General features: G+C 36.5%; 3 protein-coding genes and 1 pseudogene across 7 annotated transcripts in view; 2 read left to right on the top strand and 2 right to left on the bottom strand.

The window, feature by feature from the left end:
* Window positions 1-43,313: 43,313 nt before the first annotated feature.
* Window positions 43,314-43,910, bottom strand: LOC145063223 (calcium-binding protein PBP1 pseudogene; annotated as a pseudogene).
* Window positions 43,911-49,357: 5,447 nt separating this feature from the next.
* On the top strand, window positions 49,358-54,294 carry LOC145062055 (G-type lectin S-receptor-like serine/threonine-protein kinase At4g27290). Of its 5 annotated transcripts, none has more exons than XR_013687415.1 (8): window positions 49,358-49,563; window positions 49,656-51,363; window positions 51,467-51,616; window positions 51,712-51,851; window positions 51,925-52,135; window positions 52,212-52,438; window positions 52,560-52,710; window positions 53,073-53,211. XR_013687415.1 is itself a non-coding variant. In XM_079009670.1 (8 exons), exons 2-8 carry the CDS (start codon window positions 50,058-50,060, stop codon window positions 53,376-53,378), a joined length of 2,493 nt encoding a protein of 830 aa, XP_078865796.1. In that variant the 5' UTR covers window positions 49,375-49,563; window positions 49,656-50,057; the 3' UTR covers window positions 53,379-54,294. The 5 variants fall into 5 exon arrangements, 4 of the variants coding, with proteins under 4 accessions (XP_078865796.1, XP_078865794.1, XP_078865793.1 ...); XM_079009670.1 differs by having other exon boundaries at window positions 49,375-49,563; window positions 51,476-51,616; window positions 52,212-52,449; window positions 53,073-54,294; XM_079009668.1 differs by having other exon boundaries at window positions 49,376-49,502; window positions 52,212-52,449; window positions 53,073-54,294.
* LOC145062057 (calcium-binding protein KRP1-like) lies at window positions 53,398-53,844 on the bottom strand. Its single transcript, XM_079009672.1, has one exon. The coding sequence runs from the start codon at window positions 53,842-53,844 to the stop codon at window positions 53,494-53,496; it is 351 nt and encodes a 116-aa protein (XP_078865798.1). The 3' UTR covers window positions 53,398-53,493.
* Window positions 54,295-70,099: 15,805 nt separating the features above from the next.
* LOC145061519 (G-type lectin S-receptor-like serine/threonine-protein kinase At4g27290) overlaps window positions 70,100-72,089 on the top strand; it is a 3,929-nt gene continuing 1,939 nt past the window's right edge. Inside the window, exons 1-2 of the mRNA XM_079009024.1 lie at window positions 70,100-71,427; window positions 71,874-72,011. Of these exons, the coding sequence (XP_078865150.1) occupies window positions 70,164-71,427; window positions 71,874-72,011 (1,402 nt within the window). The 5' untranslated portion in view covers window positions 70,100-70,163. The remainder of the gene's footprint in view (window positions 71,428-71,873; window positions 72,012-72,089) is intronic.

Here is a 72,089-nt window from a genome sequence, read left to right as displayed (position 1 = left end):
TACCGAGTTCATATGTTTCTATCGCCTCGATTGGCAAGTTCTCGAAACTTTCTTCATTCGTATCGAAGGTTCGACCTAAACCTAAACTTTATATTTCGCATTCTAAACCCCCAAAGTACTCGTGCGAAGATTACTTTGTCCTCCGAAGCCTTATCGTCAGTTGTCCACAGACCGTCACAAAATACCACTCATCTAGCAGACCAAGTTTGAGCACAGAGGCTAAGGACGAATACAACCCACCTATTATTATTTAGTATATGTGTGAGGGTGGTATATGAGTATGATTACGCAGATCCAGTATGTGTGTTTCCGCCCTATCTCCTGTTTCCCCGTTTGGTTGTGGACCTGGGGCAGAGTCGCACATTCGACAGTCCTACTAATCCTAATTATATACAGCTTGTATACACGAGGTAATGATAGATGGACCAAGTATGAATCCTATCAAGAACACCAGGGCAAAGTTGCCAAGTCTACAAGTGAGTATTCTGCAAATCAGAGGAGCGCAACCCCAGTAGTAATGCTAAGAGAGCTAATTTCGGGACGAAATTCATTCTAATGGGGGATGATGTGACAACCCAAAACTTTCCATTCTGTACAACCATCCACTTCAACAGAAGTCAAAACTGTTTCTGCTAACTTTCAAGCTTGTTGGAGTAAGTTTGAGTGTTTTAAAGTTAGTGCTTCAAAGTATATCAGGAGAGAGCATACCCTAGGGTTTATTATGTAACAATAAGTGCCCAAAACTTCAAGATTTTGGAATATTACGGTCCAAAAATGGTATTCGGACCGAAAACCCTCAAGACTATATAAGAAAAACATAGCCATTTTGGATTCATTTCTTACATTTCCAGCTAGAGAAAACCCGAATTCTCTCTCAAGGATCTTCACCCGATCACCCCGATTTGTAAGTACTTCAACCCTAGAGTGTATTAAAGTGTAATATATGCCTAGATAACATGAAAATCAACCAAAAACACCAAGGAAATGGTGTTCACGGCCCAAGATCCTCTTGGACCGTGAACACTAAATTTAGGGCCAAAGTGTGCCCAATGTCCCTCCAAACCTTGGAACTGAACCTAAAGACTACCCATGACTTGTTTAGACCTCAAAATCATTAAGAAACAAGGGATAGAAGTGAGTTCACGGCCAAGGATGTTCTTGGGCCGTGAACTTTATTTTATGGTGCCAAAATGCCTTAAATGCCTTCCTTAAGCCAAGAGACTAGACTAGCACTTTACCTTGATGTGTTTAGGACTCAAAGCAATCAAAATACCATCACCCATAGGTGATTACGGCCACAAACTCAAGCCAAAATGGTCCAAGGGCCGAAAACTCAATTTAGGGGTGTTTTGATGCCACAAACACTTCCTAAGGCCTAGACTTGAAATAAGGATGCTTCATTATGATTTTTAGGACCCTAAAAAACCCTCATAAACATAAATGGCCATGAGTTTACAGTTGTAAACTCATTAGGGTCATGAACACCTCAAAAGCTCCAAAGAAGGTGGTCTTCCTCATCCTAGGGTAGAGCTAAGGTCCCTACATCACCCCTAGCCTTCAAACTTGCACTTTCACATGAGTAGCCATGACTTTATGGCCGTAAACTCCCTTGGGCCGTAAACCCATGGTAGTAAACACATGTGAGTGCCTTTATACCTTCCTATGCTGAATCACATGTGATTCCAACACTTGGTCAAGGTGTTTCTTAGTCTTGGAAGGTGTTTCCTTTCATATAGTTGTTATAAACACTATATTCATGTCAATATGTGTCCTTACATGTCATTTAGGACTTATTGTGTCTCGGGACTTCATTCGTGGAACTTCTCATCCGTACGCGCATACCCGTTTGAATCACCCACATCAGGTGAGTTCATACCCCATAATGAATCTTTTAACTATTTTAACTGTTTTAAGGGGGGAATACAAGTTGAACACAATGATAATTGTGTAAATTTTTGTTATAAACATCTTTCAAAATGTTACTTATGTTATTTATAAGTTGTCAATACATTCCAAAACTCTTTTAAAGGTTATGTTACTTTATAGTTATACAAAACTCCGTTTTTAAAGTATAAGCATAACTTAGTAAATAAATGAGTCTTTTCAGTAACAGTACAGTTAGAACATTAGTAAACTATTATAGGGATAGTTTAGGAGAATGCTATTCATTACTTCTAGTACAATGAAGCACACAAAGAGTCAGTTCAGTTCACGAGTCTTTACAAATACAATACGCTTACATAAATACTTTTACATAGATACGCTTACATGGAATACATTTACATAAATACAATATCAATACACGATAACAGAACAGAACATAACATAATAAGGTGCTATAGCATGGAACAAGTTCAGGATCTAACTATACCAATGAATCACTTCTACATTGTGATAGTTATATTGGGTATATATGATCATAGTAATGTGGATGTTCGCGGCTTCCACTCATGCAGGGGTCGCGTGTAGTTCCAAGAATCTCTTGACAAGGGAGCATCTAGCATAGGATCTAGCCATCACATTATGCCTTAACCCTCAATTAAGGCAAAATAGTACTAAAAGTAGTCACTTATTACAAATACTACTGTACTAACACTGTCAACACGACAATTACAGAAGGATATGAAATTCCAGTTTCAATATCATTAATACCTTTACCATCTGTCAGATTCACATAATAAATGAGGTAGATTAGAATTAATTAATAATAGTCGTTCAGTCGGGTCTTGGTAGAAGGCTACTCTCAAAACAGTCGCGTCTTGGTAGAAGACTACTTTCAAAACAGTCGAGTCTTGGTAGAAGGCTACTTTTAAAGGTTAGGATCATGATGCTAACTTTATGATTCCTTAATGTATACGCTATAGGATACATATATGCTAGTAGATTCCGACAGCTAATAGGATGTGTGCTCCTCGCTGTAATTCCTGTTCCCGTTGGATGTGAGCTTGCACCGAGGTCACCCAATCTACTATCTACCCGAATCTATATATATATATATATATATATATATATATATATATATATATGCTTAGTATACGTTAAGTCATCATAAGGGTACCAGGTATGGATCAGGTCATAGGACACAGAGTCAAAGCACAGTTTTTCTAGTACAAAACATACATTTCAGATTCAGTACTTTTGATATACAAAACTAGAGATTTCCCATAAAAGGGCTTAATCCATTTTATTAAGCCAGTACAGTTTTAGAGACTTTAGGTAAATTAACTCTATAACACCTTAGTTTATACACCATAAAAGGGCTTAATCCATTTTATTAACCCAGCACAGTTTTTCTCCCGACGTCTTGTTCCCGTTGGGTTGTGGGCTTAGGGCAGATTCCCCCAATTAACTAGCTACCCGATATCAGATTATATATAGCAGTCTAAACAAAGCTATTATAAAAGTAATCACGATAGTCATTATTTTACTATAAGAAATATAGGTTTTCTTAAAAGAACTCTCCATGAGATATAAAGGAATGATTACAAATAACTCCATGAGTAACAAGTGAATACACCAAGGTTATATATGACAACGATCTAACAACCAATGGAATGTGTGCTATCCGCCTTGCTGTTCCCCCGTTGGATTGTGAGTTTAGGGCAGATGCGCACAATCGATTGTTTATTTACTATAAGTATATATAACTTGTACCCACTTAGTATGCATAGAAAGGCTTGTAGTGTCATTTTACTTGACTTCAATTAAAGTAGGAAATATAGGATTTTCTAGAGGAACAGGCGAACATTTCAAAACAGAACTTACAACTTACATCACTTTTATATATACATTTGCAACCACATTTTACAGCGTACAACACTTTTACATATACATTTTTAACAACACTTTACTGCTTACTCACATCACTAAAATCTTATGAACTCACCAGCTTAATTCCTGATCAAACTTGTATTCTCAGGAGACTATTAGACATGTGCTAGTGCTGGCATTTCAGAAGATGGAGCATTATAGCTTCAAGTCTTGTTTTATTATTTCTTTATGACTTCTATGTTTTGTGAACACACACATTGTAAACACTTTCTTTCTAAATGAAATAGTTGTTCATTACTTGCTTACAATATACATATCTCGTGATACTTGACATGACGCCCTCCACCCCTGAACGTTTCCGTCGTTCTGGTTTTGGGGTGTGACACTGGCCGACTCAGGTAAACATCCTCAGCCAACTTTCCATTAAGGAAAGCGATTTTGACATCCATTTTCCATATTTCATAATCATGAAATGCAGCTCTGGCTAGCATAACCCTAATGGACTTAATCTTCGCTACTGGTGAGAAGGTCTCATCATAGTCAACTCCCGGAGTTTGAGTAAATCCCTTCGCAACTAGTCCCGCCTTATAAGTGTGTACTTTCCCATCCATGTCGGTCTTCTTCTTGAAGACCCATTTGCACCCGACTGTCATACAACCTGGTAGATTGTCAACCAAGTTCCAAACTTGATTATCAAACATGGACTGAATCTCGTTGTCCATAGCCTATTTCCATTTAGCAGACTCGGGGCCTGCCATGGCTTCCTTGTAGTTTTTAGGTTCATCCAAATTTACTAATGTGCTATCACTGATAAATGTGTCACATTCTGCAGTAATACGGAAACCATAAAACATAGGTGGAACTCTAACTCTACCGGAACGCCTCAGAGGTACAGACTTGTCAATGGGCTCAACAGGAGTTTCGTCCTCAAGTTGATCGCTAGTATTTGAGGTTCCTTCACCGCTTAACTCTTGAAGTTCATCAAGGTCAATTTTCATCCCACTGTCTCCTTGGCCTATGAGCTCTCTGTCTCTGTCTCTCTCTCTCTCTCTCTCTCTCTCTCTCTCTCTCTGTGTCGCGAAAGACTCCTCTCCACGTAACGAAGACAAAATTTTCACTCGGTCTGTAGAAGAGATAACTAAAGGATTTCTATGGGTAACCGTTGAAAATACACCGCTCACTTCGAGGTTCGAGTTTTTCGTGAGTCTCGCGTCTCACAAAATCCTTGCAACCCCAAACTTTGATGTGTTCTAATGTGGGATCCTTCCCAGTCCACATCTCGTGAGGTGTTTTGGCAACCTTCTTGGTAGGGACTAGATTAAGGATATGAGCGACAGTCTCTGAGGCACACCCCCAGAATGAGATTGGTAACGAAGCTCGACTCATCATGGAATGAACCATGTCCAACAAGGTTCGATTGTGCCTCTCAGTCAAACCATTAAGTTGTAGTGTCCTAGGTGGGGTCTGTAACGACCATAAAAATTACAACCAATTTATACTTCTCAAAAACAACCATAATTGTTAAGTTATTACAAAAAGGTTTTCAATTCATTTATTATCAAAGTATCCCAGAAACATCAACATAAAACTGAGGAGCGGTACGATCACGCCTTCGCCTTGCCGCGATCTCCTGAAGTACCTGAAACAATACACTAAAACTGTAAGCCCGAAAGCTTAATGAGTTACCCCAAAAATACTACATACAACACATACGGCCTTCCAGGCCATAACAACACATACGCCCTTCCAGGCCATAACAGCACATACGCCCTTCCAGGCCATAACTCCATGGGATCTTCCGATCCAAATGTCTCACAGTATTTCCATCCCATAACTCTGTTGACCTTCTGGTCCATAGTCTGTTGACCTTCCGGTCCATATCAATTTGACCTTCCGGTCCTTACCATACATAACTTTACATAGCACATAAAATATCATATTAACCTTCCGGTCCTTATCATACATAGCATACATAGCACATACATAAATATCATATTAACCTTCCGGTCCTTATCATACATAACATGCATAGCACATGCATATCACAAAACCACATATAACATGTTGACCTTCCGGTCCATAAAATATTGCTCATATCATAACATAACACATGCAGCTCTTACAACATCTAACAACATATGTGTCATACTCTTCATAGCACATAAGACCTTCCGGTCACACATATACCACCCTAACTATCAGAAGACCGACCTTAACCAGGTCTCTAACATATACGATCATAACTATCAGGATGCAAACATAGCAAAGCAATAACGTAACAGGAATACCCGAATTTCCATCTGATAGAGGGTCGGCCTTGGTGTCGTAGACCCTGTCAGTATAGTGAGGATAACTCACCTCGCAACTGTCGACTGAAGGGATAAGATCACGCTGCTCCAACCTCTGACACGAACTACACCACTGACTAATAACCAAAACACTGAACTCAATAAATACCAAAATACCCCTGGAAGACAACTGGTCAACACAAGACTATCTCTACTCGCCGAGTCACCCCGCTGACCCGTCGAGTCCGAATGCTCTGAAACTCCCATAACACGACTCAACTCGCCGAGTCGCCCCAATACTCGCCGACTCCCACAACTCTGAGTCTAATCACACTCAACTCACTGATTCATCCCTTGACTCACCGATTCACAACTCAACCAGGAAAGGTTAGGACCTCACGACCAGACTCGTCGAGTCCAAAGCTATCCTCAACCAACTCGCCAAGTTGTTCTTCCAACTCGTCAAGTTGTTGCCTATCTTCATGCAACTCGCCGAGTACACCCATGTGACTCACCGAGTACCACTAGCTCTTAACCCATACATAGGCTTTCCAAGCCATGCAGGGTCTCCAATCCATAGATCTACTCTTATACAAGCCATCGATCATGTAAAGTAGCAAACTTTACGTGAATCCAAGGAGATCTAAGCATAATACACTCTAGGGCTAGGGTTTGGGACAAGAAGGCTTCATCAACAACTCTTGAACATGGACTTTATGCTCTTTTGGATCATCATAACACTAGATCTGAGGTAGCAACCTCAGATCCAACCTCCAAACTCAAGATAGCACTAGATATACTCCCAAAAATCCCACAAATGATAGATCTAGATGGATAACAGCTCAAATAACGAATCATTACCTCAAGGGAGGACTCCAACAGAAGAATAAGCCAAAACCTTGTAAAGCCCCTTGCTCCAAGCCTCTTAATCTTCAAAGATCTCTTCAACCAACTCTCCTTCAAGATCCAAATCCTCTCTAATTCTCTCACAAACGAATATTAGGGTTTATGGACTTCAAGGGAGAGTAAAGAGGCTGGGGAGAGGGTATTATGTTCTTTATATAGGGCTCAACCCCGGAATTAGGGTTTTCTCCACACAGCACCAACTTGCCGAGTCCAGCCGCCAACTCGCCGAGTTGGCCACTTAACATGCGACTAGAATCGCGACCCTACTCGCCGAGTCTACCCATGGACTCGCCGAGTTGACCATCCACATTTTCACTTTGAACCCTGAACTTGCACTCCGGAACTCGGGATGTTACAGCATCAACTGTGAAACATTATACATTCCTTCAGATAGTCAAGGAACTCGATACTAAGATACTCACCACCCCAATTGGATCGGAGCATCTTTATCTTCCTGCCCAGCTGATTCTCCACTTCCTGTTTAAACTCTTTGAATTTCTTAATGGTTTCTGACTTATGCTTGATGAAGTAAACGTAGCCATAAGTATTGTAATAATCAGTAAAAGTCACATAGAAGCAGTTAGCATCCCTTGTGGCAGTTCTGAAGGGCCCACACCCATCGGTGTGTATAAGATCCAACAAACCCACACCCCTCTCACAAGTACCGGTGAAAGGTGATTTAGTCATCTTTCCAAGTAAGCAAGATTCGCAAGTTTCATCTGACCTTAAGTAGAATGATTCCAAAACTCTAGCCTTTTGGAGTTGGCCTATGCGCTTCTTGCTGACATGTCCAAGATGACAATGCCACAAGCATGCCTTATCTATTTCATAGGAAGAATCTATATGCAACACATTATTTCCTAAGTTGTGTACAACATTCACAGTTCCATATACACCATTACAAGGTAATGCTTTAAACAAAGCACCATTATAATAAGCATTTATAGCACCAACTTCATTATCAAATGAAAAACTATAGCCTTGTTTGTACAAACCATGAAAGGAAATAATATTTCTCACCATATCAGACGAGTAGCAATAATTATTCAAATCTATTTCTAACCCACTACTAAGAAATAAAGAGTAAACTCCAATCTTGGTGACAGGTGAAACCTTCCTATACCCCATGATCAAGTTTATCTTCCCATGCTCCACATCGTTACTTCATTTTAGGCCCTGCACATTAGAACAAATGTGAAATCCACCACCTGTATCAAGAACCCCAAGAGTTAGAATGTGATGAATTTTTAGATAGAATAGTATAAATACTTGCATGGGTGGCCTTAGCCTTCCCATCTTTAACATCCTGCAAGTATTTGGGGCAGCTTTGCTTCCAGTGCCCTTTCTCATAACAGTAGAAACACTCTACTTCCTTAGGAATAGAAGAGGGAGCAGCTTAACTATCCTTGGTCCCACTTGAAGAGGATCCATCAAGAGACTTTCCCTTGCGGCTCTTTGAGGGAGCCTTCCTCTTCTTCCCTTTCCATTGTCCAATTGCCAGAACAGGGGTGGTGGTAGGAGTAGTAACAACCGATTTACCTTTAAGACCACTTTCGGCAGTCCTCAAAAGCCCTTGAAGTTTGCTAAGTGTGACCTCCTCCTTGTTCATATGATAGTTCATGCGGAACTGATCCTAACATGGCTATAAGGAGTGTAGAATGATATCTATAGCCAACTCCTCAGGGAAGTTCACATTCAGTTTTAGCAACCAGTCCACAAACCTTTGCATTTTTTTCAAGTGGCTCGTGATGGGTTCACCATCCTTCATCCTGGTTGTTATCATGGAAGAGATGATTTCATACCTCTCTTGATGAGCACTCTGATGGTATCTTTCCATCAGGTCCTGGTGCATCTCAAAAGGGTAGAAGTCCTCATAGGACTTTTGGAGTTCAGCTGTCATGGTGGCCAACATGATACAAGCTACCTTGGTGGTATCCTTCTCATGTTCCCTAAACTCAGTGATCTCCTCTAGGTTTATATTTCTACTCAAAGTGTCTACTACAACATTCTCTTTACAAGGGTCGTAAAGTATTTGCAGTCCTAGTCTTTAAGTAATTCTAACCAGCGCCTTTGTCTTATGTGCAACTAATTCTAATAAAAGAGATACTAAAGAATCTTAGGATTAGTGAAATGTTTACACTTTGTTCCATAAAGATAATGTATCCATATCTTTAATATGGAAATTACCACTGCTAACCCCAAATCATGAGTAGGGTAGTTCTATTCGTGGATATTCTATTGTTGTGATGCATATGCAATTACTTTATCTCTTTGGATAAGAACACATCCCAACCCAACTCCAAGTGCATGATTATAGAATGTAAAGTCTTCAACTCCATCAGTTAAAGCAAGAATTATTGTTTCACATAACTCTTCTTTATTTTCTCAAAAGTTTCCTCATGTTTCTCACTCCTTGTACAGGTATCCCCTATATGGGTCAAGGCTATTAATGGAGCAGCTATTGAAGAAAAAACCGTGGATAAACATTTGGTAGTACTGCTAATCCCAAAAAACTACTAATCTCAGTGGGTCTTTTTGGTCTTTCCCATATCATCACATCTTTAATATTTTTTGGGTCAACCGTTATGCCTTCTTGGTTAACTACATGACCCAAGAATTGAACCTCCCTGATCAAAAAATCTCATTTGGAGAACTTTCCATATAACTTCTCCTATTTTAGAACTTTTAATACTTAATGCAAGTGTTTGCCATGCTATTGCTTACTCTTCGAGTATAATAGAATATCCTCGAAGAACACTATCACAAATATGTAGAGAAAATGTTCACAAACTAGATTCATTAGATCCATAAATGCTTCTGGAGCATTGATTAGTCCAAATGACATAACCAAAAACTCATAGTTTTTATATCTTTTTCTGAAATTTATCCTATCAATATGTTGGTCTCTTACATTCAGTTGATGATACCCTTACTTGAGATGAATCTTTGAAAAATATCTTGTGCCTTGCACTTGATCAAAGAGGTCATCGATTTTAGGCAATGAATATTTATTCTTCAATGTTGCGTTGTTAAACTCTTTGTAGTCGATGCACATTCTAGGAAATTGGTATTTATTCTAGGCCTTGCTATTGGTGTTGTCCCTGACAATAAATCTATATGGAACTCTACGTGTCTGTTAGGTGGCAATCCAGGAAGATCTTCAGGAAATACTTTAAGAAAGTCACATACCACTGATATTATCTATATCCACATTTTCTCTTTCTTTGCATCAGTCACAAATGCCAAATATGTTGTGCATCCTTTGGTCAGACACCTCCTCGCCTTCATCATAAAGATGATTCTATAATTCACTCGACATTTTCCCTGTACACCATAAATGGCTCTTTTCCATCCTAGTTTATCTTCACTATCTACTTTTTACACTTTATATCTACATCGATCGCACTTAGCCAATTTGTTCTCAGTACTATATGGAAACCATTTACTCAATGGGGCATAATAAATTATTCCTATTCAAGTCGATAATGATGTTTTTCATATGATCACTAACAGGTGCAAACTTACCACTAGCAACTTCGAATACTAAAACATTTTCTATTTGGGTAAAGGTAATGCTAGTCACTTACAAAATTTAGACAAAATAAAGGTGTAGCTTTCTGCCAAATTAAATAAAATATTGGCATTCAATTTGTTTACTACAAATGTACCTAAAGCGACATTTACTTCTTCCTCTTCTGCCTCTAAAGTCATGTCGAATGCTTGTATCTTTGATTTTGATGGTTCATTTAGCTTTGTGGTTCCTGTCTTCTTTTGGATGTCCTTCAGAATATGCCCCTCTTACCCAAATCCATAACACATCTTCTTAGTGAATGTACATTCGTTTGAATAATGACTAGTCCTTCCACACATGAAGCAGATTACTGCTTCACCACATCTCCCAAAGTGCTTTTTCTTACACTTGACACACTATTTTGCCTCATTGCTACCCCCCCCCCCCCCCAACTTCTTGCCATTGGGGATAGGCTTTGAAAATCTACTTTTCTTATTGGACCTTGAAGACCCTTCAAAATTCCTTTTCTCCCAACTTTCAGCTTTTTCCAGACCATTTTTCCCTTATATGTATCTCCAAGTTCTTAGCTACCCAGACGGCTACTTTTAGAGTAGTGGCTAACTTCACTGTTTAACCAAAGTCCACTTGTAATCTGTTAGAAAACTCTTCTATATTGGGGATATTAGTAGGAGCCAAGTATGGAACTAACTTCATATTCTTGGTAAAAGTTGCAGCATACTCGTTGATGCTCAACTTCCCTTATTTCATATTTTGAAACTTATTATTTATTTCCAAGAGGCCTCTCTCCAAATAATACTCCCTTTTTAGTTGTTCCATAAAATTTTTCCCATGACATCCTGATTGCTTCATGTTTTGGCATAGTGCCACCAACAATTTGCACCAGCTTAACATGCCAATCTTTATTTTTCTAATTGTGAAGACGGCCTTCTATCTGTCACTACAGTCACAACTTTCAAACATCATCTCTATCTAAAAGATCCATTCCATCATAGTCACTGGTTTTTGCATTACCAAAAAATTTGGGTAGCTTAGATGCCATGAAATCCTTGTATTTGCATCCATTCTTAACAATCCCTCTATCTGGGTTGTTCCCCTGATCATTTGTGGTTCCTCTTGAGCAACAATGTTATTATAGTTTTCCTCTTCGGACTGACCTTCATTCATAATCGGTTTATCAATCGGAGTATAAGTTTCGAAGTATGTAGTGAGGTGACAAAGTGCATATAGGCCTCGGTAGGTTCAATGTCGAAGTCCTTCACTTCGAATGTATGTATTACGTAAGTTATCTTTAATGGTCGAAGCACGAATGTTTAAGTCCTTATGTATTTTTTGTATGCGTCTATATCACCCTATAAATAGGGTATATATAGGATTTGAGAGTACTTTTTGATAACTTGAGTGCTTTTACTCTTTTGTGTTATTGTACTCTTTTAGACGTAATCAAAGTATCAAACAGATTCTATTTACATCTTTGATCGTAATGCTTTTAGTTCTTGATTTCATTCTTTATACTCGATTCAAACGAACTTCATTTGGTATCAAAGCAGGATACAATAATTCATTTCTATTTTTCATGTCTTTTTCAAAAGCTTTGAGTCGTTCTTTCTTATTCAAAAGATTTCCGCACTTCTGATTAAGAAAACTAGTTTTATTTGAGTTATTTGTAACAATTCTACAATCATTTGATTGTTTAAGTGTTTTCTAAACAGTTTCTAAAATATTCATTTGTTATATCTCCTCTTTCTGAATCTTTTCATCATTTTAGTCCGTACATCAATGGCGAATTGTAACTAGAACATGTCACACCCTAAAACCAAGAACGACGGAAACGTTTTGGGGCAGAGGACGTCATGTACAGTATCACAACAATGAAAAGTAGTAAACAAGCAACAACATCATCCATTGCATTAATAATATAATTTTTATACAAGTGTTCTGACAAATTATGATAAACACTAAAGTATAATCAAAATGAAAGATGAGTCTTGAACGGGCTCCATCTTCTCTAAACCATGCATCGGTACCTGTCTATGGTTGACCTGAGGATACAAGTTATTTTGAAAGAGAGTATCAGCTTTAAAGCTGGTGAGATCATAAGTATTTTAGTGTCTTAATGTATATGTAAGAAATTGTTTGTATATGAACTGTAAGTATGGAAAATGTATATGAACTGTAAGTATAAAAATGTTTGTAAAACAACTGTAAACGTTTGAAAAACCCTAGAAATCCCTATGATTCCTACTATTATATAAGGGTGTCTTCTACCAAGACTTAACTGTTCTAAATGTTCGTTTCTTGTAAAAGTGTGTAATTTTCCCAAGTGTAACTGTCATTAACAAAATATAGTTTGTACATTTGATGTTTAAGTGAAATGATCACTAAATATATTTAAAGGGGAAATTAATGTAGTACTGTAGTGTTGTATTATAGAAACTACTGATGTACTAATTACCTTAAACCGGATTTATATTAAGGTATCATGTGATTAATTGTACCATACTATCGACTGGGTAACAACGACAAATGTAGGTCGTAAAAAGGTATGACGTTTGGCACCCCCAGACCTACAGGTCCGGCTGTAGCTAGCAGCAAGGTGTAGGATAGTCAATCCAGTATCGATCTATACGCAAACCCATGCTCTCCCTCCAAGAGACTCTGGCTACAACTTGGGCCATGACATTGAAGGCATGCTCCGATACAGTGGATCACAATTGTTAACGTATTTATGTATATGTAATGTATTGTTACTCGTTCTAGTATTGTTTGTATATGTTCTCTTCCTAGTATAATCGTATATGTTCTCTTCCTAGTAAGTATAGTAATGTACTGTGAGTACTAGTTGTAATGTATGGTATCTCTATCTAGAAAGTATTGACTCATGAATGAACTGACTCATTGTATGATATCGCGTTCTAGAAATAGTTCTAGTATCTTCCGAAACTACCCATACGGTAGCTTGCTAGTAATTTAACTGGTACGTATGAACATGGATGTATACCCTTGCTACCCAAGGTCATTGGCTGAACTGGAAGGACCTTTATGACTATATATGTACACATGATATATAACTAATATTTAAACGACCTTCGGACGGGTACCTGATATCCCACAAGACCACATCCAAATCGAGGAAAAGGAAATAGGGTGGATAGCCTTCCTAAGTCCTTTCAAAATTTCTTATATAACTATACATATATGGGCATGCAATTTATAATATAAAAGCATAAAATAAGTTTTGTAAAACCTTTGAATATAATTATTATCTAAGAAAAGATCGACTTGATGTCAATCTATAAAACGGTTTGAAGGCATGGGTTTGATAAAACAGTTTAGTATAAAGAAACATTTGTTTGAAACACAATTGTAAATAAGTTTGAAATGTAACATACAGAGTAATATGTACAGTGTAATAAAGAGTTTTAAACACATAAAGTGTTTATGAAAAACATTTGAAGGAAACTGTTTGGTAAAACGGCTAATGAGTAGCCAATCATTTGAATGCTGCTTATTAATCACATGTGATTGATATAATAATTAGCATAATTCTACTTGTATCCCCCCCCCCCCATAAAACATTTAAAAATAGTTAAAACATTGATTAAGGGGTATGAACTCACATGTTGTAGGTGATACGTATGAACTGAAGAGGTAGGACGGCTAGGTGTCAAGTGAAGACTTTAGACACACACAATGGTTCTAATTACATATGAAGACATATGTATATAAAAAATTAGTGATTATAACACTAATTAAACATGTATACACATCCTAATGTGAGGAAAACACTTTGGTCAAGTGCTAGGAGGCTAATGGGTTGCAACAAAGGAGTGCAAGACCTCATACGGAAGTTTATGGTCAAAAGACCATGTGTGTTGGAGTTTACGGCCCAGGGGAGTAAGCTCCTGGCCGTAAACTCTCTATAGGGTCACTAAATGAATCTTAAAGCTATTACAACTTAAGTGGTGAAGTGCTTCTAGGCTTAAACAAGTGTTTGGGCTTCTTTTTAACTCCTTTGAGGAGTTCACGGCCCATGGACCAAATCCCAGGGAGATTACAGCCGTAATCTCCCTTGGGAGGGTGTTTGTGGTGTTTTCAAGTCCCTAATTTAACTAGGAACTAAAGTATGCTAGTGTACAAAGCTTTAGAAGAGTTTATAGCACCATTTGGCACCATTGTTTGGAGTTCACGGCCCTGGAACTTCTTGGGCCGTGAACACCTTACTCTTGGTGTTCTAAGGGTGTTTGCTAGTCCTAAACTCATTAGGGTACATGTCTAAATTAGTCTCTTGGCTTAAGGAAGGAGTTAGGGTGTCATTTTCCCCCATTTATAGGGGTTTACAGCCCAAGAACTTGTCTTGGCCGTAAACTCCTTTGTCCTTGTGTTTCCTTATGATTTCTAGGCTATAATTACATTAGGGTACAAGTCCATACTAGTTTCATTGCTTAAGGAAGGGACTAGGCACCATTTGGCCTTTATAAAAGAGTTTAGTCCCCAAGTGTTCTTGGGCGGTAAACTCTCAAATCTTGCTTTTTGTTATGATTTTGATGTTATTAGGCACAATCTAAGCTATATAATACAACTAGATAGAAGTACTCACGATTTGGGATAAAAACCCGAAGATCCGTGAAAGAGAATTCGACTTTTCTCTAGTTGTAAATGTAACTAATGAATAAATATGGTTCGGATTTCAATATATAGTCCTGAGATTTTTTTGGCAGAAAATATTTTATTTCCGGAATGAACTCTAATATCATAGAGTTTTGGAATAACAGTGTTGCACAAAACCCGAGTGCATCCACTCTCCTGATATCTCCTTAAGGGTAAACCTGGAATACTCAAACTTATACCCAAAGTCTGGAATTTCACTGTAACTGTTCTAACTTCTATTGACTTGATATGGTTTGTTCAGAATGGAAATTTCGGGTTGTCACAGAACACAAAGTCTGGATTTTCTCATCTTCTTGGATCTTCTACTAAAATTTCAATGCTAATTCCAGAGTACCACAAGCAATGGGTAGATCGCATGGAGGACTAACTCAACGGGATTGATGAGGATCTACGACGATGTGTTGCGAGTGGTAATTACTCTATAGGAAGGGTGGAACAATTGGGAACAATAGGTTCTTCTATGGATGTTGGTTTGCAAGCTGATAAACAGAAAGCTAATAACAAAAAGTGTCTCTGTGAGCTTTGTGGTACTCTTCCACCAGCTGTCTACAATTTTTCCGAGGTTGCAATACAGCTAAAGATATCTAGGATACTTTGAAGGAAAATTATCAAGGCAGTGAGAAGACGAAGCAGAGCTTGGTGAAGCAGTGTTTGCTGGAACTTAGGGAATTTTAGCAAAATGAAGGTGAAACCATTGAACTCCACTACACTCGCTTGAATGAGTTGATCTTCGAGTGTAATCAATATGGAGTTATACGCTCAACTTTCTAATACAATCTTACATTTCTGATTGGGTTACATAAAAAATGGGGGAATACTAGTTTGATGATCAAGACTCCGCAAAGCTTCGATGGCTATTCATCTAGAGACTTGTATAATGTGCTAAAAGCTCATGAGGGAGAAATCAATGAGATAGCTAAAGAAAAGAAGATTAATTTGGGTGGACCACTGGCATTGATGTCGAAGGTGTTAGTGAAGGATTATGAGGTCGAGGCTGCTGAGAATGTTGGTTCTTAAGAGGAAGGATTCTTGATGAATTCGAAGGATGAGGTTGTGGCTTAGTACTCCAACAATAAAGTCAAAAAGTTCTTTAAAAACCCTTTCAATCTGAAACAAAAGTAACAATGACTTCAAGGGAAACATCTCATCTGGGAAAGGAACTAGAGTGGAGTCGAAGGAAGAGAAGAAGGAGAGAAAGAGTGTTGTTGAGAATGTTGAAAAGAAGTTGAAAGGAGATTCTAGGTTCGACTACAATTACTACAATGGTGCGAACAATCTAGCAATTGATTGCATGCTGAGGAAGAGAGAGGAGAAAAAGGAAAGAGTAAAAGATGAGGCATATTATGTTGAGATGTCGGAAGAAGTGAGAGCTAAGAAAAAAGGTTTGTCTCTGGTTGCGAAGGGAAATGTTGAAGGGGTTGGCACCTACTAGATTTCATACCATGTACTTCACGCATACATTTCTTACCATTTTCCTGCATCTTGCTTCTTCTTATGATTACATCCTCAGAAGTTGCAGACGTACCAACAGTGACTAACATATATTGACTAAATGGTCCTCTTTTGATGGATCTCATCAAATCTTCATCAATCCCATTCAAATAATCCTCCATTTTGTCAGCCCATTGTTGATAGTACTTTGGGATCAATATAGGAATTTTTGTTGCTGATCCACGTAGATGAGAGAAATTAGTCATTGTATTCATGTTGAAGTTTGCCATTGTTGTATGGATCTTAGAAGAAAGAAATTTCAGAACCAAATAGAAATCAAAGATAAATCTACGAGAATTTAATCAAAGATTAATCGATCTAACACACAAAATGCAGAATCGATACAAATCAATCGATCGAAACAAGTTTTCAGTTTCAATCTGCAAAAAAAATTTTAATCAAAACAATCGATTCAAAAAGATGAAAAAATACGAGAAAACTTCAATCAATGATATGAATCTTGCTCTGATACCAAATGAAGAATCCTATTGTAATGACATTACGGAATAAGAACGATCAATCATGAATCAAGCGGAAATGTAAGAACACCAAATGTAAATAATTTTGTTTAAGCTTCATTCATGTCGGGAAGGTAATCAAAGTGTACAAAATAGGAAGTTAAGAACACTATATCTTCCTTCCTTACACATAATACTACAACACTATTTATAGTAGTGTTCTGACAAGCTACAAAAAGTACAGTGTGACTAAACATCAAAGTACAACTCTAAAATGCACACTGAAATACATAAATGTCACATCATCTAATTCAAGAGTTCTTAACTCAATAGGTGGTATGTTAAGGGAACTACCTTCATATTATGAGTCTAGGGTCAGATAAAGATGACTTTGTAACATGATAGTGAGTCTTTGATACATAACCACTGCACCAAGTTTACTCCACCTACATAGATTGGCAACATAATCTCCCTCAAGTTGTTCTTCGTTTCTCCACCGAATCTGGCCAGTATTGAGGATGTTGGCAAGATTTATGATTCTAGAATATTCATCTTTTGCAATGTTTCTTGGAGGATTACGTTGATGGAGCTGCCTCCATCTACCAAGATTCTACGGACATAGCGGTTTGCAATGTATAGGATCAACACTAATCCATCATGGTGAGGATCTAAGTGTTTTCACTCTAATCTTTGAAAAATGTGACTTCATCTTTGTTGGTGATGGATATGTTGTTTTCATGCCTTTTTACTACTGAGTAGGTTATGTTGCAAATGTTAAATCCTTATGAGATGAAGCTTATGACTTTTTCATCCCGAGAAGGTGATGCAGATCTTTCCAGAATCTCGAAGAAATCTCGGTCTTTATCCTAAGGTTTGAAATTCTTTCTTTGTAGGATATCCTTCAAGTTCCCTTTTCTAAGTAGATAGCTCACTTCTTTTCTAAGGGCAATGCAATCTTTGTCTTGTGGCTGAAATCTTCATGGTATACGCACTATTTGAACCTATCTTTCCAAATGTTACACTTTTCACTCTTCTTTGTCCATCTTGCTTTGTCATCTGATCCTACATGAAAAAGGTGTCAATAGAAAAAAGAACAATAAAAAATCTTAGGATATGCTTAATCATCTTCTTCATCTTCTAGTGTATTGATTCGATTGTTCTCTGGTTTTTATAAGGTATTGGCTATGGAATCTTTGGGAGGATGTCTCAAATTTTCTGTTAGGATTCTTGTTGGTATTTTGAGGAGTGATATTCTTTTGCATAAACTTTTCCTCTACTAGCCCTATAAATATTAAGGCCTTTTTTCTTACTTTATCCGGTTTTTTCCACGGAGTCATCACTAGATCCTCGTAAAACATGAAATTCTTTTTTAGACCCATTTTGAAGGCATCCACAACAGGTGCTACTTCTAAATGGGGAATATCCATTGCCTCCCTGCCAAGCCTGCTTTGATAATCTCTTAAAGATTCGATAGAATTTTGTGAGATCCTATAAAGATCACAGGTAAGTTTTACAAAGTATATTCTGCAAGAAAACTGATTGTTAAAAAAAATTAACAATAAGTGAAAAAAAATTAACAATAAGTGAAAAAAAATGTAGTTGAATATGGAGGAACATTAGAGATTCATTTCAAGGTTGGACCTATGAGTGTTGAACATAATCCTTTACAAAAACAAGCTTATTTGAGGTCCATCAGGATGGGGATGATCTCCATTCTTTCTCACGATCCAAAGATCCGTCATATAACTTTACATTGGGTGTATGGAATCTATGGGATTTCCACATCACAAATGTTACGTGCGAATCTTAACATCTAGCGGCTTACAGGGGACACTTTGTAACATCCCGACTCTCGGGTATTGTATTTAGTTATTTAATTATTTATTTTTGGGATTTAATGAGTGACTCGACGATTAGTGTGTCTGACTCGTCGAGTATGGTTGGATTAGTTGCATGGGTTTAATGACCGACTCGCCGAGTTGGCATTGTGTGAGGAAACCCTAAATCCCCGTGTTTGGGGCCTATTTAAGGGAACTTGTGTCCTCATTTCCACTTCACCAGCTACCCAACTCCCCAGTGTGAAACCCTAATCGGCCATTGAGCTAAGAGAGAGTGTTTAAGCTAATATTTGAATGTTTTGGTGAATCTTTTGGAAGGGAAGAAGTGAGATAGAAGCAAGGAACGAGGAGAGGCTGTGGGATCCAACATTCTTTCACTCAGAGATTTTATTGAGAGATAAAAGCCATCACCTTGCTCATCATATTGTTTAGATCTGACTAATAAGAAACTTGTGGGGCTTTTTCCATATTTCCTTCAGATTTGGTATGACTTGTGCTTGCCAAGCATAGAGACATCAGATCTGGACCTTGTGAGGTCCAAAGAGTCCAAAGGTCCCAACTTTATTAAGCTATAAAAGATTTATTATTCTTAAAGACCTTAGTTAGAGCTTATAGTGTCATTATGGAGAAAATATGCCATGCATGAACGTAAAGATCAAAGCTTTACGTGACATTCGGACCTTGGGAGGCTAGATCTAGAGTTTGGAGTGGTAGATCTGCCTTAAAAATGTCTGAATAAGATTTCAACTTACGGGACTCGGTGAGTCAATGAGATGACTCGATGAGTCGGATAGGGTTTTCCCCGATGAGTCTGGACAAGGGTGACTCGGCGAGTTGATGAGACAACTCGATGAGTTAAGTTGGGTTTTCGCGACGTTCTGAGGATCAGTGGGAACTCGTAGACTCACATAGGTGCACTCAGCGAGTTGGGTCAACATGGATTGTTGACTCGAGTTTGACTTCTGTTGACTTTAGGGTTTAGTCAATCATGAATCATGGTGACCATGGAGGGTAAAATGGTCGTTTTCCCCAATCCAAGAGTTAGAAAGGGAGAATACCTTAATTTGCTAGAATTTGTGATTTAAGTGTTAATTAGAGATAATTATCAAATGTGACTAGGCGGAGGCTAGGTTCGATGATTCGTGTTCCAGAGGTACACATTTCCTTAGCTTTCGTATGAGGTGAGTCTTCTCACTATACTTACCATGAGTGGTATCTATGTGTAACCGGAGGGTCTTTTGTGCTTATTTGAGTTATGTGGTATTATGCATTTTTTCTATGTGATATATATATATATATATATATATATATATATATATATATATATATATATATATATATATATATATATATATATGCAACATTATGTGTTTTACTGAGATCAGACTGGAGGGTCCAACCTAAGTTGTGGCACCGGAGGGTTTCCACTAAGACAGGACCGGAGTGTCCAAACCTAGCTATGAGACCAGAGGGTCCTCACTTAGACACATGACCGGATGGTCCACACCGATTCGCATGAGACCGGAGGGTCCATGACGAGTTATAGACATGAGAGGCTTATTATTTGTGTATGTGATATTTTGGGGAACTCACTAAGCTTTGTGCTTACCGTGTTGCGTGATATGTGTTTCAGGTACTTCTCGGGATCGCGGGAAGGTGTCAACATGATTGTTCACACCTTTTCGAGACTATGTTCAGGATTCTGGGATTTGACTTTTATTTGTGTATTTATGTTAACATTTGAGACACTTGTGGTTTTAATAGACATAATATATGAGTTTTATGAGTATAACAATGAAATTTTGGTTTAAAATTTTACGGTGTTACAAGTTGGTATCAGAGCCTTGGTTTGAGGGATTCGGATGCACCTTCGGGTATGTCTGAACTCAAACTGAGGATTTGAGAAAAAAATTTAAAAGAAATGATTTTTTTAAAACCAAGTAAGAGTTTTTAAGAGAAAAACGAGAAGGAGCAGTGTGTACAATCAGCCAGAGCCCGAACGGCGGTTTCCCAAAATACCCTTAGTTGTTTATCTTATGAGATATTTATGAGATATTAGAAATGCATGCTAGAGATTAGGCTAGGTATTTCATATTTAAGGGCTAAAGTTGCCTGATTTGTGATGCCTTAGCCTAGGAGATGATATTGATCAGTGTAATCTGTTATTTTCCCTGAGTATGTGTTGAGTTCTGAGTCGAGGGGTAATCTAGGAGAGATACCTAGATGAGGATACGAGTATCCCACTGAGAGAGTAGTCTAATATTTGTGAGAGATAGAGTACATGTGAATTAGAATCCTAGGAGGAGGACTTGGGATGACTACAGGTTAGGTGTGGAAGGTAGTATTGGGCTCGTACTACGGAAAGCACCAAATCTGTATGCAATCCAAGTAAGAATCCTTAGGGTGCTAAGGAGCATGTAGGGACAGGAATAGAGTGTGAGTATGCTCGAGCGAGTCTCTGATGATTTTTGTGTTGTATTCCATAGATGGGTATGCGCCACAACCCCGAGAGTAGTGGGACCAGTGATGAGGAGATCTGCAGGATCATCCATGAGGAAGTGGTCGCAGCCATTCGAGAGGTAATGTCGGAGATGTTTGGGTCTATTAAGACAACTCTGATTGATACATTTGACGAGCGATATGCTATTGTTTCTCAGGCTGTTGCTGCTAATATGATTTTGAGCATTCTAACACTCTTATGTTGTACATGCAACCCTAGAAACCTTGGATCTATGTTTTCTCTATTATACATGCAAATATTCATTTTTTCAAGGATTCATCCTAACTAGCATATGATGGGGTATATGTAATATAAACTAGTAGAATGACATACCTTTCTTGTAGCTTGGATTCCTTAAGACCTTGTGAGCCTAGCACCCCAAATGTGATGCCTCAAATGCTTCACACAACACCGCCAACAACTTGGAATAACTTGAGAGAAGATTTATATGCACCAAAATCGGCTAGCCCTCAGTAGAATCACTTAAGTGCCGATTTTACAAGGATGAGGCTTCTTTATATAGTGTGCATATTAGGGTTACACCATGTAACTCATGCCTTTCCATATTCTTCATGATCCATGGGTTTTAACCTCCATAGAGTATCCATGGGTAACCACATGGGTTTAGCCCATCATGAAAAACTATGGATTATAAGACCACTATATAAGAATGAATGATTTACCAAATCAATCCCCATTTATTTAATTAATCTCTTTTGATCATAAAATTAATTCCAAACTAATTCTTGATCAATACTAATTAAATAATTCATATTAATATATTAGAACTTATAATATATTAATAAACCATAAATTTCCTTTTCTCACAAAAGTCTATCTAAATTGTTCTGAAGCCATGCAACCCAAATGGATCATGCTAAATCGAGTCAAGTACATACCAAATATAGTTGTGTACTTAGACACCTTATCCAAGAGTCTCCCACTTGGATAAGTCTAATAACTATAGTTGCAAGTACGACTTCAGGATCCGACCAGCAATCGTACCTCTTTCAAAGTCTTGTGGAACTAAGTTGTACCATTTTAGATAAGTGATCATATAATCCTCTATTCAAGATATCAGTCGGACAAATACATGGAACAACGTCGTACTTATTGTCCAGCAGTTTGTTTCCCGATTTCCGATTTCCTTGACATAGAACTTAATTGAACACATCAATTCAGTTCTAATCGGGCCCGACACATAAGTCAAAACAAAATCATCGAAGGGCCCAAGATATCTCATATAATCCTCCAAGGACTAAAAGGAACAGATAAAGTTCGACTCATATGCTTGTACTAACTAATCATCAAATTGTACACAACAGCACGTTTTATAACATCAAGTTCCTGATGCGTTTTCGTACTATCAACGTACAACCAACTCATAGTCAACAACTCATATCTCTTGGTTTAAAGACTTATATGATATTACCATCTCACGATCAATCGAGACAAATTCCATGAAGTGATACAAGTGAGTGTGGGTTGAATCCAATACTCAGATTATGAGCACTTATGAATGTTGCAGCAACAATTGCTATGTCTAACACAATTCAAACAAATCAGCAAACCCAATTCATGACAGTATTATTTCAATAACTACTTCCAAAGTATGATCGGCTGTGGATAGTTTGAATAATATGATATACCATAACATAATTATTCTAGAAGTCGAAATATGTAAAATGAAACAATAGTAAATGGTTCACACAAGACAGCACCATACTAATAAATAAAAACACCTTTTATTTAAACATCAAATGTCAATTACATTTCAACTATTACAAGTTTCAAAAGCTATCTAATTACTAAAACTACTATCATCCTTCAGCCCAATGCGCCTCGCATGCTTTAAATGTTTAACCCTACATAGTCCCCTCGTGAGGGGATTTGCTGGGTTCTCATCTAATAATACCCTCTTTGCCAGGATGAGTCCTTCTTCGATTTGATGTCTAACGAAGTGGTATTTCCTGTCGATATGCCTGGATCTGTCATGATCCCTTGGTTCCTTGGCTAAGGCAACTGCACCCTCGTTATCACAGAAAATCTCCATAGGCTCCTTTATAGCTAGTACAACTCCAAGGTCTCCAATGAAGTTCTTCATACATATTGCCTCCTTCGTCGCCTCGCTTGTTGCTATATACTCTAATTCGCAAGTTGAATCGGCTACTGTCTCCTGCTTGGAACTTTTCCAAGTAATTGTTCCTCCATTTAGGGTAAAGACCCAGCCCGACTGAGAGCGAAAATTATCCCTATCAGTCTGAAAGCTAGCATCACTATACCCCACTACTCTCAAGTCATCACTCCAACCAAGGGTAAGGACCCAGTCCCTAGTCCTCCGCAGGTACTTAAGAATGTTCTTCACCGCAGTCCAGTGAGCCTTGCCCGGATTCCCTTGATATCTGGTGACCATGCTCAAAGCAAAGGCCACATCAGGGAGAGTACAAGTCATAACATACATGTTCGAGCCTACAGCGGAAGCATACGGTACTCGACTCATCTCAGCTATCTCAGCCTTTGTACCCGGGCTCTGAGTCTTACTCAGTTTGGCGTTACTCTGGATCGGTAAGTCACCTTACTTGTAATCCTTCATGATGAATCTTTTCATCACCTTATCCAAGTAGGTACTTTGACTAAGTCCAATTAGTCTCTTACTCCTATCTCTCAATATCCTTATCCCTAGGATATAGGCAGCTTCTCCAAGGTCCGTCATAGTGAAACACTTCCAAAGCCAGGACTTAACCTCCTGCAAGGTTGAGATGTCATTTCCTATGAGTAGTATGTCATCCACATACAATACCAAAACACTAACTATACTCCCACTAGCCTTTACATATATACAGGACTCATCATCGCTCCTCAAAAAGCCAAACTCTTTGACATTCTCATCGAAACAAAGATTCCATCTTTGAGATGCTTTTTTAATCCATAAATGGATTTCTCAAGCTTACACACTCTATTAGGGTACTTTATGTCAACAAAATCCTCTAGCTGACTCATGTAAACATCCTCATCCAACTTTCAATTAAGGAATGCGGTTTTGACATCCATTTGCCGTATTTCATAATCATGAAATGCAGCAATGGCTATCATAACCCTAATAGAGTAAATCTTCGCTACTGGTGAGAAGGTTTCATCATAATCAACTCCTGGAGTTTGAGTAAAACCATTCGCAACCAGTCACGCCTTGTAAGTGTGTACATTCCCGTCCATGTCGGTCTTTTTCTTGAAGATCCATTTGCACCCGACTGTCTTACGACCTGGTACATTGTCAACCAAGTTCCAAACTTGATTGTCATGCATGGACTGAATCTCGTTGTCCATAGCCTCTTTCCATTTGGCAGACTCGGGGCCCGCCATGGCTTCCTTAAAGTTGTTAGGCTCATCTAAATTTACCAGTGTACTATCACTGATAAATGCATCACCTTCTGTAGTAATATGGAAACCATAATAAAAGTCAGGTGTGCTCCTAACTCTTGTGGAACTCCTCATAGGTACGGACTCATCAATCGGTTCAATAGGAGTTTCCTCCTCAGTTTGATTGCTAGTGTTTGAGGTTCCTTCACCGCTTGACTCTTGAAGTTCTTCAAGGTCAATTTGCCTCCCACTGTTTCCTTAGATTATGAATTCTCTCTCCTAAAAGACTCCTCTCCTCGCCATGAAGACAACATTGTCACTCAGTTTGTAGAATAGATAACCAAAGGATTTATGTGGGTAGCCGATGAAAATACATCACGCACTTTGAGGTTCAAGCTTGTCGTGAGTCCTGTGCCTCATGAAAGCCTCACAACCCCAAATCTTGATATGGTATAAAGTGGGAACTTTCATAGTCCACATCACGTGAGGTGTTTTGGCAACCTTTTTGGTAGGGACTAGATTAAGGATATGGGCAGCAGTCTCTAAGGCATACCCCCAGAATGAGATTGGTAACGAAGCTCGACTCATCATGGAACGTACCATGTCTAACAAGGTTCAATTGCGCCTCTCAGCCACACCATTCATCTATGGTGTCCTATGAGGTTTCAATTGTGAAACAATTTCACATTCCTTAAGATAGTCAAGGAACTCGATACTAAGATACTCACCACCCCGATCGGATCGGAGCATCTTTATCGTCCTGCCCAACTGATTCTCCACTTCTTGTTTAAACTCTTTGAATCTTTCAAAGGTTTCTGATTTATGCTTGATTAAGTAGACATAGTCGTATCTATTGTAATCATTAGTAAAAGTCATATAGAAGCGGTTAGCATCCCTTGTGGCGGTTCTGAAGGGCCCACACACATTGGAGTGTATGAGATCCAACAAACCCTCACCCTTAGCACAAGTACCCGTGAAGGGTGACTTAGTCATTTTTCCAAGTAAACAAGATTCACAAATATCATTTGACCTTAATTCAAATGACTCCAAGACTCCAGCCTTTTGGAGTTGGCCTATGCGCTTCTTGTTGACATGTCCAAGACGACAATGCCACAAGGATGCCTTATCCAAACTAGTGGAAGAATCAATATGCAATACATTATTTTCTAAGTTGTCTATAACCGACACAGATTCATATACACCATCACAAGGTAATGCCTTAAAATAAAGAACACCATTATAAAAAGCATTAATACCACCACATTCATTATCAAATGAAAAAGTAAATCCTTGTTTGTAAAAAACATGAAAGGAGATAATATTTCTCGCCATTTCAGACGAGTAACAAAATTTATTCAAATCTAATATTAACCCACTACTAAGCAATAAAGAATAAACTCCAATCTTGGTGACAGGTAAAGCTTTCCTATTCCCTATGATCAAGTTTATCTTCCCGTGCTCCACATTCTCACTTCTTTTAGGCCCTGCAAATCAGAACAAATGCGAATTCCACACCCTGTATCAAGGACCCCAAGAATTATTATGTGGTGAGTTATTAGACAATATAGTGTAAATACCTACATTGGTGGGTTTAACTTTCCCATCCTTAACATCCTGCAAGTACTTGGGGCAACTTCACTTCCGGTGCCCCTTTTCCTGAAAGTAAAATCATTGTGCATCCTTCGGGTTGGAAGAGGGAGTAGCAGAACCTCCTTTGGTTCCACTCGAAGAGGGGCCATTAAGAGACTTTCCCTTGGTACCCTTCGAAGGGGACTTCCTTTTTTCCCTTTCCCTTGCCCATTTTCCAGAATAGGGGCGACGGTAGGAGTTTTAACAGCATTCTTACCTTTGAGACTACTTTCAACAGTCCTCAAAAGTCCTTGAAGATTGCTAAGTGTGACTTCCTCCTTGTTAATATGATAAGTCATGTCGAAATGATCATAACAAGAGGTTAAGGAGTGTAGAATAATATCTATTGCTAACTCCTCATCAAAGTTCACATTTAACTTTAGCAAACGGTCCATGAATCTTTGAATTTTCCGCAAGTGGCCCATGATAGACTCTCTATCCTTCATTTTCTTGTTATCATGGAGGTGATGATTTCATACCTTTCCTGACAAGCACTCTGATGATATCTTTCCATCAATTCCTGGTGCATCTCATAAGGGTAGAAATCTTCATAGGATTTTTGTAGTTTTGCTGTCATGGTAGCCAACATGATACAAGATACCTTAGTGGCATCCTTCTCATGGCTAGTGTACTCAGCAATCTCCTCGGGAGTAGCAGATGACTCATCGATGACCTTAAGCTCCTTGTCGAGGAAATATTCCTTGTCCTCATAACAAGTGACCATCCTTATGTTCCTAATCCAATCATTGAAATTAGTCCCATCAAAGATGACTCTCCCATAAAGGTTCATGAGAGAGAAGGAACTGGTAGGGTTTGATCCAGAAGCAACATTGTTGCAAGACATATGAAAAGGAAAAAAAGACAAGAGAGATTAGATATAGAATCCTTAATAAGACACTCAAATGAAATATTAAGGCTAGGACCCAACACAATATTTTATAACTTGGAAGAGGGACGCCGTAATCCAGGATATAATATCTTTGAAGGTAGGTAGATGACGATTTACCAATTTCCACCATGAAAAACGAAATAGATTATTAGGTTTTAATTGGATTGAAACTCCTATATCTTTTGAGATTCATTGAACAATTCAATGGCATGTTTAAATCTCGATTATTCCCTTCAAGTTTGTGACTGGGATACCGAAGATCACAAACAAGGTGTGAATAACCATGAAAATTAACTTGGTACTCTTAATTTTATTACATAATCGATGTGTCGGTTAGCCACACACGCTCCACCGATCTATGATAAACCTTAAGCCACCCTTTTCCACCCTTGTTAAGATAGTGTGTCGGTTAACCACACACACTCCACTAACAACTTTAGTAAGGTGCAAAGTGTAATTTCATGGGTTAGCATCAATTTCACATTTTCCTAAAGTAACTAAGATTGGGAATTTATAAAAGGTTTAGTTACTTTATATTTATCATTATACTTTTAATGAGAATTATAGTCTTTATCCTACCCATTCAGCTAACGACCCTCCACCAGTCAATGAAGCAGTGGGTGAGAGTGGACACCCATTAAGCTGCCATTTTATAGGCAACAACCTTATACCCCCCTTATAGACCGGCTTCGTGAATGAGGCCTACTAACTGTAAGACTGACTTGATCTTATATATATATATATATATATATATATATATATATATATATACATATATATATAATTAACTTATAATACTATAAAGTATAAGGGTTGAATTTTAAACTTTTAAAACTGTAGGGATTGGAATTAAAGTTGTCTAAAGTGATTTTACAAATTCCAAAACTTGAGGGCAGGTTTTGAAACTATTCAAAACCTTTCATTTCTATAACTTATGAGATTTAATGATTTTAATGAAAAGGACTCTTGGAATTCCATAACTTGAGGACAAGTTATGGAGTCCATTAAAATGCATTTAGATCAACAATTAAACTATCAAGCATGTCAAATAATTTCTATGATCTATCAAAACTCATAAGCATGCATAATTCATATCAACAATTTTCAAGAATCATATTAACTTAATATAAAACTTGAAACTTTGACAATTATCTTTGAAATTGGATTACCACAATCATTACCACATCAAAAACAAGTTTAACAATCTAAAAACAGTTTAGGGTAATGATCATAGTCCCATTCCAGCAATAAAACTCAAAATTCTGCACTCAGGGCCTCCTACTCGTCGAGCGCAAGAACCTACTCGATGAGTAGGATGAACTTTCACATGGACTCGTCAAGTCCCCACATGGACTCGGCGAGTTCACTGAACAGTGAGTAGAAAAATCAATTTTTTTAAGCAATTTGTGTCAAGTATAATGAAAACAAGCCTAGGCTCTGATACCACTGATGGGATTTTGAGCATTCTAACACTCCTATGGTGTACATGCAACCCTAGAAACCTTGGATCTATGTTTTCTCTATTATACATGCAAATATTCATTTTTTCAAGAATTCATCCTAACTAGCATATGATGGTATATATGTAATATAAAACTAGTAGAATGACATACCTTTCTTGTAGCTTGGATTCCTTAAGAGCTTGTGAGCCTAGAACCCCAAATGTGATGCCTCAAATGCTTCACACAACACCACTAACAACTTGGAATAACTTGAGAGAAGATTGATATGCATCGAAATCGGCTAGCCCTCACTAGAATCACTTAAGTGCCGATTTTACAAGGATGAGGCTTCTTTATATAGTTTGCATATTAGGGTTACACCATGTAACTCATGCCTTTCCATATTCTTCATGATCCATGGGTTTTAGCCTCCATGGAGTATCCATGGGTAACCACATGGGTTTAACCCATCATGAAAAACTATGGATTATAAGCCCGCTATATAAGAATGAATTACCAAATCAATCCCCATTTATTTAATCAGTCTCTTTTGATCAAAAAATTAGTTCCAAACTAATTCTTGATCAATACTAATTAAATAATTCATATTAATATATCAGAACTTATAATATATTAATAAACCATAAATATCCTCTTCTCACAAAAGTCTATCAAAATTGTTCTGATGCCAGGCAACCCAAATGGACCATGCTAAATTGGGTCAAGTACATACCAAATATAATTATGGACTTAGACACCTTATCGAACAATTGTTGCTAGGCCACATGGAGGTGACTCGTTGTTGTTTCGGGAGTTCAACAACACGAAGCCACTAGAGTTTGATGGGACGCAGGATCCGGTTGTTGCCATGATATGGATTGCTGACATTGAGGGGTGCTTTTATAATTGTTTGAGCCCAGAGCATCTGAGAGTCCGGTTCGCCCTGAACCAGCTTCGCTTGGGAACGAAGGACTAGTGAAAGTTTGTAACGACTGATTTTACCCCGACAGATCATGTTGCAGTGACTTGGGAAAGGTTCACCAAGTTGTTTCGAGATGAGTATGTTCACCGGGTGGAGAGGGAGCGTTTGGCACAGGAGTTTCTATCTCTTAAGCAAAAGACAGAGTCGGTGACTGAGATTACGAGGATGTTCCATGAGAGGGCGTTGTTTTGCCCTGAGCACGTGTCCACTGAGCAGGCACATGTGAGTCAGTATTTAAGCATCTTGAGGAGAGACATTCGGGAGTTCATGGCGAACTCGTCTTATCGGACATTGGTTGAGTTGCAGACCAATGCCAGGAGGAGGGAGATTGAGTTGGAGATTCATTCCAGAGAGGAAGCAGAGCAGTAGGGGGAGAGATAGGATACTGACACAGCTGCAGTCGGCCGCTAAGCAGGCAAAACTCGTTGATTCGAGGACTGGAGGCCAGAAGGGTCAAACTTGTAGCAAGTGCAACAAGATCCACGAGGGATCTTGTCGGTCAGGGATTTGCTACAAATTCGGTAAGGAGGGGCATATGGCTAGGGACTTCCCCAAGGGATTTTTCGTTTGTTTCCATTGCAACCAGACGGGCCATCGGAAGGCCAAGTGCCCTCAGCTCATTCAGGGATCGGCCTAGGGTTCTACTCCTGCTGCTATTCATGCTACAGAAAAGCCGAGTGCCCTCAGCTCATTCAGGGATCAGGTCATGGTTCTGATCCTGCTACTATTCGTGCTACAGACAGTCGGCCAGTGAAGGCCGAGACACCGAGGGCTCACGGGAGAGATTTTCAGCTGACAGCGGAGGAGGTCCGCACAGCACCTGATGTTGTAGCTGGTACGTATTTCCTTCTTTTCCTGTTTTATATATATATATATATATATATATATATATATATATATATATATATATGTACTTTTCTTGTGTGTTTTGTACCTGCTTTGGTGTTATTTGACTCGGGTGCGAGTCGATCCTTCGTGTCCTTAGCTTTTAGTCGTCATATATATATATATATATATATATATATATATATATATATATATATATATATAGGTACTTTTCCACCACTGTCTCTGTAGTCTGGCGAAGGTCCTGAAACTCCCTCACCAACTGTTGGACCTCAAATCATAAGTGAAAACTCAGCTCAAAACCTCGTTATGAAATCCTCCTAAGTCATCGACTCAACTACCTTGCCTCCCAAGGCATGTCCAACCTCCTCCCACTAATCTCGAGCACTAACTTTCAGAAGACTAAAAGCAAGTATGACTTTTGCCCCCTCGGGGCAACAGCTGGTACTGAAGGCGTTTGCCACATCCGCTAACCAATGTCTGCTTACAATTGGGTCCTTCTTCCCAAAATAACTCTGGAGCCCCACATACCTGAAACTCTCGAAAATTCAAAGAGAATGCTCCCATTATTGCCACCATCTCAAAACAAAAAGCGCCAAGCGCTCGTGAAGAATCTCTGAGATACCCTCCTTGACCGTACCAAAGAGCATAGGAGTTTGCTCAAGAATACTGTGGGTAAGCTGAAATATCTCCTGTATTGGATCATCCATGAACCCAACCCTAGATCCGGAACCCGCACCATCACTGGTACAAGAACATCCTTGAGTGACCACCATACTAAATATAAACCATATAAACCATCAGAATATACTCGAAGAATCCCACATTCTACAAGCTTCATGGTATCATCATGACTCTCCTTCACTCGATTATAGATCCTCTACTTCCAGTAGTATGTGCCCATACTAACTTCCACATCTATCCATAATTTCCTGATGAATCGCCTTGAATCCCCTAAGTTACTTCCCTATCAATCTAAACAACCCTTATCAAAACAAGGCTCCCGGCACCGAATCACTGCCTAGGTTTTCCTAGGGCTAACACCACACCACTCTCCACTATCAGCTGTAGAAGGGACTCCCCTTAACACCCTCTAACTAGCTTATGAATACAACTACATACCACCAACACCAAATAATTCTTCGAAGGAAAGGTCTCACACTATAACAGTTAGACTCAAACAAGATTTGCATAATAGAGTTAAACCTAACCTTCTAAAATTATCTAATCTCAGTAATATGTAACTTAGCGTATTTGCTTACTAGTTAGCTGATGTTAATGGGAACTCCTAAAAGTACAAAGCAAGCATCATTTGAGCATTGAGTAATCAGAATCAAAGCATAACCTAAACAGACGTTCCTATCAATGACTGATCAATACTAGCATGCAAGTCTAAAAACTCATACAGTAGGCATATAAAGGCATCTCTCCTAGCATTCTATCATGCAATCCTGAGTAGATTCTTAGCCCTAATCTAGCATGCTATTCACAGATTCACAATTCAAAGCATATCACAAAACATGTATGGGTATTTTGGGAAAACTTACTTGAGCTCAGTCGATTGCATTCACTACGCCTTCCTTTTTATAAAAATTTCTTTTATAAAACCTTTCTTCTTATGAAAAATCTATCAAATCCTCAGTTTGAGTTCAGGCACACTTGAGAGTCTGCTCGAATCCCTCAAACCAAGGCTTTAATACTAACTTGTTTCATAACCAAAAAATTTTGTTTTTTTATATTGAATGAACCATCAACCAAACATGTTTATCAAAACCATAAAGTATTCAGAGTAAATCAAATAACATCCCAAAAGTACATCAGAGTCAATAAGCGTGAGAAATCATGGTGTGGTTTCCTATGCGGTCATCCCGAGCTCTTCCCCTTCGAACTGGAAGTACCTAAAACACAAACTAAAAATCGTAAGAACAAAGTATAATGAGTTCCCCAAAATACCATATACCATGTATATATGCTAGCTCAAGGTTGTGTTAGGTCTATTTCACCCCCGGGTCCATTTCACCCTCAAGTCTATTTTAACTCATGTGTGAGCACAACTCTGTACCGGGTCTATTTCACCCCCGAGTCTATTTCAACTCATATGTCAGCACAAGGTTGTACCAGGTCTATTTCACCCCACATACATATAGAAAATAGGCACACAGGCATACAACACATACAACAGGAATCGCAAAGACTGCAAGCACATACAATTCCTAGTGTCCTACAATATAGTGAGCAAACTCACCTCTGAAAGTAGCTCAAAAGTCAACACGTCCTTGAAATCCCACACCATGTGCTAAACTCCACCTAGATAATAGCACGAGGAAAAACATTAATCTACCTTTCAGCACATTAATAGTTGAGCCAAAATCCACAAGTCAAAGGTCCACCCTCATGGTCAATGGTCAAATTCAATAGTTAATGTTGACTTCAGCTGACCGCCACGTCGTGACCTTCCTTGGCCACGTCGTGGCCCGTGTACAACCAAACAGTCAGGGAAATTCCCAGCTGCCAAGTCGTATTGACATATACCCATGTCGTGGTTGCTGATATTCCAAACAACTTGATGCATTAAGCTATTTTTGTTCGATTCCAAGAGCTCCAAAACACAGATCTGGTCCAAATTGTGGTTTAGAAGGATAAAGTTTCCAACTTTATCCATTAAGATCACCCATAATGTCCAAAACCCAATTCTCCAAGTTCCAAATGGCTTAATAATTCAATGACTTAACCAATAAGCACTTGTTCCATAAATTCCCATGTTCGTCCTTTCAAGAAGTGATTCTAGCACCAAAACTAACCTAAAAGTTGGTGCTTTATAGACATGCATGTCCAATTCATGCCTTGAACCCATAATGGGTCAAAAGTAGGGTTTATGACCTAAATCTCATGCATGGCTTGAAAACTCAACCAAACACTAGATCGAAAGCACAAAGAATACCAAATGTCCTAGAGATACATAAAGTTGCAAACTTTATGAGATCTCATCATCCCAATAAGAAAGAACAAGAAGTTTATGGGCCAAAACTCAATATCTAACAGCCTGGCATGATAAAATCAATTTATGGACACTTATAAAGGTCCAAAAGAGTGCTAAGGTGAAAAATGGAGACTTGCTTGCTTGATCCATGCTTCCTTCTTCCTTGTTCTTCCTTGTTCTTCCTTCTTTAGCTTCAAAGGACACCAAACTAACTCGATAATGAAGGAAAGTAATTAGGGTTTTCTTTAGGGTTTGAGGGGGTTAATGGAGGCTGAGGATGAGCAAACCCTAACCTCCTCATTCCTTTATATAGGGAACAAACCCGGAAAAATTGGGTTTCTCATTAAATTGCTGCCACGTCATGGCCGCAAGATGTCATGTCGTAGCGGTCATTTGAAACCCGCGGTACATCAACCATTACAATGTCGTGGGGTGCCTCGACCACGACGTGGCACCACTCAAAATCCAAAATATATTAAATTTAAACACCTTCAAGGATCCGGATGTTACAATGACAATTCTATTGTTCCATAATATCAATTTAGTTTCATTTGATTTGATTGATTTCTTTTAGATTTTTTTTTTTTTTTGAACGCTACAAAAAAGTTGTCTTATTTGTTAGTTTGGTTCACAAATCTAAGATTAGTGTTCTAGAAGATTTTTTTTATAAAATGAAAATGATTTAGCCAAAGCCTTATCACAATATATCAATGGTGGCCCCGAGTTCGAACTCATTACATGGCAAACTGAGCCCTCAAGAGGATTTTTAGGAAAAATTTCTCACACATTAGGGATAATTGCAAAAGGCAAATTTAATAGGTTCCAAGATTTGAATTCCTGACCTTAAACTCATGCGAGTATCAAACCAAGTGTATCAATCCAACTAAGCTTGGACATCACTTGCATTCACCAAGAATTAAAATTCTACTGTTTTAAACTTGTTCTTACAAATATATATTTTTTTAAATATTTGTCGCTAAAAAATATCAAATAAGATTATGACATAGAAAAATTATACAAAATTATAGAAAAGGTGCCAAGAAAAGAAAATTAAAATCCCGAATTAACAAATATAAGAGCGATTTAAATAATAATAATAATTGATTTTGTTGAAATATTTTTATATAAATAAATTCGCAGCTACAGATGACAAGCTAGTTTTGTCAACCAAATCAATATATAAAAGTTAATTGTTTAATCAAACAACAAAATAATTAGAAAATGGAGATGAAAAATCATGTAAGTAAAACCACTCATTTAACCGTGCGATCAATTGTTTGATTTGGATCTCTTGATTGTTGATTTGACCTTGATTGGTTTTCTTACTATGGAAGTAAAATTGATTCAACCTGGTGGGTTGAGTTGAGTCTTGTTGGATTAAAATATTTCATTTATTAAAGTTCATAGAAAAGGATAACGACCACTTCACAAATTTTCGTTAACAATGCCTAAACCTTGCAATCTTGTATGATTTAAGAAATCATGGTATGCATATGCATCCTAGATGCATAGCCATATACACTTATAAACGTTTTAACATTAATAATATGCCCCCAAGACGGAACACAATTGGTTCTAGGGTGCTATCTTTGAAGAAACAAGGGTTATGATTTACATCTCACAAGATGTTATGGTGCAAGGTGGAGTGAGCTACAAATGTTGAAATCCCTAAAGAGCTAATAATTAGAAAATTAGTTTGAGAATTGTTTATTTCGGGGGAGTGTGGGCAACGAAATATGGGGGACAAATTCATGCAGTGGTTTGGAAAGATAATGATAAGGAAACATAGGCAAATATATAGTGCCAAATTATATGGTCTTGCTGAGATGCAGTCTATTATTTTTCCCAATAAAAACAGTTTCAAAGGACATGGGGGCCATATGTCAAAGTTCTATGATTTTCTTCAATGTCTCCATGGTGCTAGTGCTTTTTCCCTAATCAAAATCTTCCATGATGGCCCTACAAAACAAAGGGTAACCAAAAAGGAGGGGAGAAGGTAGGAGAGTAATGTGTCATGTTTCCCCCTTCCATTTATCCATCAAGAAATGTGGAAGAGTTGAACCAAGTTGAAGAAATGAGAATAATTGTATATGTGTGTTTTTTTTCATGATGATACATCATCACTTTTACCTACTTTTGCTACACTCATCATAGATGTATTAGTATCCATGTTACATAGATAGCCATCTATGTCAAATGACAACTTTACCCTTTTGCCAAACCCTTGCCAATCTGAGTACAAAAGCCCAAACAGGAAAGATCTTGAAAGGTTTAGTGCATCTTTAGGATAACATATAATTAAAATTGTCAATTTAAAACAAAAAAATGAAGGAAACCGGTCTCCATAAATTTGGCAGTGTTTTGCCTTTTTGCAGTTAGAGATAGGGTGTCAAATTATTCCGGATTTGACCTATTGAAGCATGTTTTAATCAAGAAAAATGCCGCACATGATTAATTACTGTGGGATTAGACTCCTAAATATGATCTCAAGAAACCTAACGTAAAAGAAAAACAATTCCATGCAGTATATTAATTTAAGTTAAAAATCTTTTTTGAACAGAAAAAAAACTCTTTATTAAAAAGAAAAGGCTAGCTAGAAGCTAGGAGTGCTTTCGGATTCAAACACCAGTGATTCCAGATCATAATCCACCCATTCTTAGCTCTAACTTTAAGCCATTGAAATGTAGTGAGCTTAATCTCGCTGACCAGATGTTGCATATAATTCTTTACTACAAATTAGGAATCCAGATGACAAAACCATGTGTTTTTCCTATGTCTCCATGGTGCTTTTCCTTCACCATGACCTTGAAGAAAAAGTTTGATATCCATGTGTTTTTTCTACTTTTATAACTAATAATAGAAGTTACATTATAAAACAAATATGGCAGAAGCACCATACGCAAGAAAACAAAGAAGGCATAATCAAGATACAGCACTTACGATCGGTTTTTGACCAGTGTAAAGCATACACAGCCTTCGTCTGGCCATTAAGAGTGGTGGACATGTTTCAGATTGTGGGCCACAGTTTGTATAAAACCCTTTGTGAAGTACTCATTGATAATGAAATGTGTCTCTGTAGTCCACATGCATGAATCTAACATGCATCCAAGTACCGAAAATGAAAAATATCGTAACATGCATATTTTTTTTTTTTTTTGTAAAATAAAAAGAATCGGCATTTATTTAATCAATCTAAACGATGTAGCAATCAACTTGTAGCCATTGATACAAACTGCAAGATTTTCATGCTCTTCATCATGCTTCATGTGATGCAAAAGCAGTTCATGTTGATCAATTGCTTATTTTTATTCATTCTAAATTATAAATAGTCAAAGTGGATAAAACGACAGATACTGATCGAACAAAATGATAACACCCAACATAGATAAAGTATAAATAAGTTATCAGAACAAGAATCAACAAACAATTATTCAAATAAATAAGAAAGTGAAGAATATCAACTATAATAAATAAAGATAATTTTGTCACTTGTCAATCCCTAATCAGTTTTGATACTTGTTATTTTGTAATATTTTTAAATAAATAATATCTATATGTCAATTTATGATTTTTTTTTTCAATTTTTAAAATTAAAAAGTCACATAACACTTATACTTATATATGTAAAGTATCAAATGTAATAAATATTAATAAATTGCAATTAATATGTTTCTTTATTTTTTATTTCAAAATTTTATTTTAAAAAATACTTATTATTAAAATTTTAATATTTTATTCTTTTTAATCAACCCGTATAATACACGGGTTTATACCTAGTGTGTGTGTGTGTGTATATATATATATATATATATATATATATATATATATATATATATATATATATATAGGTAAAGGTTCAAATGAAAACCAAAAAAGAATAGGAACCTAAGAACCTCTAATTTTAGATGTCTATAAAGGGTTTAGGGTTTAGGGTTTAGGGTGTTTATAAAGGGTTTAGGGTTTAGGGTTTCGGGTTTAGGGGTTAAGGGTTAGGGGTAAGGGTTGAGGGTTGAGGGTTTAGGGTTTAGGGTTTAAGGTTTAGGGTTTAGGGTTTAGGGTTACCCTAAACCCTTTATAAACATCTAAAGTTAGAGGTTCTTACGATTCTTAACCTTTTTTGGTTCTCATTTGAACCACTCCCTATATATATATATATATATATATATATATATATATATAGATATGTATATATATATATATATATATATATATATATATAAAGGTTCAAATAAGAACCAAAAAAAGGTTAAGAACCGTAAGAACCTCTAATTTTAGATGTCTATAAAGGGTTTAGGGTTTAGGGTTTAGGGTGTTTATAAAGGGTTTAGGGGTTAGGGGTTAGGGTTTAGGGTTTAAGGTTTAGGGTTTAGGGTTTAGGGTTTAGGGTTACCCTAAACCCTTTATAAACATCTAAAGTTAGAGGTTCTTACGGTTCTTAACATTTTTTGGTTCTCATTTGAACCACTCCCTATATATATATATATATATATATATATATATATATATATATATATATATATATATATATATATATATATATATATATATATATATATATAGGAAAAGTGAATATGTAGGTGTTATCTATCTAAGCTTAGGTATAGAACCTTTTAAATGACATAGTTTTAAAAAGAAAAAAAAATCCAATTTCATTTTTATTTTATATTTGTTTTAATAGAATATCATTTAATTGAGTTAAATAATGGAATGCAAAATATCAATGATATATTTTTTTTTATTGCAAAACACATTGAAGTTTATAGGGGGGAAAAAAAGATATTTTTTATCGAATATAACTCAAACGTTTTGTCCTTCAATTGAAAAACTATTTCCAATGATTTGTGTAAACCTTGATTGAGTTATTGAATGTTCTTCTTTTATCGTTTATTCTATTTCATGTAATTTTTAGAAGAGTTGATTAAAAGGTCATAATTTTTAATGGTTTAACTTCTTAGACACAATGAAGAAAAAAAATATAATTTCAATCGATTTTAGTAAGTCACATGATTAAGGAAGAATAATAAACGAGGCATCATGATTGATTTTGATATATATGGATTAAAACTACAAAGTTTGGAATGTTCTATATATAAGCTTAGGTACATGACAGTCACATATTTCCTAAGTCCTATATATATATATATATATATATATATATATATATATATATATATATACCTTAAAAAGCATTTACAAGATTTTGCTAAATTTTAAGAGGTACAAGTTTTTAAGCATCATATACAATAATTTTATGCATTGGAGAATAATAAATCTTATCCGGTCAAAGACAAATTTTGAATAGGTCTTCTAAGCTTATCTTCAAATTGAATGGGTTAAATATGAAAAAGTCAAATAAGATGATGATGATAAGATTTTTTGAATGGGTCAAAGTTTGACCAAGTGTTCCTCATATCCAATTGAATCGGTAAATACTAAATCTTATCCACTCAAAATTTATGAAAAAGTCAAATAAGATGATGATGATAAGATTTTGAATGGGTCAAACTTTGACCAAGTGTTCTTCATATCCAATTGAATCAGTAAATACTAAATCTTATCCGGTCAACATTTATGAAAAAGTCAAATAAGATGATGATGATAAGATTTTGAATGGGTCAAACTTTGACCAAGTGTTCCTCATATCCAATTGAATCGCTAAATATTGAATCTGTCAATAATAATGAAAAAGTCAAATAAGATGATGACAAGATTTTGAATGGGTCAAAGTTGGACCAAGTGTTCTTCATATCCATTTGAATCGGTCTAATACGATGTACACGTTATAAAACATTTCATATAAACTGGAAGAGACGCATTGATCTAGCATTCGTCTATCATGAATGTCTTACCATTGACCGCAAAACATTGGTTCTTTCTCATGCTCGCTATCTCCTCCTTTGTTTTTCTTTCTATTAAAATCGAATAAGCCCAAAAATGTCTTACGTTTAATCTTAGCCCAGGTATAAGAAATCTCTATTTGTTCGTCATTTTGTTTAACAAATTTTTTATGTCATTTTGTTGATCCGCACCCGTCGCTTTGCGCGGGTAAACAGCTAGTATATATATATATATATATATATATATATATATATATATATATATATATATATATATATATATATATATATATATATATATATATATATATATACTAGGTACACCATTTAAGCCCGTTGTGAATTTCAGGGCAACTGTAACGGTGATATGTAGTGGGCTAAGAACATAAGAAGCCCGATGCTTCAGCTTATTTGGTCAACTCTCTAAGCCCATTTCATCCAGATAACCAAAGAGAAGAAGCAGCGGCCATTTCCAATTAGCCGAAGAGAACAACCCGGTATGATTTGTTATGGACTTGGTTTTTGAATTTGTGTTTGCCAAAGCCCAAACTCATGTAAAAACTTCTATGATTTTTGTTGTAATAATTTGACAAAATTGTAAAAATAGTCACCTCGTATATATTTTTTCGAGTTTTGATACAAACTTTAATTTTTTTTTGAATTAGTGGTCTTTTTGAATTAGTTTGTTTGTGATTTTGATTCTGTAAAAAAAACTGAAAAGAATAAGAAGTGGATCGTCTTCAATCCGTATGCATCCAAAATAATTTTTTTATAAGAACTATTATAAAAAAATATAGTTATTTTTTTTATGACAGGGTCAATAAAGAAGTAATGAAAGACTAAACAATTTTTTTTCCAGTTCGGGTTTTAGATACCAACAATCTTAGGCATAAAATCGTAAACTAAAAGATGTTTAATTCTCAAAGCAAATGTACTTAATTCAGTAAATATGCATAATCTCAACCAAATATATGGAATTATAATAATAACGTCCCTTTTTTAGAAGAAAATACACTGTAAAAAAGACTTATAATATTAAAAATTATATTAAAGTGAGATGCAAACCTAAAGTTAGACCATTGTCAACTCCTAGACTATGATTAGGGACATGGACCAACATATTAAATCCTTTCAAAGGGTAAAAACGAGACTAAAAAGTGGAAAGAATATGACACATCTATGTCATCGAGGGCCTTTAGTATATTATATTCCTTTAAGCCCGAATTTTAGATACCATCAATATAGCCCATAAGATTTCGATAAGGGCCTATAATCCCACTGCTCATAAATTCAATTTGCCTCTGGAATTTGGAAAACTTTTAGGTGTGTTTGTTGGAAAATTTTCCAGTTTTTTAGGAAAATTTTCCAAGAAAAACGAAAATTTTGAAAACGCGTTTGGTTCGTTCAATTTTTCAAAAATTTTTAAGAAAATGAAAATTTTCAGTTTTCCAAATTGTATGTAAATTAGAAAATTGATTTTTACAGTTTTCTAAATTTCTAATATGGAAAATGAAAACTCTCCCGGTTTCAACCAAATGCGTTTTCTAAAATTTTCATTGAAAATTGAAAACGAAAACTCAATTCTATTTTCTGAAAACATTTTCTTAAGAAATGAAAACAGTTTTCCACAACCAAACGCACCTTTAGGGTTCCTTTGGTTCTAAAAAATTTCTAGTTTTTTTGGGAAAACAATTCAAAGAAAAATAAAAATTTTGAAAAGGTGTTTAATTCGATCATTTTTCTAAAGTTTTCTAAAAAAATGAAATTTTTCAGTTTTCCAAATTATATGTAAATTAGAAAAGCAAGTTTTACAATTTTTCAAATTTCTAAGATGGAAAATGAAAACTTACAAAATGTATTTTCTAAAATTTTCATCAAAATTGAAAATGAAAAATCAACTCTATTTTTCTGAAAACTTTTCTTAGAAAATGAAAACGGTTTTCCACAACCAAACACACCCTTAGGGCGTTTAATTGTGGAAAAAAATTTCTAGTTTTCTAGGAAAAAATTTCAAGAAAAACGGAAATATTAAAAACGCGTTTGGTTCGTTCATTTTTCTAAAAGTTTCTAAAAAATGAGAATTTTCATTTTTCCAAATTGTATGTAATTGAAAATTTGATTTTTTACAGTTTTCTAAAGTTTTTTAAATTTCTAAGATGGAAAATGAAAACTTCACTGTTTCCAACCAAGAGCGTTTTTTAAAGTTTTCTTTGAAACAATTGATTATAATCTATGTCTCATGTTGGTGCGATATCTTGAAGAACGGAGGAATATTTGATCACTTATCTTAGGACATGTAATTCACTAGGTCAAAGTTTGACAACAGCTTTAAGAGTTACAACGTGTTAATCAGTTTTAGAAGTTATATTGGCAACTATAGTTATTAGACTTATCCAAGTGAGACACTGTTGGATTAGGTGTCTAATCTCATTACTATAATTGGTATATACTTAAATTGATAGTAGCACAGTCCTTTTAGGTTGCCCTCAAAATTAGCAACTACACATATGATTTTGGAGCGAGATGTTGAATTTATTATTTGATTAATAAATTGAAATAAAATTATTTGTTCATATATTATGAGAATAATATATTAATTTGAAACGGTAATAAGAGTTTGTAGATGTGCTTCTCTCACTCTATATGCGAAAAGGTAACAAGTTTTTATGGCATCCCAGATTTCTTTTTCCGTGCTTATCACTCCTACTTGCAAGATAAGGTCTTCAGGAATCGCTTGGAAAAGTACTACTATAGCAATGTTGTTCTTCTTCGGGTCATTCGCTCTTGCATCAGTGACATCCCAAACTTGATGAAAGTTTAAGATCAACTTCATGAGAACTGCCCACACAGTGTAATTTGTTGCAGACAACATCAGAACATGAAATGAAAAGGATGAATTTTCCATTGTTTCGGACGTACCTGGATTCGATTGTCCAATCACGATTGGCAGATTGATCTGATACCAATTGAATGAATATTGATATGTAGAAAAATTGAGAAATTGCCCACAGAGTGTAATTTGTTGCAGACAACAATGGAACATGGAATTAAAAGGACAAACTCTCCTTTGTTACGGGCATACCTGGATCCGACGGTCCAGTCATGATTGGCAGATTACTCTAATACTAATTGAAAGAATATTAATATGCAGCAAAATAAGAACATAAGATTGGAAAGTATAAGCTCTTATTATAATTTAGAAAATAACTCAAAACTAGATTACAATCTCATGTTTGTAAAATAACACATCTCTAAATTCATTTCGATCTCTTTCTTATTAACCATGTACCAAATTTAACATGTATTTAATAAAATTTATAAATTGATGTCTTCAAATTTTCCTAACTATATTTAGGTTCCAAAAGACTTAAATATACGAAATATCCGAAGTTTGATATATGTGAATACAGAAGATTAAGAAAAGAGAATTTACTTTGCTTGAAGCAATTCCTTGTATCAAAGAATTTCAAAAGGGGATTGTCTATGGTCAAAATTGTGAAATAAAACCTTAAGCATATTACATTTGGTTGGTATTTCATAATGCACAATGGTCACCATAAGGATAATTTCTGTTAAGAGTGTTTTGAAACGGGAATCATGAAATTCTTTGATGAAAGTAAGATCGATGATAATTTTGTGATACATGTTCAAATTTAGGTTAATGTGTAAATCCTAGTCCTAGTCTTACCACAATGTGGTCATTTCATTTTATTATCGTAAATTTATATTTACTAGGCTTGAAATGCTCGATATCTAAACTTATATTACATTATGAGCTCGTTTTATTTCAATATAAATTCGAGCTGAGTTAACTCGTAACCCGATAAAAACTCGACTACTATATTCAACAATGTTCAATTCAATATAGGATGAAGATATCATATATAATTATATATCACTTATCAACAAACTCAAAGATTTATAATTTTTGTAAAGAAACAAGCAACAACTAAAATGGAAAGTTTTACAATTCAATGTTGGAAATTATTGAACTCCTGTTCCAAAGCTTCTTCTAACAAAAACTCAGATTGCTGCATCAAATCAGGGCTTAATCTAAACATAAGAACACAAAATTCCATCTGACTAAGCGCACCATCACCATCGAAATCGCCTTCTCTCAACATGCTCAAAAGATCAGCATCTGACAAATCTTGAAGACCTAAAAGGGAAGAATTCTTCTTCAGACTATCGAAAGTGATCACACCCTTTTCACGATCCATCAGCAACTGAAACCCATTGCATAGTTCTTCAATTAAACCATCGCCGCCCAGTTTATCCGCCATTACAGGCAAGAAATCTTGGAATTGAGATTGAGATTGAGATTGGTTGCTGGTTGCCATAGAGAGAATGAGAAATTGATAAGTGAATTGGGTTGATTTCAATATTTTGATTTGAGATCGATGAGGAGATTTAGAGAGAGGTGGTTGAATAAATAGGTGAGGAAGGTGGACGGTGGGTGTATAGAGGTTCCCGGAAGGGGAAGAAAAGCCATCGGAAGACAGCACGGGTACAGCCAGCGTTGGATTCGCGTATTCATTAGTTTCGACGAAGCTCTGTTTCTAATTTTTAATACGTAGAGAATGAAACGGTGTCGTTTCATAACAAGGTTTGGGGGGCAGCTGGCTATGTTGGTCCCCTCGTGTTAAGCACACCCAAAATGGAGTATCTTTGAAAATATTATTTAAATGTTTTTCTAGAATATAATATTACATATTTTAATTTTATTTCGACAATTCATAAATTTAATTTTGATTTTGTGACACCATCCTGCCATTTCCCCTTGCCTTTCACCTTCCTTGTATATTTTATTCCAAGTTTCTTTTTATGTCTTTGTTAAATGTTAACCTTCTAAGCTTTCTTGTATGATTTGAGTGACATGTATATATCTGTTATTAGTGGTATTTAGTTCATATTATATTTTTCTACGTTATATAAACCAAATTGAAAATTAATTGTCTTTTCACTTTTTTAATTATATTTATATATGTTATATAAACAACAACAAAATTGAACATTATTAAGACATTTCTATAGTAGATTACTATTTTAAGATTTTGTAACGGTTTTAGGTACGCCAATAATCAACTTTTTATGATATAATAAAATGATCATCATTTTCATTATAAAATGGTTGGCAAATTCTAATGGTCATCGACAGGGCTGTTCACTATTTGGATAAAACCGAATTATCCAATTGGATAGTTTGGATTGGACTATTTGGTACGGATATTCAAATTTTTAGATTAGTTTTCGATAAAACTGAATTATTATTTTGGATTCCGGATTGGTTTTTGGTTTATAAAATAAGAACCGAATAGTCAAAAAAAAACCGAATAAACATTTATTATTTATTTATATAATATATATCTATAGTTATTTATTAATTTTGTAATTTATTTTTTAAAATAGGTTCAAAACATTTTTCACTCGATAAAAAAACATTAATATGCATTTTCTCTCAATGTTTTCTAGCTATAAAATATTTAATTATAATATATCTTCTTAGTAGTTGTTTTATAAATTTCAAATCACAACTAAATAATTTGTTTTTGTTTCTTATGTAAAATTGGGTAATATTACAACTAATAAGTAATTTTAAAATGTTTCGGTTTTTGAAAACCGAATTATAAAACCGATCCAACCGAATTATAATTGAATCGGATTTGATCGGATTTGAATTTAGTTTGGACTAATCGGATCCATGTTTTGAAAACCGAAAATAATTGGATTCACTTGATTGAATCGGATCAAACTGATCCATCCAAACGAACACCCCTAGTCATCAACTATTATACTATGTGTAATACATAACTTATTGCATAATCGGCCCCACCGGGCCTCTTGGTGCGCCCTTGATTTCTTTCTCATTTCCATTCCAACTTTGTGATTTTTGAACCGTCAAATCATTTTATTTTTTTTAACCTCTTATAAATATCTACTATCATCATACATTTTACCATACATAATCTAAACATTTGTTAATATAACTTTGGGAATCAAAAGATGGAATTTCTTTGGTCATCATCTTGATCATCATCAGATAATGAGGTAATTGTTTTTCACAACAATCGTAGAAACACAAGCCTCATTTTGGCTAATGAAGTTGAAAGTTCCTGTCTAAGAACAAGAAAAAACACTTTAAACAAAAATCGTCAAGCTGCAACTGATTGGCTAGCATGGGACTACTTTTCTGAGAACATCATATATAATGTTGATATGTTTAAACAGTTGTTCCAAATAAGTAGACAACGACTCCCATAAAAAGAGAGAGATAGAGAGAGAGAGATGCAGTTTTTTAGATTAGCACGGGATACGATAGGTAAAAGAGGTTTTACTCCATTACAAAGGAGCACATATGTACTTCATCAAATATCATACAAAACATCTTCGACTCATTGCATGAGTATTTAAAGATGTTTGAGAAAAATTCATGTCAAACCTACATGGAAAGACATTAAAAATTATATGACACACATAAATCCGAACATAGATTTCATAGTTTACTTGGAAAGCATTGATTATATGCGTAAAGAGTGGACAAATTCTCTAACACATCATAAGGTCAAGGCATGTGATGTGATCATATGATGTATGCATTTGACATGCACTATTTAGTGTTGAAGGTTCCAACAGTGTCATTAATATTCTTGATCAATCATTGTTATAAATCTTAAATCGATTAGCACCTGTCACACTTGAGTATTCATTTGAAGTTAATGGGGTACGATATAAGCAAAGATATTATCTCGCTAATGGGATATATCATAAATATGTTACATTTGTCAAATCATTTGAATGTCCACCAAATGAAAAATAAAGAGTGCTCAAGGCATCGTAAGAATCGGCAAGGAAGAATGTGGAATGAACATTTGGTATTCTTAAGTAATGTTTTCACGTAATGAAACACCCAACAAGATTATGGTCTCCAGAAAAATATGTGCATTATATTATATAATATGATTTTAGAAAACAAATGTAATACCAAGCTAATCTTCGAGAAATACGTATCAAAGAAACGTATAACAACCTTCACTAAATTTTGGTGGAACATACTTATACAATTCAACTTATTTGTCATTCTTATTCGACAACGACGGAAGCTAGATATCCTTATCATTATTATTATTAAAAAAAATTAGCTTTATGTTTTTTTTTAGTTGAGAGCGATGCAATTTTTCATTTTCTTAGTTTAAATTAATTAAACGTTATAATTATTGTTAAAGTTATATTAATTTCAATTTTTCTAATATTTTAAAACTAATAATTATTATTTATACTAAAAAATAAAAAAGAATGGACAAAAGATGAAATATAAGTATAAGATAATTTGAAATATGGAAGTAAGGAGTGATTGGGCGTTGATGCGACAATAAAAGATGAAAGATGAAAGATAAGGATTAACATATAGTCTTAAAACGTTCCCTGCAAACATAAGTGATACATGTTTGAAATAAGGTTTAAGAATCCAAGAACTTTATGTAACTTTAAGACAACTTTGTTTGTTTTATGTTGATTTGAAATGGTGCTTTTGAAGCGGATTTGATGGACTTGAAAATATTATTATTTTAAATAACATATGATGGATTTTGAATGAGATCTAATTAAGAAAGATGATTTTAAACAATATTTTATGAGATTTGATCAAGACATGTGAACGATGGTTTTGACTTACAAGAACAAATTGTATAAATAATTTGAAGTTGCAAGAAAAAAATCATCATGTTTGTTTCACGAAGGTCCGATTCATCTGTTTGGGGTCAGATGATTTCATGGACCAGGTGGTTTGATTTTGATGATTGTATTTATAAGGGTTTATCAATTAGAAATGCAGGTCATGCGGCTGATTTATGGAGAAATTAAAAAAAAAGTGTTTGTTCTATGGATGCACAAAAGAAAAAAAATTGATCTAGAGGTGTTTAGGATGGCAATTAAAGACATTATTTGGTTGTGTTTTCAATATAGATGAATAGATTTTAGTATTCACAACTCTAAAGCAAGTGTTATTGTTCATTTTGAGAAGTCAACTACCTCTTTCCGATTACATTACATGGTGAATTGTTAAATTTTCTATATTTGTTAAACACTCAAACAGTTGACCAGTTGATTCAAGTTGAGTTTTTGGAAATTTGCTTCGTAAGAAGAATTCACTTCTATGAAAGACTTTCATGGGAATTGTCTTGAATGTCATGTATCATTTGAAAATAAATATGAATAAGTGTTATTACATGCAATTCTTCCTAGTATGGAATGAGTAAATAATCAAGCTACATGTTTCGATCTATATGAAAGACATTAGTTGTTTTCTTTTGGTTTCGTTGGTAGTAGAGAATTCTTCAACCCGATCCGTATTTAAAAAACGGATTCGTCACTGTCGTCACGTTTCGAAAAATCACCTTCTTGTAATTTTTGGAGTCGTTCCGGATATTCAGAAGCAAAATGATCCGGTTTGTCACACCGAAAACAAATTACCTTAGATCGATCATTTTCCCTATTTTTCCAATTCTTGCCACAACAACAATTACAATTTTGGTAATCAGAATTAGAATTGGGCTCCCTTCCTTGGGCTTATGATGAGTTATTGTGTTTATTTCCTTGTAGGCTTTTATTTGATTTGGGCCCATTTGAACCACCCGATCCGGATCCGTTGTTATGACTATATCCACCGGATCCACCTGCCCCTTTTCCTTTCGCTCCACTTTGTAACCTCGACGCACCTGTACCACCAGACGACGACTCACCTCCATCTCCGGTCGATTTTACAAATAGTACCTTTGATTGATCGCTCCCATCGGTATCCTCTTCCCTTACTCTTTCCTCGTAGGCCTTCAATCGCCCAACCACATCCTCGTATCCAACAGTTTTCAGGTCAAGAACTTGTTTAAGGGAGGCTACAATATGGATGAACTTCTTTGGTAAAGATTTAAGAAATTTCTTAACCATCTTTGATTCATCAATGGTTTCGCCAAGGGTTGCTGATTGAGACGCAATTCCGGACAACTTTCCAGCAAAGGTATCGATCGATTCTGATTCCATCATCTTCATTCTATCGAAGTCAGAACTTATGTTTTGAAGGCGAGCTTCTTTCACCCCATCGGCGCCAACGTGCCTCGCTTTGATCGAGTTCCAAAGGTCTTTTGCTGATTCGACATCTCCCAACTGCATAATCAAGGATTTCGGTATTGCTTGGTACAATAATCCGATTGCTAGGTAATTTTTTTCATCATTATCGTCTGTTCCTGGATCAATCGATGTCCAAACTTTGTGAATTCTAAGCACTACTTTCATCCTCAGTGCCCAGACGGTGTAATTGGTAGAAGTAAGCATTGGACATACGACCGTGGTTGTCCCAAACTCCTTCACTCTCACTGGAGGAGGCCCTGCACCATCTTCTCCATCCGACATGTTGACCTGGTAACAAACTTGTTTTCACAGCCTTCGGTTCCTTGGCTTTGATACCAATTAAAGATTGGAATATGTAAACGCGATTGTTTTAATCAAAATAACTCTTTGATTATATGAGAAACTCTCTCAAAACTCACGATATTACAATATTTTCAATGATCCTAACTCGACCTAAAACAATGTATATATACTCCTAACTACCGACTTGTAATTAGATTACAATTAGGAAACTAGAAACCTACTTGTTTATGATTTCCTAAAAACTAGGTTGCTATTACTTTGTCTCCAAGTCCTACTCAACTTAGGATTCCAACATGATAGCCCCTTATAAGACAATGCATCGATAGTAATGAAGATAAAAGAAAATGAGGTGTTAAGTCATGTTGCACAATGCACATGATATATTAAGGGTAAAAAAGAAGATACCATTTGACTTTTAAGAGTCGATACTAAATAACCTGAAACAAAACACTCGTTCATTAAATATAAGCCCACACAAGATTTAATTCAAGCGGCCATACTTGGTTTCACAATTCGTCATTGTCAGTCAACTATGTAGGGCTCTGTAACTCCATAAATTTGAGTAGCTACAAAAGCATGGTCCCAATGCAACTAGGAAACGTTATTTTAGATGGTGATGTACGTAGGCAACTTTACACGGCAAAAGCTCTATGGTGCGGAAGTAGGTAAACTCCATCCAAATCGGTCTCTCTTTATCTCAAGATTGATAATGACATTCGATCAAAGGTCGTCGACCATGTTCATTTACTGTTATTGCTTTTCAATTTCTCTCTCCTTTTGCAAAATTCTTAAAGGGTTTTTACTGTTCATTTGACCAGGTGTATGAATATGGGTGCTTTGAGAAGCCTCGTACGTGTTCGATGAAATGCGCAAAAGAAATCTTGTTGTGAAAGTCAATCAAATGGAGAGTAACAGGAGTAAAACATGAGCGCTTTATGTGACCCACCATACTTTGTCATTTACGAGCTTCCAAAAACGGTCAACAATTGGTTAATTTCAATAATTGTTCACATTGGTAAACATCTACCGACTATGACGAATCCATCCACATCTAAATCCGGAATCATTTGCTTGGACATCGATTGAACAAACCATGCTTCGAAGTCAAAGATTGTGGGTGGAATCTGTTCCTAACGAGCTATGTTTTAATTTGCTATATCGTCGTCTCCAATCTGACTTGTTCAAAACACAACCACTTCTCAATCAACATTAAAACATCAATGTCAAGCATCATCGAGCTCTTTCTCTCATGCTTCGTGATTTTCTACCTTCACAAGTCTTACGCAGTCGACACCATGACTGTAGCTGAATCTCTCACAGACGGAGATACATTAACTTCAGCTGGAGGAATCTTCAAAATGGGATTTTTCAGTCCAGGTAATTCTACAAATCGGTATGTAGGCATATGGTATACAAACGCTTCTGTTCTCACAGTCGTTTGGGTTGCAAACAGACAATTTCCCCTCCCTAAAAATTCAGGTGTTCTTCAACTCGTTCGTAATCGTAATCTCATCATCCTAGACAGCATTCAATCCAATAACACAATATGGTCGTCTTCTTCTTCTTCTTCTTCTTCTTCTTCTTCTTCTTCACATATATCGAAAAAACCTGCATTGAATCCAGTTTTACAGCTATTAGACTCAGGAAATCTCGTTATAAGAGACGAAAACGACCAGAATCCTGAAAATTTCCATTGGCAAAGCTTCGATCATCCTGTTGACACTCTTCTACCTGGCATGAAGCTCGGAATAAACTTCAAGACAGGTTTAGAGACATATCTATCATCATGGAAAACATCAGATGATCCATCACCAGGTGATTATAATTACCGATTTGATTACACAGGGTACCCACAATTAATCATGAGAAAGAAATCGATTATCTCTTTTAGATTAGGTTCATGGAATGGTCTAGGGTTTAGTGGAATCCCAATTTCAAAACCTGCAATTAACGCTAGCTACAAAATCGACTTAATTGTGAATGAGAATGAAGTTTCCTATACTTATAATCTTGTTAACAAATCATCGACATTCTCAAAGCTTTCAATCACACCTAGTGGAACAGCACAACGGATATCATTTGTCAAACAAACAAAAAGTTGGAGAGTTCTTTTTACTGCTCCTGCTGATCATTGTGATGAGTATTCAAGATGTGGTGCTTATAGTACTTGTAGTCTTTTATGTCAGTGTTTGGACAAATTTACCCCTAGAAACCAAAAGGAATGGGAGGTGAACGATGGGTCTAGTGGGTGTGTAAGGGTAAAAAATTTGGAATGTAAAACTGATGGGTTTAGAAAATATTCTGGGCTTAAATTGCCAGATACACGGTTTTCTTGGTTTGATAAGAACATGAATTTGGAAGAATGTGAAATGAAATGTTTAAAAAATTGCTCATGTATGGCGTATGCGAGATTAAATATATTGGAAGGAAGTGGGTGTTTGATTTGGTTTGGTGATTTAGTTGACATGAAAGATTTATCTGTTAATGTTCAAGATATATATGTGAGGATGGCTTCTTCTGATTCGGGTAAATTTTAAATAATAAAACTAACAATTTTTTTTTTATATATTTTTTATAAATGGAGATTAATTTTTCAGAGTTTTGATAATGTTGTTTTGGATTTTGGAAGATCATGCAGTTTTGAAATCATCTGATGATAAGAAGAAAAAAGTGATGATTAAAGTTTTATTGCCGTTATTTTTTGGGACTTTAATTATGGTAATGAGCTTGATGGTGTGTTATTTGAGGAAGAAAAAGAGAACACAGATGAATATGGAAGGTATAATTTTTATTAATTTTTTCGTAAAGTAGTTTAATTAGGTGTTTTTAGTTAATAAACCGTTTTTTAAAAGAACACTTTATATAAATTTATAGGGAGATTGAGAAATATAAATGAGACGCGAAATGAAGATATGGAGTTACAATTGTTTGCTTTACAAAGCGTAATAAAAGCTACAAAAAACTTCTCGTTGAGTTGTAAGCTTGGAGAAGGTGGATTTGGTCCCGTTTACAAGGTTAGAATAGAGAATGTGAATCTCACTAGTCTACTGTCTACTGTCTGTACTGTAACTAAAGAGTTTCTTGCAGGGGATCTTAGACGAGGGGCAAGAAGTAGCTGTGAAGCGACTCTCGAAAACATCAACACAAGGTTTAGAAGAATTCAAGAACGAAGTTATTTGTATAGCAAAACTCCAACATAGAAATCTTGTAAAACTTATCGGATATTGCATGGAAGATGATGAAATGATGTTGATATATGAATACATGCCCAACAATAGTCTAGACTCGATTATATTTGGTATGCTAATAATAACCTTTGATGAATAATCATCTATGAAATTTCACTTAACAATTTTTTTTTAATTATTTTTCAGATGGAAAACGAAGGAAATTACTAGACTGGCCTACACGTTACCACATTATTAACGGGATTGCTCGTGGACTTCTCTACCTTCATCAAGATTCAAGATTGAGGATTATTCATAGAGATTTAAAAGCTAGTAATGTTTTGTTGGATTCTGATATGAACCCTAAAATATCGGATTTTGGATTGGCGAGAAGATTTGGAGGAAATGAGATGGGATCTAATACAAGAATGGTGGTGGGAACATAGTATGGATTAAAAAAAAAATCAATACCATTTTCAATTATTACATTATAACAAGTATTTATAATCTATGTTTTTTTAATCTTTTGTATTATTTTATTTTATTTTTTTGTAGTGGTTATATGTCTCCCGAGTATGCTGTTCATGGGCTTTTCTCGGTGAAATCAGATGTATTTAGCTTTGGAGTTTTACTATTGGAAATCGTGAGTGGCAAGAAAAACAGAGGCTTCTTTCAACAGGACCACAGTGATAATCTTCTTGGTCATGTAAGTGCAAGAATTAGCAACATACTTTGATTTATTTGTTTATATTATATTAATATCTTACTTTCATTTTTGTATTACAGCAATGTACTTTCAATTTTTTTTTCTTATTAAAACTTTCATGCATTTTTTCAAAGTATGATGCTATGATAAAGAAATTAACGAAATTGGTTCCTATATTTCAAGATTTCGATCAATATTTCAAGGTTAGAGTGACTAAAATCGATATAGAACCTTGAAAGAAGGACCAAAAGTGAAAAGGTTTCAATTTTGACCAAACATGGTAAAAATCAGAAAGTACAGGGACCATTTTTGTAACTTTGTTTTCTAAATCTCATATGTTCTGATCGATTGAAATTGTTCAGGCATGGAGGCTGTATAAAGAAGATCGATCCATGGAACTAATCGATGAAGCATTACTGGAATCATTCTCTGTTTCAGAAGCGATGAGGTCAATTCAGGTAGGTCTGTTATGCGTCCAACACTCTCCCGGCGACCGGCCAAATATGTCATCGGTGGTTGTGATGTTGGCCGGCGAAGGTTCGTTGCCGGAACCTAAACAACCTGGTTTTTTCACCGAAGACAATATTCTTCAAGCTCAATGTTCTTCAAGTGTAGCTACCCAGTTTTCGGTTAACGAAGTCACCATTACACTTTTAGATGGTCGATAGTATGAATAATCGTATCATATTTTGTTAAAAATCTGTAATCGATGATTCTAGAATTTCGATTATGGAAGAATTATTGATTTTGTACATTTATCAAGGAACATATGAAAATAGTAAATTACATTTGATCGAATTCATGTTCAAGAGCTTCTTCTAACAAAAATTGGGACTGCTCCATCAAATCAGGGCTTAATCTGAACATCAGAACACAAAATTCCATCTGATTTAGCGCTCCATCTCCATCAAAATCGCCTTCCTTCAACATACTCCGGAGATCATCGTCGCTCATATCTTCAAGACCTAAAAGCGAAGAGTTGTTCTTCAGACTGTCGAAGGTGATGACGCCCTTGTCCGCGTCCATCAATAACTGAAATCCGTTGCATAACTCTCCGATCAGACCTTCGCCGCCTAACTTATCCGCCATTAAAGGTAAGAAATCCTGAAACTCCGATTGATTCTTTGACGCCATTGATGATATTATTGAAGAAGATCGAGAAGGGGTTTTGGATGCGTGATAGTGTGTTGAATACTTGAATGTGTGGTTGTGGATTATATATAATAGCCATTGGAGGACAACTGGAATACAGCTATGGTAGCTGCCGGCTTTATTACCTCCCGGGTACGGCGAAGGTGTGTGTGTCAGTATGTGTGAGTGGAGTAGGGGGATTGAAAACTTGTCGTTTTGCTTTAGAAGGTCATGGGATGCTTCGTGCTAGGGTCAACTTCACAATTTAATAGGACAAATTATATCGACATAAAATGTATATTATATTAGTTTTTAATTTTTAATTTTAAATTTTAAAGCATATCTACAACTTGTTGGAGAGAAGGATTGCTTGTTTTTAAGTGTTGATGAGATAACTAGATTCATATCGTCAGATCGGTTGTACAATTTGATTCTAATTGATCTCTTTAATTATTGTTTTGTGTAACTCATTTATTTTCAAGTTGTTGGTTAGACTTTATACATTATAAAATATGTTGTATCATTTCGGTTAGATGTGGCAAACGTGTCATGCCGTGTCGTGTAAAAATATTAAATAGGTTGATAGGACTTAACCATAATCCGACCCGTTTAATTATTGTGTAGTGTCGTGTTAACCTATTTATTTTTTGTGAGATTTCAGGTTAATGTTTAGATTTCGTAAATATGTTGTGTTATGTCGCGTTGAAACATTTTAAAAATTAGAAAGTAGGGGTCAAGGAGAAGAAAAGAAAAAAGTGCAACACTGGAGTCCAGATGCGGCCAGAACGACAAAATTCATAATAAATTTACAAGATAAAATAAGAATAGTTGGAGTGGGAAGCAAAAAGGTTAACTGGTGAGAAAAAATAAAATGAGTCATTTTGAAAGTTTGAATTTTAATTTTAATTCTTGATTTTGGCCCATCACAAATCTATAATTTATAATATATTTATAAAAATATTAAATTTATAAAGCATGATATATAATTAAACGGATCATATTTGAGTTGTAAGTCTTGACCCTAACCTAACCAATTTAACTTTCGTGACCTGTTGTGTCAACCTATTTATTTAATGATGTCGAAATCTCTTATCCAAACCCGTTAATTTTGTGTCGGGTTCGTGTCGAGTTGTCGTGTCATGTAAAGTTTTTGTCACACCCCCAAACTGGAACGACGGAAACATTCAGAGGCGGAGGACGTCATGTTCAGTATCATAACAATGTACAATAGTAAAACAAACAACATCATCCATTGCATTAATAATATAATTTATACATGTGTGTTTTGAATGTATTCGTAAGACACCAATATATATATATATATATATATATATATATATATATATATATATATATATATATCTCAAAATATAAGACGAGTCTTGAAAGTACACTGTCTTCTCAAAACCTGGCCATATGTACTTGTCTACTGGTGACTTGAGAATACAAGTTATTTTGAAAGAGAAGATCAACATTTAAGCTGGTGAGTTCATAAGTATTTTAGTGTCAAATGTTTGTATAAGTTGATGAAAGTGTTTGTAAGTGTTTGATGTAAATGTTTGTATCTCTTAGAAAATCCTATATTTTCTACTTATAATGAAATGTAGTCTTCTACCAAGACCCGACTCTTCTGCATGTTTGTTCTTTTGTAAAAGTGAGTGTTTTTCCTAAGTATGACCATCATCACCACAAAATAGTTTACATTACCGTTTATGTGAGAAGATCACAATATGAATGTAATGGGAAAATGACGATATACAGTAGTATTGTATATAGTAACTACAGATGTACTACGTATCTTAAACCAATTGTTTATTTAAGGTAAAATGTGATGAGATTATAACTATACTTGATTGAGTAGGAAAACATGACGATCAAAGACGTCGAAATGGTATGACATTCGTCACCCGTAGACCTGCAGGTCCCATTGTAGCTAGCAGCAAGGTGTAGGATGGTCAATCCCATATAGATCTATACATAAATTCACGCTCTCCCTCCAGGAGACTCTGGTTACAAAACATGACACAACAATATATTTCCATGCCATGAAGTAGTGGCTCACATTAATGTTATAGTGTTCTTGTATTAGTGTAGTATGTTCCTTCTGTATAGTATGTTCTCTTTGTTCTAGTGTATAGTATGTTTGAACCGACTCATGTATGAACTGAATCTTGTAAGTTTCATTGTTCTAGAAATAGTGAGTAATAATCCTCTAAAGTATACCTATTATAGTTTACTAGTACTGTTGTTTGAATTGTTGGATTAGTGACTAAGTCCATAACTATTTTGGTATGTACTTGACCCGATGGTGCATGGTCTTTTTGGGTTGCCTTCACCAAAGCAACTTGATAGGATGAATAATGGAGAGAAAGGATTAAATATGATTTATTAATATATTATGAGAATAATATATTAAAGGAGAAATCATATTGTTTAATTAATATTAGTCAATAATTAATAAGAATTAAGTTTGTGACTAAAAGACATTAATTGAACTTAAGGGACTAGAACTGTCAATTGTATGATAGTTGAATATTGAGCTAATGGACTCCATATTAAAGGGGTGGACGAATTCTATGGGGAACCCCATTAGAAATCGTCCAAAGGCCTTTAAGGAGGGAGCCAATGGGTTGCTTAGGGCTTAAGCATCCAAATTAGGGTTTCCTTGTTAGAAAACCCTAATAGCCTCACTATTTAAAGAACCCTTATGCCCAAAAACGTGGACAAGACTTCTTCAAGGGTTTCCACACGTTTTGGGCAACCTCCTTCTTTTCTCCTCTTCATCCTCTTGCTCTTGGTGTTTGTGAACCATTAGAGGAGTGACATTTGTGACTCTAAGCTTTCTAAAGTCAATACAAGGAGGATTTAGGATTGTTATTGCTACATAACAATCAAGGTAATAACTTAAACCCATTCTTATGTTAATATGATTACTTGTATGCTAGAACTAGGGTTTATAGTCTTGGATCAATTGCATGTACAATAGAGAAACCTAGATCCAAGCATTAGGGTTTGTATGAGCACATAGGATGTTCTTATGGCTAAAACCCATCATGAATGACTGATCATGTTTGTACTCCTTTGCTACCCAAAGATATTGAATTGATTGGAAGAAATTTTATATCTACATATATATACATAATATATAACTAAGATTCAAACGACATTCGGACAAACAACCGATACCCTAAGTCCACAACCAAACATGAATGACTGATCATGTTTGTACTCCTTTGCTACCCAAAGATATTGAATTGATTGGAAGAAATTTTATATCTACATATATATACATAATATATAACTAAGATTCAAACGACATTCAGACAAACAACCGATACCCTAAGTCCACAACCAAACAAGGAATAAGAAATAAGGCGAGTTATCAGTCCTAAGCCCTTTCAACCTCATTTATATAACTATATCTATATAGACATGATTTTGACAATACATAAGTTTAAAATACTTTGATAAAGACTTTAGCATATAAAAGAGTTTTAACCATTTTAATGGTTATTGATGACTTGATGCCAGTTTATAAAATGTTTTGAAATAGTTTGTTTGATAACATAGTTTTGAAGTATAAGAAATCCTCTTGTTTGATAGTTATAAATCACATGTGATTGATAGTATAACTATAATGTTTTCTACTTGTATTCCACCCCCCTATAAAAGCATTTAAAATATAAGTTTAGGGGTATGAACTCACCTGTAGTGAGTGATTCGAATGTAAGATCGATATAGGATGCTAAGTGTCAAGTGAAGTCTCGAGCTCAAACGGGTCCTATATAGCATATAATGACACATATATGTATATAATTAGTGTATATAACAACTAATCTTTTATGGGAACAACCTTAGGGACTAGGAAACACTTGGAATGAAGTGTTACAATCACATATGATTGTATAAAGGCTGTTCACGACCACACAAGAGTGTGTTTACGGCCAAAGGGTGTTCACGGCCAAGGAGTTTACAGCCAACACAAGAACTTGAAGGGTTCACGGCTACCTCATGAACTAAGAAGGGTTTATGACCATATGTAAACTCTTGATGTTCATGCTAATATGGTTGATTCTTGGTTGTAATTCAAGAGATTCTAATGAATAACTAGTATATGAAAAGGATACTTACGTTTTGGAAGCTTGAAGGAGTGTTTTCGGTCCAAAGAACTAGTGTGTGTTCTTGGTGATTTGAAGATCTAACCCAAAAGAGATGAATTCATGGATGAAATCATAGGGTTTTACTACATCAAGAAGGATATCAACTAATTAATGAAAGAATCACTTACAAATTTGAAGAGAAATAGAAGTGTTCTTGATGATACTTGAAACAGAAATGAGAGTTCTTGATTGGAAGTTGTGAGAAAAGAAGAAATGTGAAGGATCTTCATACATAAGAAGAGTTCACGGCTGCCAAGAGTTTACGCCGTGAACTCTAGTTTGCGGCCGTAAACTCCTTGTGATGGAGTTTCCGGCTTGAATACAACACAATGAACTTTAGTTAACACATCTTAACACTCAATCACTGAATGTAATAGGCTTAGAACACTCAAACAGACCCTTAACAATGCTAAAAGATAGCAGAAACAAGTCTAACTTTTGATTGAATTGAATGGTTTTACAAGATAGAAATTTTGGGTTGTCACATTATCCCCCTGTTAGAGAGAATTTCATCCCGAAATTAGAGTTTAAGCAAATACAGATAGATTAAGCGAAAAGATGAGGATATTTCTGTTTCATTTAATCCTCGTGCTCCCAAGTGATTTCAGGTCCCTGTTTGGCATTCCAACGAACCTTTACTATCGGGATACGACTTTGCTTCGTTTGCTTAACCTCTCGGTCCCCAATCTCTATTGGTTCTTCCATGATGTTGAGGCTCTCTTTGATCTCGATCTCTTCAAGTGGGATTACAAGAGTCTCATCGGATAGACACTTTTTCAAGTTCGAAACGTGGAAAGTAGGGTGTACGTTACTAAGTTCCTGAGGTAATTTGAGTTTGTAAGCTACTGGGCCGATTCTAGCGAGAATCTCGAAAGGCCCTACATATCTTGGATTTAGCTTTCCATGTTTTCCAAAATGTATCAAGCCCTTCCAGGGTGAGACCTTCAAAAGAACACGGTCACAAACCTGGAACTCCAAAGGTTTCCTTCTCTTGTCTGCGTAGCTTTTCTGTCGGTCTTTAGAGGCTTTCAATCGTTCACGAATCTGAACGGTCTTCTCTGTCGTTTCCCGAATGATCTCCGGACCTGTGAGAGTGCTATGACGAACTCGTCCTTTAGCTAACTGTGTGTCGCCCACCTTAGCCCAGCACAGAGGGGATCTACACTTTCGGTCATAGAGGGCTTCAAATGGAGCCGCCTTTATGCTCGTGTGATAACTGTTATTGTAGGAGAAATCGACAAGGGGTAAATGAGTATCCCATGCCTTTCTAAAGTATATCACACAGGCTCGCAACATATCTTCCAAAGTTTGAATAGTCCTCTCACTTTGCCCATCGATTTGCGGATGGTAGGCTGTACTCATGTCCAGCCTAGTTCCTAGGGAACCTTGTAGCGACTGCCAGAACCTTGAAGTGAATCTACTATCTCTATAAGAGATAATGGACATGGGAACACCATGCGGTTGTACGATCTCCCTAATGTAGGTTCTCGTTAGTTTCTACTTCTTGTCAGTTTCTTTGATAGGCAGGAAGTGTGCGGACTTTGATAACGTGTCTACGATCACCCAAATGGTATCAAGACCAACCATTGTATTAGGCAACTTGGTTATGAAGTCCATCATGATCCGCTCCCACTTCCATTCTAGTATCTCCGGTTGCTGTAGTAAGCCTGAGAGTTTTTGGTATTCGACCTTAACCTTGACACAAGTAGGACACTTACTTACGAAGGTAGCAATCTCTGCTTTCATGTTAGGCCACCAGTATAACTCTTTGAGATCCAGATACATCTTATCTGAACCTGGGTGGGCGGAATATCGAGTGTTGTGTGCTTCGGCCATGACCAAGTCTCTGAAACCACCATGCCTCGGTGTCTAGATCCGATCCATGATATATAAGGCTCCGCCACCTTTGACTTCCAAGTTTCTATCCATTCCTCTCAGGGATTCATCCGCCACATTTTCAGGTTTCAAGGCTTCTAGCTGAGCCTCCTTAATTTGTGTGGACATATGTGAATGGATAGTCATAGTCAACGATTTGACTCTACGACCAGGGTATTCTTTCCGACTTAGGGTGTTAGCTACTACGTTGGCTTTACCGGGATGATAATGAATTTCACATTCGTAGTCATTGAGTAGCTCGACCCATTGTCTTTGTCTCATATTGAGTTTCTTCTGGTCGAATATATATTTGAAGGCTTTTGTGGTCTGTAAAGATAGTGCTTTTTGTACCATACATGTAGTGTCTCCAGATCTTTAGAGCAAATACCACTGCTCCTAATTCAAGATCGTGTATGGTGTAGTTGACTTCGTGTGTCTTTAGCTGTCTTGAGGCATAGGCGATGACTTTACCTCGTTGCATAAGAACACAACCAAGCCCTTGGTTGGATGCATTGCAATAAACCACGGAGTCTTCTATCCATTATGGGAGGGACAAAATCGGTGCACTACATAAGGCTCACTTTAGCGTTTGGAATGCTTTTTCTTGTTTCTCTTCCCAGTCAAAGGCCACGCCCTTCTGGGTCAATATAGTAAGCGGTTTCACGATCGTAGAGAAGTTCTGAATGAACCTGCGATAGTAGCCAGCGAGGCCTAGTAATTGACAAATTTTTGTAGGCGTCTTCGGTGCTGACCAGTTCTTAATAGCCTTTATTTTGGAAGGGTCCACGTGAATTCCCTCTTCGCTAACCACGTAACCCAAGAATTTGACTCTTTGAATCTAAGATTTGCATTTAGACAACTTTGCGTAGAGCTTCTCTGATCGTAGTGTTTCTAAGACTTGACGTAGATGTTGACTATGCTCCTCCTTACTTTGAGAGTAGATAAGTATGTCATCGATGAATACAATGACGAACTGATCTAGGTAAGGACGACACATCCTATTCATTAAGTCCATGAATACTGCTGGAGCATTAGTCAATTCGAACGGCATCACTACAAACTCGTAGTGTCCATAACGAGTTCGGAAGGCTGTCTTAGGAATATATTCCTCTATCACCTGTAACTGGTGATAGCCGGATCTCAGAACAATATTCGAAAAGTAATTCGCCCATTGCAGTTAGTCGAACAAGTCATCTATGCGAGGTAGAGGGTATGATTCTTGATGGTAAGCTTGTTTAGTTCTCTGTAGTCGATGAACATACGGAACGATCCGTCTTTCTTCTTCACGAACAAGACCGGTGCTCCCCAGGGTGAGAAGCTTTGTCTAATAAGCCCTTGCTGAGCAGTTCGTTTAGTTGACCGGATAGCTCCTGCATCTCAGCTGACGATAGGGCGGTTTGGCTACTGGGGTAGCCCCTAGAACTAAGTCGATTCTGAACTCGACTTGACGCTATGATGGTAATCCTGGTAGTTCTTATGGAAAGATGTTGGGAATGTCATGTACATCTGGGATGTTCTTTATGTCTTTCGTCTCTTGGCTCATATCGACTACATGAGCAAGAAAAGCATGACATTCCTTTTGTAAGTACTTCTGGGCTCGTATACTTGAGATAATACGAAGGTTCGTGCCTGGTTTGTTGCTGTAGATAACTAGGGTTTCGCTAGATGGTAGATTAAGACGAACGACCTTTTCATAACACATGATGTCAGCACGATGAAGACTCAACCAATCCATGCCAATAATGACGTCGAAACTTTTAATTGAGACATGCATGAGGTTGATTGGGAATGAATGGCTATCTAGAGTTAGAGTACATCCTATGTATATACTGCTAGTCGTCTCAGTTTTTCCATTAGCCATTTCTACAGTGAACGGCTCTTTCAGTGCACGTGATTTTTGTTTAAGTACGTGAGAAAATTTCTGGTTCACGAAACTCCTCCCCGCTCCACTATCAAATAGTATGCATGCATAAGAGTTATCGAAGAGAAACATACCAGTGACCAATGTAGGGTTCGCTAGCACTTCCTCGTGGCCTATAGCCAAAACTCTTCCCACTCCGCCCGCGTTCCCTGACTTCGGGCAGTTCCTTTTGTAGTAACCCACCCCGCCACATCCGTAGCAAGCCTAGCCCACACCAATGCTGGGGACTTGGGTGATTGGCCTAGCCGGAGACTCGAAGAAACGGGAAGTGTGCCCCTTCCTGTTGCAGTTAGAGCACTGCATTTCCCGGCAGGGGTCCATTAGGGTGGAAGATACACTTGTTGCACTTAGGAAAACTTCTAGCATACTGCTTCATCAGCGCAGTAGCAATAGGTGTTATCACAACATGGACAATTACGACTTGCTGCTTTTTGGCAGAGTTCTGCACCGCATTGTTCTTCTTCTTGTTGTCCCAAAACTTCCGCTTGTTTTCAGCGGCTTTGGAGGGTTTTGAGATGACATGGGTTTTTATTGTTGTCAGGGTGCAGACTCCATGATGAATGAGCCGTTGTGCCAATTGCTTGGCACTGTCGAAGGTAGTGGGGGTTTGAAGCTAAGACATTCCCATAGAATGGAGGCATTAGCCCCCAGATATACCTTTCAACGTTCTTTCCCTCAGTAGGGACCATTCCTAGACATAGTGCCACTAGATCGCTGAACCTAGCAGTGTAGGAAACTATGTCAGAGCCCTTCATCGTTAGGCTCCAGAGTTCCTGTTCAAGTTTCTGAACCTCGCCCCTTAGGCAGTACTCCTCAATTATAAGCTCCTTTAGAGCTTCCGAGCCCATAACATTAGCCACTATCAGGGTTAGTGACTTGACATGGCTATTCCACCATGTTAGGGCTCTATCCGCGAAGGTGAAAGCAACAAATTTAACTTTGCTCCCTTCCGAATAGGAGCAGATCTCGAAGATCGACTCCGTTTTCTCAAACCATTGCGAGAGGGCAATGATTCCATCCGTCCCGTTAAAGGTCCTGGGCTTGCAGTTGGCAAAGTTCTTACACGAGCACTCTCTAGAGCGCACTGGAGCATCACCTTTAGTGGAATGAACAGTTGTTCCACTTCTGCTGGTACCACTAGCATTGAATGGAGCTAAGGCTGCCGTAACAGCCGCAACCACTGCAGCTTGGATAACTGCCAGATTGAATTGTAGAGGAGGTGGTGGTTGAGTTGGAGTTATCGGAGGATAACGTCTCGGTGGTCGGCATGGAGGAATCTTTCAACTAAAAATTTACAAAGATGCAGATAATAGTAAGAATTCAATTGTGAGTATAATGAGAGTGGTCCATGGACTAAGTCGCCATAGCCCAACGAAACATATAAGAGTATGATTGAAATAGAGATCTAACAATTGAAAGATGAAAGCATTTGGATAAAGATTTCCCAAAAGATTAGATGCCTATCAATAATATTGGTATTAATGATGTAACAAGTTCAGGAAATTGACCTTGAAGTAGGTCTTACATCGAAAAGACCAAGTAGAGTAGACAGAAAGTCCAAGGTCTTTAAAATAAGCGGGAAATTAACACTGGGTCTATACATAGACCTAATTATATCTAAAAGACCAGATAGAGTAGACTCTACTTGCGATGTGAACCACTTGAATGAGCCTTTGTTTCTGCCTGATGACGTTCCATTTCCAACATACGCCTTTCGAACGTTGCCTAGCCTGCTCGAAGTTCCCTGACTTCAGCTTGGGTTGCAATAAGTTCTCTCTGCAGGACCTCATTGTGGCCTAGAGTTCTTCCATGAGTAGCTTGTAGATGGCGAATGCGTACTGTATTGACTCCCATATCGACGTCAACTTCCATGATTCGGTTGATGGCTGCCCTACCCTGCTCGTCATTTCTAGCAACCCTACGAACTAGGATATGCAGGACTTTGTCTGCAGAGCCTCCCTAGCTCAGATTGTAGAAACTTCTGTCTCCGTTGTAGGGTAAGGGTTGGCCCTGCTCTTGACTCCATCTACGCAAGTTCTCAACCCACAATTGGGCCATTGGAATGGAATTGTGTGTTAAGCCCAATCACACCATATGATTTATTAAGAAGAATGATGGACTTAATGGATTAAGTCCTTAATGGGTTAAGTGAGAAACACTTAACCCTAATCGTCATTTTATGTGAAACCCTAATTTCACTTGGGTTTATTGTTGGGCCTTTCTATTGGGCTTTGATGATTAGGTTATTAATGGGCCATCCAAGAGCAAGCAAATGGACTAGAATAATTAATGGGCTTTGAGGTAAGGACCATATGAGGAGTTGGGCCTAATTTGGAAAATTGGACCATAGATGGACCATAGTTTGGGCATTAATGATTTTATAATATTGGGCCATTAGAATGTCGAATGTTTGGACTGGACTAAATGGTTGGGCCTTATGGTAAGACCTTGTAAAGGTTTGGGCCCAATTTGGAAAATAGGCCATGTGTTGGGCTTTGACTCATAGTTGACTTTTAGGCGTTTGGTTTGGGCATTGGGCTTGAATAAAGCTAAGTTAAGGGTAAAGTAGTATTTACCCCAAGTATGTTTTTATGGTTAAGTGTTGGAACCCAATTATTAATTGGGTGTTATTTTGATGTTGACAGTTCAAGAACCTGTCATCTAGCAGCTGGGGTTATGTCTACGGTACTTCAGCAGTGTGAGGTGAGTTACCTTCCTGTAGAAGTGGGTCTAAGGCCACAATGCCGGCCCACTAGTAAGAGTTATAGTAGAGATAATTGTCTTTGTGATAATTATCTGATATGTTGCTATCTGTTATGATTATATGCTAGTATGCTATGATGTTATGTGTTATGTGATAGGAGGGGGTAGGTTAGACCCCAGTACCTGTCGAAAGGACCGAAGGGGTAGTTAGTACCCAGTTATGTTAGATAGTTTATGATATATGTGTTATGTTATTATATGGTAGTGGTAGGGGGAAATAGTCCCCAGTTACCGTTGGAAAGATACTGAAGGGGAGGCCAGCACCCAGATATGCTAGGCAGTTATCGGTTGAAAGATACCGAAGGGGAGGCTAGCACCCAAATATGCTAGGCAGTTACCACTTGAAAGAAACTGAAGGGGAGGCCAGCATCCAGATATGCTAGGCAGTTACCGGTTGAAAGATACCGAAGGGGAGGCCAACACTCAGATATACTAGGCATTATGTGTTTATATGGTATGTGTTATGATGGGGGAACTCACTAAATTTTGTGCTTATGGTTTTTAGTTTTGGTTTCAGGTACTTCGTTTTCAAAGGAAAGGGGCCGGCTCGATCGCAGCACATCACACTATATTTTTGCATATGAGATCTTGGGGATTATACTCTGATATTGTTTTATGACAACATGTTTTGATTATTTCTACTTTGGTTTTTGACATGAGATGTTATTATGGATGTTTTATTACTTATGGTTTTACAATAACTTATTTAAAAATGAAAATTTCAGCCTTGAATTTTGGGATGTTACAATAAATCACATGTGATTGATAGTATAACTATAATGTTTTCTACTTGTATTCCCCTCATAAAAGCATTTAAAATCATTTAAAGATAAGTTTAGGGGTATGAACTCACCCGTAGTGAGTGATTCGAATGTAAGATCGATATAGGATGCTAAGTTTCAAGTGAAGTCTCGAGCTCAAACGGGTCCTATTAAGCATATAATGACATATATGTATATAATTAGTGTATATAACAACTAATCTTGTAAGGGAACAACGTTAGTTACAATCACATATGATTGTATAAAGGGTGTTCACGGCCACACAAGGGTGTGTTTACGGCCAAAGGGTGTTCACGGCTAGGGAGTTTACGGCCAACACAAGAACTTGAAGGGTTTTCGGCCATGGATTGAAGGGTTCACGACCAACTCATGAATTAAGAAGGGTTTACGGCCATAAACTCTTGATGTTCATGCTAAAACTCTAGTTTGCGGCCGTAAACTCCTTGTGATGGAGTTTCCGGCTTGAATGCAACACAATGAACTCTAGTTAACACATCCTAACACTCAATACTTGAATATACTAGGCTTAGGACACTCAAACAGACCCTTAACAATGCTAAAAGATAGCAGAAACAAGTCTGACTTTTGATTGAATTGAATGGCTTTACAAGATATAAATTTCGGGTTGTGATAGTTTTGCCAGGTCTAATTTTTGGGTTGGTTAGAAACACTACACATGTTGAAAGAATATGATTTGGATAGACGGATGTGGGAGTCCCGCCCACTAGCCCCACCCATCCTTGCCTAACCCCATCCCCACCAACCAAACACAACCTATCCATATACACCTACCTCCACACTCACCAGTCACCACACCACACCTTGTCTTTTCCATCTGGTGATCCAACATCATTTGACTCAATTCTTATACTCCTGTCATAGTGATTGGCTCAGGTGCAGCTGCTACTTCCGGTGCATGCTTAATCACAGGCCACTGATTAGCAATAAAATTTCCATTAGCATTTCCAATTCCGCTTCGAGTTCCCACGATGTCGATCTATTAATCAGACGTTCGGTGTGCAGTGACAAGAATTTAGATAGGAAATCTTTGTTTACGATAAACGTATATATCTCTTTATCTTTTTGAAAAGTTACATGTCAGTTTTAATACCGTAATTAAACGTTTAGAAATCTGAACACATAATGCTTCCAGATCCAGTCAGCAATAGATCATAAATCCAGTCAAACGATAAGATCATAAATCATCACAAATCATTTAGCATAAAAAAGCAATTTTAATCATCTTCCTTAAATATGATAGTGCTTGTGTCTATTCAGGTGTAATACCTAAATTATACTTAGCTCACTTAAACTAATGCTCTGATACCAACCGTGACATCCCCAAATTCACAGTCAATTTAAAAATTTTATTTATGCTTATTTGAAAATAAGAGTATTCATTTTAAAGAATAATATTGCAAAATTTGTTCCCAGAAAACATGATAATATTGCGGAAATGTATTAAATAGTCCTTACATTCATTAATATAATTATTATGTTTAATCATCATGTTCCCAGAAAACATGAGTACATAGGGTTTTCAACCTACAATAATATAATTATTATGTTTAATCATCAAACAATTAACCCAACTTCCCATCCCCATTATATTCTTTATTCTTAAGGATCTACCCTAAAATCGTCTATTCATCATTCATTTATTCCTATGGATTGTCCTGAGGAATAGGCATAATGTCTATCGTTGCCAGGGTTCATCCAACAGGCACTAAGTCCATAGCGGCCGATGTTATCTGTTAGATACTAAGTCCATAGCTGTCAATATCCATTTATAGGGCACTAAATCCATTGCTATGAATGTTCATTTGTAAGGTACTAAGTCCATAGTTGCTGGGCTTTATCTATTTGGCACTGAGTCCATAACTGCCAGGGTTTATCTATTTGGAACTAAGTCCATACCTGTCAGGGTTTATCTATCAGGTACTAAGTCCATAGTTGTCATGGTTTATCTATCAGACACTAAGTCCATAACTGCCAATGTTCATTTATATCGTCTTTCACCTCTCATCATTCATGTACCCATCTTTACCTAATATTTTATAGATATAAAATACATACACAGTTTAAATCAAATAAAACATGTATATTTTGTTCATCCAGCATAGATATCAAGAACACATATAATATGCACTTACATAACACATAATTTATATTAAATACTTCATATCTATGTGTAAGATGAATGTAACTATGCACTCACTTGTTAAAATGATGATTCCAAACTCGGGCAGCGGTTTGCTTCTAACAATTCTATTTTCCTTCGATTAAACCTAATATCATTACCACTAGAGTTTAGTCTAATATTTATCGCGACTATTTACGAGCGATATTGTTTTATAAGTGTTAAACAATACTTTTCAACCACTATGTATGGACAAGGGCCATACATGAAACACCGGAGGGCATGACCATTTTGGCATTATAGCACTTCTGAAATCCAACAACCCTATGCGACCCTTCAAGCCATATTCACCGTACCGCGAGTAGTTAAATGATATTATAATAACACTTTGTATACTATATATATATATATATATATATATATATATATATATATATACATACATACATACATACATATAGTTTTTAAGTTCATAATAATGATATTGAACTTAAATATAAGCTATATTTAAAGTAGGGTAAGCATAACTCACTTACTAGGAGGTTTGGCTAGGATCCGGGCTCTGCGAGGGCAGAACTTCCTAGCCGAAAGCTCTTCTTCTCAGGGCTTTCCAGCGCTCCGAGACTCACTTCTAAAACCTTTGAGGTGCTAGGGAAAAGCCTAGAAGGTTTGGGGTGTTTGGGAGAGAATAGGTGAGAAAGGTGTGAAGAATGGAGTGATTTGCTCATTCTATTTATAGGCTGTCTGAAGGCCGAATGCAGGGCGTTCCCCACTGGGTGTTCCCATGCCACGTGTCACCATCTGGTGGCAAGCCGTGGTGAAGAAGAAGTGGCTTAGATCGCGCTACGTGTCACTCGCAGAATACTCCAAAAACTAACTATCTTCTAAAATCCGTAACTTTCGCATACGAGCTCTGTTTTTGACGTTCTTTATATCCACACATACGTAGGTATCGATGAGATCAACATCTTTTGTTTAGACTCTGTCGGCTAATTTTGAGTTTATTTTTAAAGTTATATTTTAACAGACTTAGACAGTTAAAATCCGTTAAAAATTCATAACTTTTTCATCCGACGTCCGTTTTCAACTGTCTTTATATCGTTGAGCTCCTATTAATGAGATCTTCAATTCTCATTTAGGTTGTGTCAGCTAAAAATTGATCGATCTAAAATTCAAATTCCAGGTTGTGCACTACTTTGCTAAATCTTAGAAAAATTATAATTTGCACATACGAACTCAGATTTGGCCGTTCTGTTTAACGTATACTATGACTTTCATTTAGACCGCACTAAGGCTAAAAAGTATTTTATCGTAAACTCATTTTTTACGATTCCCAGTGTCGTGTCGGTTTTGCCGTAAAACTTCGGCATGTCATAACTTATTCGTTATACTTTCGATTTTAGCGTTCTTTATATGTACGGAACCCTTGTGACATACACTATAACTTAGTTAAGATTATTTATTCTGAATAATATTCTATCAAAAAAGTCATTTTTTAATTCTTATTATTTCTAAATTGGCTAGCCCGAATCTGCGGGTGTTACTTGCAAGGGCTCAAATTTTATTGCATCTTTACTATTCATGTTGGCACGGATGACTCCACATTGTTTTGGAAAGACCTATGGCTTGGCTCATTGAAGTTCCAAGATTGATTTCCCCATCTTTATGCTTTGGAATCAAGAAAGTCACGCACTATTTCATATCAATGTTCATCTAATTGATCCTCTTGGTCTTGGTTGTCCACGCCTATTAGTCTTGACTCGATTTCTGAATACTTTGATATTTCCTCTCTAATACACACCTTCAACTTCTCTGGTGTTTTCCAAAAAACTTCGCTACCACATTTCACTCGATGACAAGTTCTCTATTGATTTAATGTGTATATTGGGCCTTCAATTACTTGGGTTAAAATGTAACCTTAGAGGTCTTGTGTTTCATTTGGAGGGTTAAACTCGGAGGCATCCTGATGGCAGATAATCTACAACGCAGAGGTATAACAGTTCCTTCCCCATTTGCAACGTTGCTTCTAAAACTATCGATCACTTGTTAGTTGGGTGCAAGTTCACTTCCACAGAGTAGACAATGGGTGCTGAAATAGCTAGTGTGGTTCTGATGATCCACAATTTTCTTCATTGGTGGATTCTATTTGATTTTGTAGCTAGATGGGAAAACTGTCCCAAGAAAAGGTCGAACCTCATCACCACTGTAAAATCACCATTGTTTACAATTTTATTTGGAGCATTTGGAAGGCCCGCAACAGCAATGTGTTTAATAAAGTTTCCCTTTCTCCTACTATGGTATAGCTGTTAGTATCATTTTATTGTCTTTTTTCTTGGTGTAAACATACGGGTAACTTAAGAGATTTTAGTTACTTGCTAATTCACGGTGATTTTTAATATATTTTGCCGCTATAAATAAAAAGAAAAATTTACTAGATGGTTGGTATTTACTATTTAGTATAAAGCCTATAGGATTAATGTTTGATAAGTCTATTATGATTAATGTTATTATGGCCGACGTCAACGGTCAACAAAAAGCTACGAAGCCATAAGCATAGACGTACGTGAGAAGATTTATGAAATAAAAAAAGATATTTGATTGGACCTCAAAGCATAATCGTATTATCTTAGTTTCTGATATGATGTAAATACGAATCATTATCGCGAATAAAACAAGATCAAATGGAAGGAGCACTTATGTTTCTTCCTCTTTATTTACTTTTCTTTCATAAAATCTACGCTACTGAACTCGATATCATTTCGAATTCACGGTTCTTGACAGATGGAGACACGTTGGTCTCAGCCACCGGAGTTTTCGAACTGGGATTTTTTAGACCAGGTAGCTCTGAGAACAGATACCTTGGTATTTGGTACAAGAAAATCTCTCTCAAAACGGTGGTTTGGGTCGCAAATAGAAACGACCCGCTCGCACCTTCATCATCAAATATGTTAAAGATCTCCGACACAGGAACTCTCGTCCTCTTCAACAATATCAACGGTATAGTTTGGTCATCCAACACAACATCATCACAAAACCCAACTGCGAAGCTTCTCGACAATGGTAATCTGGTTGTCAATGAAAAAAACAGTGAAAACGTTATTTGGCAGTGTTTTGATCATCCAACCGATACTTATATACCCGGCATGAAGTATGGGAGAGATTTATTGACTGGTAAGGAATGGTCTCTATCGTCATGGAAGAGTATCCAAGATCCAGCTCGAGGTGAATTTTCATGGAGCCTTGACACAAGCAGCTATCCTCAGAACCTACTAAAACAAGGTGAGGTGGTCAAGTTCCGTTGGCCACTGTCAAGTATACGGTTTGATAGGGATTCTTTACTAAACCGGAATATAAGTTTTACACAGAATAATGAATCAATCATGGCTTTTAGTTATAATCTTGATAATAGTTCTGCAGTATGGAGGTTCACTTTGAATCCATTGGGGGAGGTAGAACGTTGGGTGTGGGTAGAAGAAGATAAAAAATGGCAGCTACTCATGGTATTACCAAAAGATATATGTGATACATACAACATGTGTAATGGTTATGGAAGCTGCAGTGTTGCGACCTTTCAGACATGTGCTTGTTTGGATGAGACAAGATTTATGCCGAGAAACCAAAAGAGCTGGGAGATAGCAGTTTGGTCGGGTGGTTGTGTGAGGAGAACACCATTGGATTGCAAAAATGGAACAGATGGGTTTATCAAGTATTCTAATCTGAAATTGCCAGATGCACAAATTTCGTGGTTTAACAGGAGCATGAGCAGAAAGGAATGTGAAGCAGAATGCTTAAAAAATTGTACTTGTATGGCTTATGCAAATACTGACATCAGATTTGAAGGAAGTGGCTGCTTGCTTTGGTTCAATGAACTTTTGGACATCAGAGAGATACCTGAAAGCAATGGTGGTCAGGATATCTTTGTAAGAATTGCTTCCTCTGATTTAGGTAACTAACTATTGCTAGTTTTTTTTTCATCATCAAACCTGATATCCTATATGAAATGAGGTAAAAAGTTTTCCATCTAAGAGCATCCATAATGAATAGTTAAATGACATGATTGACTTGAATGTAGTTAACATTCAATGGGAATGGATATGGAATTCAATAGGAAAATATGGAACTTTAATTTTTAATAGAAAATGATAACAAATAAACGATTTCTTTTAAAGATGTTCCAATAAACTTTTGTATGTTCTTTTAGGAAAAAATGGCAAAGTTGTATAAAAAAGTGAAATGAAGATGTTGTAACCCATTAAATTTTAGAGTTCAAATAAATTTTAGAGTTCAAATGCATTGTAGATACCTTAAAGTCCACTTAAATGTTTAATGGAATTGTTTCTTTGTTGGTACTTGACATTAAATTAACATCTTTGCTATGTTATATCATACAGTTGTCGACAAGAAGGGTGGAGCAAACATTAAAATCATCTTAATTGTACTCTTTTTGGGGTGTCTTCTCCTTGGCTTCAGCGCTACATGGTTCTGGTTTGCAAGGACAAAAAGGAATGGTAGTGAACAAATGGAGGAAGGTTAGAAAATTAAGCAATATAACCGTTAAATAGCTGGCAATCTAATAAAAAGAACAGAAGTAGAGTAAACGTAACTTG

This window comes from Lactuca serriola, chromosome 7 (genome assembly GCF_051521515.1).
Source record: "Lactuca serriola cultivar US96UC23 chromosome 7, Lser_US96UC23_V15, whole genome shotgun sequence".
Lineage (NCBI taxonomy): Eukaryota > Viridiplantae > Streptophyta > Magnoliopsida > Asterales > Asteraceae > Lactuca > Lactuca serriola.
The sequence above is the reverse complement of the archived record's forward strand: the minus strand, read 5'-3'. Positions and strand labels throughout refer to the sequence as shown.

What these genes read in the sequence shown, in the direction of transcription:
- LOC145062055 (XM_079009668.1), top strand. Translation starts at nt 50,058, where the DNA reads ATGTCAAGCATCATCGAGCTCTTTCTCTCATGCTTCGTGATTTTCTAC. An exon ending in GATGGCTTCTTCTGATTCGG is followed by an intron (nt 51,364 to 51,466) that starts GTAAATTTTAAA and finishes GGATTTTGGAAG; the next exon opens with ATCATGCAGTTTTGAAATCA. An exon ending in AACACAGATGAATATGGAAG is followed by an intron (nt 51,617 to 51,711) that starts GTATAATTTTTA and finishes ATAAATTTATAG; the next exon opens with GGAGATTGAGAAATATAAAT.
- LOC145062057 (XM_079009672.1), bottom strand. Translation starts at nt 53,844, where the DNA reads ATGGCGTCAAAGAATCAATCGGAGTTTCAGGATTTCTTACCTTTAATG.